Source organism: Equus asinus, chromosome 22, assembly GCF_041296235.1.
Source record: "Equus asinus isolate D_3611 breed Donkey chromosome 22, EquAss-T2T_v2, whole genome shotgun sequence".
NCBI lineage: Eukaryota > Metazoa > Chordata > Mammalia > Perissodactyla > Equidae > Equus > Equus asinus.
The window spans coordinates 19,119,805-19,191,893 of record NC_091811.1 but is presented as its reverse complement, the minus strand read 5'-3'; the positions used below and the strand labels follow the sequence as shown (position 1 = coordinate 19,191,893).

Sequence of the window (72,089 nt, the reverse complement as noted above, 5' to 3'; positions counted from 1 at the left end):
GTGCTAGGTCTGTGCCCAGGATCCAAACGTGAAACCCTGGGCTGCTGAAGTGGAGCACATGAACTTAACCACTCAGCCATGGGGCCAGCCCCTAAAATTCTTTTTGACTTTGTATGCTTTGAATCTTTTATCTTTTGTGTATCTACAGTAGGTTTTTGCTTTGTGGTTACCATGAGGCTTACATAAACATTTTCTAGTTATAGTAGTCTATTTCAAGCTGATAACAACTTAACTTCAGTCACACACAAAAGTCGTATGCCTTTACTGCTCCTGCCTGACATTTGTGCTATTGCTGTCACATTTCACATCATTTTATATTGTGCATCCATTAACAGATTATTGTAGCTGTAGTTATTTTTAATGCTTCTGTTTTTTAACTCGTATGCTAGAGTTAAAAGTGATTTATATATAACCATTAAAGTATTATAGTATTCTGAATTTGTTTATATTTACTTTTACTAGTGAGTTATATGCTTTTATATGTTTTTACGTTATTACTTAGCATCCTTTTATCTCAACTTGAACTCCCTTTAGCATTTCTCGTAAGGCAGGTCTAGTAGTGATGACTTCATCTACTTTTGTTTACCTGGAAATGTTTCTCTCCTTCATTTCTGAAGGACAGCTTTGCCTGGTATATACCTATCTATTCTTGCATGTTATTATTTTCCCATTAGATCTCTTAGTATATTAATCATAGTTTTTAAAATTCCAGTCTGATAATTCTAATATCTCTGCCATATCTGAGGCTGGTTCTATTGTTTACTTTTTTTTTTAAGACTGTGTTTTTTATTGCCGTTTAGTATGTTATGTATTTTGGGGGAAAGTTCAGAAATATGTAGTGGGTAATAGGAAATGAGGTTCCTTTACTGAGCCTTTTAGTAACTGCATTTATTTATATCTGGCCAGGAGTTAGGCTGTTTATTATTTCCTTTGGCTGCAGGTGTCTGAAGTTTCATTTTCCTCTCCTGTCCTTATTTTTATCTCCCTGTTGTCTTTGGCTTCCCTAGAAACTCCTTCTTAAATAGAAAGTGAAGCTTGTGGTTCTTTCCATGGAAATTCTGTTATTACACAGAAGCTCTATTGATGTAGTGGTAAAATGTAGGGGAAGGGGAAGCAGCCTATAATTCTATATTTGGTCTCATCCTTTTAGTGGACCTGTGCCCCTGAGGTGTGACTTTCACAAGTGCTTCTCATCTTCTTTTCCCCTTTTTAGGTGAGGCAGGAAGGCTAGAGGGGATTGGAGTTCAGTATTTCCATTCTGTCTTATTGGTAAAGTAAAGTATTCTTTCTGGTCTTGTAGAGAACAGAATGCTCTGGACATATTTAAAAATGATTATTTTCCCTCTGGGCATATTTCATGATGTTTACTTTTCTCCTCTCCCTGTTGGACGTAAGAAGGGATTTTTCTCTGATTTTCACTGTGAGAACCTGGTAGGATACTTGGCGGCAAAACCCATGAAAGTGTGGCCCTCCAACCAAGACTGAGCTTCCAGGAGTTTTCATGTCTCAAACTAGTGTGTGCTCAGTCTCCACCAGTTCCTCAATTACAATTTATGTTTTTCTGCTAGTTTCTGGCTCCAGCATTTCTACTCCCAGTAAACTGTCATGTTGTGTATTTGCCTATCTCCCCAGTTTTCTGGGAAGCAGTGTGCCCTGTGCCATCAATTTTCTGATGTACCTAGCAAGAGTGTCTGATTTTCAGTTTGTTGAGCTTTCTATTGTGAGGATGAAAGGGCAAGTTCTAAGTTTTTTACATGTTGAAGTGGAAACCGAATATCTGCTATTGATTTTTATGTTTTAGTTTCATAGTCATTTGTTTTCCTTGATTTTATCTTTTTAATAAAAGTTTTTAGTTGTTTCTTTTGTGTATTAGAAGTATATATACTATCCCATGCAAACAATTTTCCTTTTGTTTTAGCACAACAGAAACCTGAACATAATTTTCCCACTGGCACACATGTACAAAAGCTAATGTTTATTTTTTTAAACATCTGCTTCCTCTAAAAGTTATTAAGTTTTTCCAAAATAATTCATATCTATCTACTTAACTATTTTCAGTTTTCATTATTTATTTTCCACAAATGTTAACTTTTAAGTTCAATAGATGTTTTTCTGGATGTTAATTTTAGAGTCTTTCTGGTAAAGTTTTCATTCATATGTTTCCCATGTAAATGTTCTATGGAATTGGATAAGTCATAAGATTAAAATAAAAAAATAAATCAGTTAACAACCAAGTGGGCAATTAACAAGTATTTCTCAGGTACCACTGTAAAACTTTCTAGTTGAATCTCCTTGAAAATTTTAACTTGGTATAGAAAAGCTTATTGGTCTTGAATGTGATGGGAATAACTTTTTTCTTTCAACATATATAGAATTTAAAAACAAAAGCAGTTTTGATGAAAATATCCAAGATATTAGTGACCAATTAATTACATAAAACTGATAAAAAAGAATATAAATTCAGAAGAATATAGCTTCTATTCTAAGTTAAAAAGATTTTATTTTTATTAACATTATTTTATTAATATCATTCTTAAAAGGTTTATTTTATGTCTGTAAAAGAATAACAATAATTTTCTTGAAGAATCATTATGCATAGAGATTAAAACCCTCATCCAAATTTTTAGTTTTCCCCATAAGAATTTAAACCCAGTGCTCAAAGAGTCCTAATTTTATTACTGAATAACTGTGTGACCTTGGAAAATTCAGTGTTCTCATTTGTAAAGCGAAGATAATATCAGTAACTAACTCTTAGATTTTTATGAAAACTATATAGGTTAATATATATAAAGCAAATAAAACCACATCTGGTATATATTAGCCATTATGTAAGTGTTTGATAGATCAACCAATAAAAGAATACTTTTGGATCATATATTTGGAGGACAATTGAAGTATAATGTTTACTTATTTCTATGTCTTGCTAGCTCCAAGTTCTGAAAATTCTTTTTTACTTATAGCTCCATCCATTCTTGCAAAAACACCAACTTGAAAGACGTTTTCTTAAGGAGAAAATTGTGAATGAGAGAATTTCAACAATCAAGACTGATATCTTTAATTATCGGTCTTTGCTGGATGATATTAAAATTCAAGAGAAAGTTGGAGAGTTCATCTTTGAATCTTATGATGATCAGCACTTTTCCTTAAATGATAAACAGATAATGTGGGATGAATACTACAATGAGGAAAACATCCACTTGAGTAGGCACCATATCTGAGATATTCCTCAGAAAGAAGTATACTTAGCAAGTAAAATTTAGATCGAGCTTCTTCTGAATTCTATTAGGCAGACACTGACCATATCTTGTCCTTTGTTGTAATATTGAATATTTGAACTTTCTGGGTTCCAAATCATTATGAAAACTATTTATTTATTTTGAAATAATTGGCTAGATTCCCTGTTATTATAATGATCAAATAGATTTGTTACTTATATGGTAAGAAAATCAACTCACGTGATTTTTTAGAGTAGATAGGTCCTACAAAGATCATGGCATTGATGATTAAAAAAATGACTGACAGGTGAGGGGAATGAAATGTTTTGGGATAAAGATAGTCTTATCAATTGGACACAATAATTTGTTTTATCACTTGAATTTAACTATTATATACACATTTATTTTAATTCCTGCTAAGGCTTTTATCTAGCCTTGAAAATTTGAGTGATATTACTACTGAAAGAGAAGTGAGGAAGAGTAAAGATGAACATCATGGTCATTGACAGAACATTGGAAATTAAACTTTTCCAAAAGATCAGGAGTTCTTGGTTAAGCTGTTATGTTACACAGAAGTTTTTCTAAAACCTCCCACCTATGTAGTGTTACTGGATTTTGCTTATCGATTAGCTTTCCCTTTTCCTGTGTCTCTTACAGAGACTCCATCTGCTGTTTGCAGTCAAAGGCATCCACTTGGATTCAGAAAAACAGCTCAAGGAGGAAAACCTTTTTGTTGTTTTGACTATATTCCCTGCCTAGATGGGGAGGTTGCAAATAAAATGGGTAGGCATTTCTTAAACTTTTTCTGAATATGGGACTGGTACACAATGAGAAATGGCCTGATAATTCTCAAGGATACGTTTACAGAGCTAACTTGCAACAATTTTTTTTTTTACCTTCTTGATTGCAGCTCTGTCTTCAGGATATCTGCATTGAATTCAATTTCTTCTTTTTCCACCTCCTAGTTTTCCTTAACTTTCTTACTGTTGCTATAGTATAATTGAGCACTCCTTATGTACATTATCTCATTTAATGCTCACAAAGACCCTTTGAGAGAGGTAATAATAATCAACATTTACTCATGAGGGAATTTGACTTTGGAGAGGTTATGTAAGTTGCCAACGTCATGAGAATAAGAGAAAGCTGAGGAAAAAATCTGGATCTGTGTCAAACCAGAGTTCCTATGAGAACCAATATAGTACAGTGACAATACTTTCAAATACATCACTCCTCTTCTAGTAGCCTGCAGACACAGTATTTGATACACTTTTTTTAGTTCATAGTAGAAGCTCCATAAATAATTGTTTGATGAATGAATAAGTATTTGTCAGATTATTAGATACTTTTTCATTATAAAGTTATGATGATTTCTCTAGCTTCCTTTCTTCAGTGTGTTACACATTCATTAGTCTATGAACGTCCTCCTCTATTTATTCCTTTGCTTAAGTGGAAGACATCCTCCAAGGCTTCCTGAAAAAGCTTGTACAAAAGGTTTCAACACGTGGTGTATCTTAAAATGTCTTTGCCCTATGTGTATATGTGATCATATTTTGTGCTTTTTTTTAAGGGGTAGAACATGATATTTTGATATACATATACATAGTGAAATGATTACTACAACCAAGCTAATTCAAAACCATTTTGCTTCTAACACCAATCCTAACCCTAACCTTTACCTTCATAATCCCTCTGAATTTGGTAGACATTACTACAGTATATTCCAGAGTTGCTTTTGAGAAGCCCGAAGACATTACTGTTTATCTTTTTAAATAAGAGCCATTTTCTTCTCTATGGAAGCATTAAAATATTTTTCTTTATCTCAGGATCAAAATAATGTGCTTTGGATAGCTATTTTCTTTCCACTCATTTGCTGGGTATTCAGTGAAATTATTCAGTCTGAAAATTCCTGTCATCTGTTCTGAGAATTTTTTTTCTGTCATTGTATTATTTTTTTTAAATAATTTCCTCCTCTCCATTATTTCTACTCTTACATTCTAAACTCCTATTATGCATATGAATTGCCATGCCTAAGGCTTTGATATCTCAATTTTTATGTCATATATTATAATCCCTTTGTTTTTATTCTATTCTCCTCAAATTTACCTTTCAACTCTTCTAGTATGTTTTTTATTCCTACTATTATTGTTTATTTCTAAAGGCTTTTTCTTATTCTCTGAAATTTCTATGTTCTGTTGGTTTTTTTTTCAGAATTGCAGTACATCTCTGTGATCATTCTGAGAATAATTTACTTTTTTAAGGGTTTATTCAACTTTCTTTAACTTTTCCTGAGTTTCCTTGTTTATTTCTTTTCCTGTTTTTATGCTATTTTTAAAAAAATTCAGTAATTTATTCAACACATAAAAAAACCTATTATGAATCAAGCATTGTTCCAGGTGTCAAAAAAATTACGTTGGACAAATTAAACAGGCAAAGGAGACTTCACTGAAGACTATTACAGAAGAGATGAAGACTATGGCAATAGGGGAGAGAGATTGAAATTAACTGCTAAAACAGAAGGTAGGAGACTTCTTAAGTACTTGAATGAGCTAATGGAAAAATAACAAGACTTTAGGAGGAAGACTGGCCAGTGTGATTTGGTCATTTGTATTCACTAATTGGCACTTACTGAAGTTAGGCTCCTATCTTTCTACAGAGACTAGAGAAAGGGGAACCATCTCCTTGATGATTACATTTCAAAGGGATGGCTCCATGCCCTTGAGAAAGACATTTCTGGGTTGTAAAGAGTCTGGTAGAAGATTTACGTCTCAAAGGTGAAGGGAAAGAATTTACAGTTGGTAGTTTTCTAAGGTAAATTCTCTAAGAAAAGGGAAGTCAGGAACCTATAGTCAGGAAGAAGTCTGTCTAAAGTTTAGTCAAGCTGAGAAGAACGTTAAGGTGGTCTTCGTCACAGGCAATAGGGATAAAGTAGTGAGCAAAATTATATTTTAGAGGAAGAAACAGACAATAGACAGAACACAGAAAGCAGTAACTAATAATTACCTTTTATTGGACAATTACTATGTATTAGGCCTTACTGAAAGCATTTACAGTTAATATGTCTTTTTATACACATACATACGTATATAGAAAGGGGGCCGTGTGCAGCAGAACACAAGAGTAGAGTAGCAGGTGATGAGGCTAAGGCAGAAGCAGCCTGGAGAAGGCGGGGCACAGTAGGAATGACTGGTAATTCTCAGTTGTTGGAGAATAACACATAGTGACTTCTGTTTCTGGCAGAGTGAAAGTCTAGTTACTGTAAAAGTACCCTTCCTCTAACACCAAACTAGATGCATTTAACACTTACTTTTAGACATACTATTGTACTTGAAGGAAATAAGGGAAATCTTCGGGAGCTTCACAACACAACAGAACAAAACCAGTGAGCTCAACCTAGAGCTATTAGTGGTAAGTGTGGTTACCTTAAAAATAAATAGTGAATATCAGAGGAATGAATCTTGAACCCTGCAAGACTTTACCCTTATACTGCTGCAGGAACCAGGTAAACCTGGAAGTGGCTAAATTGGTTCAGGTTGGTGCATGCCCTGGTTACCCCCAGAAACAGATGCCAGTTCTCTCTGGAAACTAGACCTTCAGGATTCTCAAGGATTAGCATGATATAATCAAATACAAAATATAAAATATTATGTATAAAAATTTAATAATGAGCAAGGAATAACAGATTATCAATAAAAACTAGGTAGATTTGAAAAAATTCAAAAAAGCTTTTTTAGAAATGAACACTAAAAATTTTTAGATTAAAAAGTCAGTGGATGGGTTAGTGGCAGGTTGGACAGTGTTGAAATGACATTTAGTGCATTGAATATGCACATGAAGAAATTACCTAGAATGCAGCCCTCGTAGGCAAGGAGATGAAAGAGATCTTCATAGGTAAGCAGGATAGAATGAGAAGATCTGGAATCGCAAAAGCAGAGAATACTGAGAATGAAGAAAAGACAATGTTTAAAGAAATAATATCAGAACATTTTAAAGAATTGTTGAAATACTTAAATCTGCCTCTGCCTCTGTCTATGAATCAGAATTTCTAAATAGGAAAAAGTAAAAAAGATGTCTATATCTTTCATAATTAAATTGTATTTAGATTATAATTGAATGCAGCATCCCAAAAAAGAAAAAGGTCTTAAAAGCAGCCAGAAAGAAAAAACAGACCACATATCAAAGAGCAATTATTAGATTGACAGTAAAATTCTCAACAGGATGAAAGCCAAAATTAGTGGAATAATATCTTCAACATGCTGAGAGAAAATAAATGTGCATGTAGGTAGGATAGAAGGTTATTCTATAGTTGCCTTCACCTAGATGCTAACCCCTGATATAGAATGAGGTCTTATAAAGATGTACGTGGGGTTTCTGCTCCATGGTGACACTGAGAGTATTGTATTGAGGATACTTCATATGCAAGAACAGAGCTAGTAGCTAACTTGACTCAGTCATGGTCTTGGCATTGCATCCTTTACCTCTCAACCCCCATCAATAGCAAACTTTGGCTTTACATACATCTTTCCTTCCAATTTCATATGAAGTTCTCTTAGACTTAGTTACCTTGCATTGGTCACTTGTAGTGGTCACTTGGCAATGCCTTGCACTGTTTAAACCGTTCAGCTGGTCGGTGGCTTTCCTCCACTCAGTGCTTTGTATTTCCTTTTGTTTCTGCTCCATTGATATTTGCATATGAGCCTGGATGTACTTTTTCACTTTCTCTTGTAATATTTTGTTTATTTTTGATGGTAATTTTTACTAGCTATTGCTCTATTTTTGGAGCAAAGATGGCATCATATTGACTGAGAGCTTCAGTATAAAATGCTAGCTACTTTTATTTCCAAACTTTTTGTGTCATATCTTAGGTGTGTATAAACTTTGTGCTTTTAAAAATGCAAATGGATTTACAAAATTGGATTACTGACATGTGGAACCTATGTCAATCATCTTGTTTGCTTTGTATTTTTCATCATGACCTGTTGCCAACAACAGAAATTTATTGACTCATAGTTATAGAAGCTAGAAGTCTAAAATCAAGGCGTCAGCAGAGCCGTGCTTCCTCTGAAACTTGTAGGGAAGAATCTTTCCTTGCTTATTCCTGGCTTCTACTGGGGACCATTAATCTTTGGCCTGCAGCTGCACCACTCCTTTCTCTGTTTCTATTATCACATGGCGTTCTCCCTGTGTGTCTTTCCATGGCATGTTCCTCTTCTTATAAGGACAGCAGATACATTGAATTAGTGCCTACACTAGTGACTTCATTTTAAATTGATTACATCTGAAGTGACCCCATTTCCATATAAGGTCACATTCACAGTACAGGGTGTTAGGGTTTCAATGTATCTTTTTGGGGGACACAATTGAGCCAATAACATATGCCTATCTATTTATTTATTTACTAATGTTCATTATGCATTTCCTAGCTGTAGTAACTGTACCAAATGCTGGGGACACAATTGTTGTCAAAAACACATGCCTCTGCCTTCATGCAGGACATAAACTATTGAAGGAAGCAAATATTTAATACATGAACCAAAAAGTAAATATGTAATTGTAAATTGTGATATGCGCTATAAAAGAAAAAATAGAGTCTTATGATAGAGAATTAACCTGGGTACCTAATGGAGATAGGGTAGTCAAGGAAGATGTTTCTGTGTAGTTGATATTTAAGCTGAGGTCTCAGTGATGAAATGGAACCAGCTTTTTTTTTTTTAAGGATGGGCACCTGGGATAACAACTGATGCCAATCTTTTTCTTTTCTTTTTTTTTTTTTTCTGCTTTATCTCCCCAAACCCCTGCTATACACAGCTGTATATCTTAGTTGCAGGGCCTTCCAGTTGTGGGATGTGGGACACCGCCTCAACGTGGCCTGACGAACGGTGCCATGTCCACGCCCAGGATCCGAACCCTGGGCCGCTGCGCCAGAGCGCGCGAACTTAACCACTTGGCCACGGAGCCGGCCCCGTGGAACCCCGTGGAAGTAAAAATGGTTCTAGGCAGAGCACAGGCATATGTAAAATCTCTGAGGCAGAAAATCAAGCTTGATATGAACTGAGAGAATATCAGTGTTACTAGACTATTAAGAGGAGGGTGGATAAATGATTCCTCTCAATATTAGAGAAGTGGACAGGGTCCAGATCATTAAGGCACTGCAGGACATCCTAAGGAGTGTGAAACTTGGAACCATTTTAAGGAAAAAGTCTTGGTAAGATTTACTCTAAAACAACTTTTTCTCTCATGTGGAAACTGGATTGGAGGGAGTCAGACTGCTAGGGGTCTTTCACAGTTTAGGTTCTTTGAAAGTAGATGCTGAGAGAGAGTTTGGCGTACAGGATCCACATGTGTTGAAGACAGGGAAAAGTCAGTGATTCATTTCCAACAAAGCCTCTGACAACCCCATAGGGAATTTTGATACATATGTGGCATCACATGGTGGGGAAAATGGCTGGACCTATATAGCCCCATTGCAATCAGTCATTTGATATGGGCTGCCTCAGTAAGAGTACACTCTCCAGCAAAGTGAGTCTTTGCAACTGAGGCAAACTCTGAAGAACTGACAGCTAGAGACCACTAACAGCACGTCCAGCAGGTGGAGTAACAAGTTTTTCTTGAACGAGTACCCGGGTGGCACATCTTTACGTCCACTATTGAGGCTACTGAGATTTGAGGACACTAATGAATCACATGCCTTTGGATACGAGCCAACTGAGAGACAGAAATGAGGGGGACATAAAATGGAACACTTGTTTTATTACAATAAAGCTGTATTAAATAATTTCTTTGATATTTGGCCAAATTGATTTACCTAGTTGCAGGCAATAGGTTCCATGGAGTGAAAGGAGGGTGTGGAAAACAAAAAAAGAGAAATTCCTTTCTCGTAATTTCTGAAAGAGGTAAAATATTGACAGAATTTCTTGTATCATAGAAAGACCAAGAAAAGAGTTCCCCAGTACAGAAGTTATTTCAATATCACCTGCATTATTATATGGAATACTCGAACACACTTTCAGATTGGGTCTGTAGTAGTGGCATGGATGATGGTGGTATAAGACATATTGGTTGCTGAACTACCATTATTTCTATAGAAGAAAAACTAGAAGTGTTTGAATGGGATAATTCACTCTTAGGAAAGTGAACACAAGACTGCAAGTCCAGTTCTGTAATTTTCCGTTAGCAAGATTTGTAGAAAGTTGCTAATGGATTGGTTACATGTATAAAAATTTAGATTCTCTTCAGCAAAAATAAGGAAACTCAAAGTTATTTCCCACACCTGAAATCAATATTCAGATCCAGCAAGTCATAATTTCCACATAAGGATCCCTATGGTTCTCACTGTTTTAATTAAACCTACTTCCAGTTCCAAGATCTTCTGTAGCATCAGTAAAATTTAGCAATTATTTTCTTATAATTTAATTGGATCAAGAAATATTTCTAGCATTTTTGAGGGATTCAGACATGAATAAGTGTTAGTGACAACTCAAAGAGCTCACAATATTTAAACATTAAGCCATTGGCTTCTGATCCTCCAGTTTTCTTAATGCTCAATTTTGGAGAGAAGCAAATAGTAGAAGCTGAATAGTAACATTAAATCATGTATTCCATTAATGTCAATGGTTTCAAGAATTCTGTTCTTAGTTCTCTTGTCCTTTTAATTTAGTCTAGCCTGCAGTAGCTTATTGATTTCCAGGATTTCAACCATCTTCTACTGGCTGATGATTTCTAAATTTTCAGCTTAGCTCTCTTTTCCAAGATCCATTTAACTGTAAACATCTCAATGTGGATGATACAAAAAATAGAAAAAACACAGTGCCTCATTTTCTTCCAACACAATGCACATCTCTTTCATTACTAACCTGCTCTTCCTCATCATTGATTCATCAGTGAATTGTTGCAACATGTATTCAATTCACCAAGATTCTCAGATTGGCCAGCTATAAATAATGTGTGGTTGTTTTTTCCTCACTCTCCATTCTGTATAACTCTGTTGTGTGTGTGTGTGTGTGTGTGTGTGTGTGTGTGTTTTTGCAATGGCTAAAATAGCTTTTCCACCTCTAAAGATCATCCTTAAATATTTTCCCCACTTTCAGCTCTCTCAGTCTTAAATCAGTGTAATGCAGTCAAAATGATCTTACAAAATGTAAATCTGATACTATTTCTCTAATTTAAATTCAACAAGAGCTCTCCACACATCTTTTAAAATAAAGTTCAGACTTGTTAATGGCCCATAGTGTTTTCATTTGCTGCTTACCATTCCCAATATGCCTATTAAAACATTTCCACATACAATTGAATAGTCTGTTTAATCATCCTGCTTCTTCTTCCCAAGATTCAAGGAAATCTTGAAGTCGGATTTCCTGCGTTCCTTTTCTTGGGATCTCCAGTGCCTAGATGTTCATGTTAACGAAATACATAAGAAAGCAGAAAGGAGAGTGAGTGGAGGTGATATCAGCTGTTAAGTTCTCATAATGGTCATAAAGAAGTCATTGTTCCTGAAAACAACTTATTTATATCACTCTTTTGGAAGAGAGAAGAACCGTATACCAATTAGCAATATTTTTATTTTTATTTTTTAAATTATTTTATTGAGATCATAATGATTTTTTTCAATACTTTTGTGGAGCGTAAACCCACACTTGAATATGTAATTGTTTTTCTAATTTAAAATGTGCCATATGTAGTTGTCCTTCAGAATGAGTCAAATGAGGTCAAACTTTACTGGATAAACCTTAACACATTAATGTGTTTGTTTTGAAATTTCTCCAAAATATTTGCCTCTAAAATTTCTTCCTTTCATTGTTATTCTCTACTGTAAGCACTAAATAATGATAAATCCCCTGTAAAATTACTATCGAAATCAAATTATAACTTTAAAGAAAGTACTTACCATAACATAGATACTCAATAAACAATAGGACTATTCTATTTCTAGGCTTTCCGTAACTGAAGCCCAGAAGTCTCAGAATGTGTTCTCTTCTTTTCATACATTTCCAAATACATTTTTTTATATAACCAATATTTTTCCCTCAACATCACTTTCTAGAAAGTTGGCACTCATTGTTCAATTCAACTCACTCTTTCTGTGTCTTTTTGGATTCAAATGTATAATCAGTGATTTCTCTTCCATAAAGGAAGGTCTTTATTTATTTTTGAATGTTGTGGTCTAATGAATGTTATTGGGTACACTTACCTGAGAATCAAATATGGTTCTGTTCAAGATATGTTTGTTTTATACGTATATTTGGGGAGTCACTGATGGACTATAATAAATCAAGTTTTATCCCTTTCAAATATGGACCAATATATCAAGTGTCTTAAAGACCAATATTCGAATAAACAGAAAAATCAGTGCCTTCCCAAAATTATGACTTTTTTGTCCCAGATCCTCTAGGAGCTGTTCTGGTCTCTATGGCCATTACTTTCTCTGTCCTCAGGTCCTGATTTTAGGACTATTTATCCAATACAAAGACACATCCATTGTCAGAGAAAATAATCTAAGTCTCAGATATATCCTCCTCATTTCCTTAATGCTTTGTTTCTTCTGCTCTTTGACTTTTATTAGTTGGCCTAACCCAGTCACCTGCATTCTCAGACAAACATTCTTTGGAGTTATATTTTCCATACTTATTTCTGCTGTTTTAGCAAAGACTTTGACTGTAGTTGTGACCTTCAAAGCCATAAAACTAGGAAACACACTGCTAATGTGGATGATAACCCAATTCTCAAATGCTATAGTCTATAGAGGCTCCCTCATTCAAGTATGTATCTGCACAGTCTGGCTGGGAACTTCTCCTCCTTTTCCTGATGTTGACACACAATCAGAATTTGGCCAAATAATCCTTCAGTGTAACGAGGGACCACCACTGCCTTACTTGGGCTTTCTAGCACTTCTGAGCTTGACTATTGCTTTTCTGGCCAGGAAGTTACAGGATAGTTTCAATGAGGCAAAAACAATCACTGGTTTTCTGTGGTGTGTGGATTTCTTTTATACCCACCCATCTGAGCACAAAAGGCAAAGCCATGGTGGCTTTGGAAATCCTTTCAATCTTAGCTTCCAGTGCTGGTTTCTTGGGTTGTCTATTTCTTCCAAATTGCTATGTCATCTTACTACAATCAGACAGAAGTTCAAGGAAAAAATTACTTGAATAAATTCCTCCCAAAAGGTAAAGGAATTAGTGTTCAAGTGGCATCATTGATATGAAATGAACAATAATATGGAAATAAAGATTCCAAAGTGTGGCATGAAATATAAGGATTTCATTAAAACAATGATAATTGCTCTTTGACCAAGGGGTACTATCATCATTGTGGCACCAAGTCGTGGTGAAAAAAGCTCTGGGGTCAGATCGACCAATGTTCAAATTTGACACCTCTACTAACTGACTCTGACTTTTAGTGTATCCAATTAACATTTCTTTGAATCACAGTTTCCTCACTTTAAACAACGTGTAGCAGGTCAACAACTTGTAAAGGGTTAGAGTAAGAATTAAATAAAATCATTTATATGAAAATACAGTGGGTGATCAAGAATATGCTTTCTTTCTGTTAGCCTTACTCCAGCTGTCTTTTTCTTCTTATTTTAGTAAAAATTAAATTTTAAGGAATTATAAATTCTGGTAGTAGAAAGCTAGTGATATCTAATTGTTCCTCATTAAACTACTCATAAACACAAAATAATATGAAATTTGAGCTTTGGACAATCTGAATAGTGTTCTGTATGCTTCCATATGCCAAGACGAAACATGGGAAAATCAATGTGAGAAAAACTTTAGCACACTCCTGGAAGTAGACATGAACAAATTGAAAGATATCCCTTGTTTGTGGATGTCACTTCTCCTTAAGTTAGTGTAGAAATTTAGCACAATCCCCACACAAATAGCATATGTTTTATTAGCCTACTGCATTGCCCAAACTGAAAACAAATTATAATGTTTTACAGCTGGCAAGATTATAAACAAGCTCAAGTCAAAAACCTGGGTGTCTAGGTATATATATATACCCAAAAGATTGAAAGCAGGGACTCAAACAGATACTTCTACACTAATGTTCATAGCAGCATATTCACAATAGCCCAAAGGTGGAAACAATACCAGTGTCCATCAGCAGATGAATGGATAAACAAAATATGCTTATACATACAATGGAACGTTATTCCACCATAAAAAGGAAAGAAATTCTAACACATGCTACAGCATGGATGAACCTTGAAAACATTGCATTAAGTGAAATAAGCCAGACATGAATGGACAAATATTGTTTGCTTCTACTTATGTGGTGCCTAGAATAGGCAAATTCATGGAGACAAACTAGAATAGAGGTTACCAGGGGTTGAGGGGAGACGAGAATGGGGAGTTATTGTTTAACAGGTGCAGTTTCTGTTCAGGATGATGAAAAAGTTCTGGAAATAGATAGTAAAGAAAATTACACAACAATGTGAATGTACTTAATGCCAGTGAATTGTACAGTTAAAATGGTAAATTTTATGTTAACTAACAAACAAACATCCAAAACTGGACCAAGAAGAAGTAGAAAATATGAACAGACCAATCACCAGTAAGGAGATTGAAACAGCAATCAAAAACCTCCCAAAAAATGAAAGTCCAGGACCAGATGGCTTCCCTGGTGAATTCCACCAAACATTCAAAGAAGATTTAACACCTATCCTTCTCAAACTCTTCCAAACAATTGAAGAGGAGGGGAGGCTTCCTAACTCATTCTCCCAAGCAAACATTATTCTGATACCAAAACCAGACAAGGACAACACACAAAAAAAGCAAACTACAGGCCAATGCCACTGATGAACATTGATGCAAAAATCCTCAACAAAATAATAGCAAATCAAATACAACAGTACATTGAAAAGATCATACATCATGATCAAGTGGGTTTCATTCCGGGGATGCAGGGATGGTCCAACATCCGCAAATCTATCAACGTGATACATCACATTAACAAAATGGAGAATAAAAATCACATGATCATCTCAATAGATGCAGAGAAAGCATTTGACAAGATACAGCATCCATTTATGATAAAAACTCTAAATAAATTGGGTATAGAAGGAAAATACTTTAACATAATAAAGGCCACATATGATAAACCCACAGCAAACATCATTCTCAATGGAGAAAAACTGAAAGCTATCCCTCTAAGAACAGGAGCCCGACAAGGATGCCCACTGTCACCACTTTTATTTAACACAGTATTAGAAGTCCTAGCCACAACAATCAGGCAAGAAAAAGAAATAAAAGGGATCCACACTGGAAAAGAAGAAGTGAAACTGCTACTCTCTGCAGATGACATGATTTTATACCTAGAAAACCCTAAAGAATCCACTAAAAAGCTTTTAGAAACAATAAAGGAATACAGTCAAGTTGCGGGATACAAAATCAATGTACAAAAATCGGTTGTGTTTCTATACACTAACAATGAAGTAGCAGAAAGAGAAATTAAGAATGCAATCACAACAAAAAGAATAAAATACCTAGGAATAAATTTAATCAAAGAGGTGAAAGATCTGTACACCAAAAACTATAAAATGTTGAAACAAATCGAAGAGGACACAAAGAAGTGGAAAGATATTCCATGCTCTTGGATTGGAAGAATTAACATTGTTAAAATGTCCATACTTCCTAAAGCAATCTATAGATTCAATGCAATCCCTATCAAAGTTCCAACAACATTTTTCACAGAAATAGAACAAAGAATCCTAAAATTTATATGGAACAACAAAAGACCCCGAATAGCCAAAGGACTCCTGATAAAAAAGAACAAAGCCGGAGACATCACACTCCCTGATTTCAAAATATTCTACAAAGCCATAGTAACCAAAACAGCATGGTACTGGCACAAAAACAGACACACAGATCAATGGAACAGAATCAAGAATGCAGAAATAAACCCACACATTTATGGACAGCTAATATTTGACAGGGGAGCCAAGAGCATACAATGGAGAAAGGAGAGTCTCTTCAATAAATGGTATTGGGAAAACTGGACAGCCACATGCAAAAGGATGAAAGAAGGCCATTCCCTTACATCATGCACAAAAATCAACTCAAAATAGATTAAAGATTTGAATGTAAGACCTAAAACTATGAAACTTCTAGAAGAAAACATAGACAGTACCCTCTTTGACATCAGTCTTAGCAGCATACTTTCAAGTACCATGTTTGACCAGGCAAGGGAAACAAAAGAAAAAATGAACAAATGGGACTACATCAAACTAAAAAGCTTCTGCACAGCAAAGGAAACCATCAACAAAACGAAAAGACAACCTAACAATTGGGAGAAGATATTTGCAAACCACATATCAGATAAGGGGTTAATATCCAAAATATACAAAGAACTAATACAGCTCAACAACAAAAAACCCAACAATCCAATTAAAAAATGGGCAAAAGATCTGGACAGTGATTTCTCCAAAGAAAATATATGGATGGCCAATAGGCATATGAAAAGATGCTCAACATCATTAGCTATCAGGGAAATGCAAATCAAAACTACAGTGAGGTATCACCTCACTCCCATTAGAATGGCTATAATTAACAAGACAGGAAACAACAAATGTTGGAGAGGGTGTGGAGAGAAGGGAACCCTCGTACACTGCTGGTGGGAGTGCAAACTGGTGCAGCCACTATGGAAAGCAGTATGGAGTATCCTCAGAAAATTAGGAATAGATCTACCATATGATCCAGCTATCCCACTGCTGGGTGTTTATCCGAAGAACTTGAAAATGCAATGGCATAAAGATACTTGCACCCTATGTTCATTGCAGCATTATACACAATAGCCAAGACTTAGAAGCAACCTAAGTGCCCATCAAGGGACGAATGGATAAAGAAGATGCGGTATATAAACACAATGGAATACTACTCAGCCATAAGAAATGATGAAATCCAGCCATTTGTGACAACATGGATGGACCTTGAGGGTATTATGCTGAGTGAAATAAGTCAGAGGGAGAAAGTCAAATACCGTATGATCTCACTCATAAGTAGGAGATAAAAACAACAACAAACAAACACATAGCAAAGGAGATTGGATTGGTGTTTACCACAGGGCAAGGGGGGGGAGGGCAAAAGGGATGATTAGGCTCACATGTGAGGGGATGGACTATAATTAGTTTTTGGGTGGTGAACATGATGTAACCTACACAGAATTTGAAATGTATTACCATGTACATCTGAAAGCTATATAATATTATAATTCAATGTTACTGCAATTTAAAAAAATTAAAGAAAAACTAACAACAAACAATTACATATTGTTGGGTTGTACATTGCAATTTTTAAAAGTTGTACAATGTAGTGATTTACTATACATATACATTGAAAAATTATTATATGCTTTCTTAAAATTGTTTGTTTTGGGGAGCAGGCACCAGGTCTGTTTGACTATAATACTATGGATGACAACAAAAATGGAGTAATACTGGGATGATTCTTTGACACAATTCTACAATAAGGATTCTTATAAACATTGCATTATATGCTGGCACTTTATTTTTGTGGGATAAACTTTCAAAATATAAATCAGTTAAAATGATGGATGTCCCATATTTAATTTTCAAACAGAAGGTATCAACTTATGGTCCTACCAATACTATACAAATGTGCCCAATCTCCTTTAGCTTCACTAGCCTTGGAAGTTATTTATTTTATATATTTGAAATTTGATAGAAAAAATGTTGTTTTATTGCTATCTTAATTTCCATTTCCTTCCTTACTGGTGAAAAGAGTATATTTCATGTATTTATTGGAAACTTGCATTTCTATTTTTCTATTGAAAATTTTATTTTATTAATTCTAAGCACATTTCATACAATAGCTTTCATTATCTGTATATCACATTAATTTTTAAAAAAAGACAATTTTGTGGGTTTTTTTACAGCACCTCTCTGTTTTCTTTCCTGACTATTTCCTTCAATTTTAGCTGAAGAGATCAAGACTTCGTATTCCCTCTTGCCATATTCTTACTTTGTGAATTTCTTATGCATCAATGTTTGAATGAAAATGTTAACACTTCTCCTAAGACAAAGCAACAAGTTCTAGTCACAGACTAGTCTCAAACCACATGTAGAGAGGCAATCATAGACTTTAGAATGTTAAAAAGGATTTTTTATTTACTGATGAGAATGGGAGATGGCACATTTTACAGGGAGGAAGACACAGCAGACCACTCACAAGTCCACTGGGGATATGCAAAGGGATTGTGAAATGGGTTCTTATCCACATCAGTACACACACACACACACACACACTTGTTGAGAGTTATCATTTATCTGTTCAACAAAACATTTATCGATCCAGGTGTTATTCTAGGTTCTAAAAATACTGAAGCAGACCAAAATTTCTGCCTTCATGGTGGATATTTTCTAGTGGGTGGAGATATAATTAACAGTGCCACAAAAATTTTAAATAAACTATGTAGTAAATTAGAAAATGATAAATAACATGTAGAAAAAAATAAAGCAGGAAAGGAGACAGGAAAAGAGGTAAATTTTTTAATTCTTTTTCTTTTTTTTTTTTTTTGAGAAAGATTAGCCCTGAGCTAACTGCTGCCAATCCTCCTCTTTTGCTGAGGAAGACTGGCCCTGAGCTAACATCCATGCCCATCTTCCTCCACTTTATATGTGGGATGCCTGCCACAGCATGGCTTGCCAAGTGGTGCCATATCCACACCCGGGTTCCGAACGGTCAAACCCTGCGCCACCAAAGCAGAACATGCGCACTTAACCGCTGCACCACCCGGCCGGCCCCAAGAGGTGAAATTTTAAATAGAGTGGTCAAGGAGAGCCTCACTGAGAAAGAGATAACCAACAACTTGAGAGTGTTGAGAGAGCAAGCCAGGAAGGTATCTGAGGGAAGAGGCAGAGGAAGTAACAAATAGAAGCCCCAAATCAGAAACAAATCTGGCAGGTTTGAGCAACAGCAAGACTAAGAGGCAGGACGTGAATGAGTGAGGGGCAGAGCAGTGGCAAACGAGGTCAGAGGTCAAAGGTAACAGAAGGCAATACCTCTGAGAGCTTTGTAACTATTTTAAAGATTCTCTCTGGCTTTTACTCTGACTCAGGTGGGAAGCCTTTGGAGGTTTTGCAGAAAGCAGTGTTATAATGTGAGTTACCTTTTAACAAGACTCCTCTGGCTGCTTCATTGAGATAAGAAACACAAATCAATAAAATCATTTACACTGTTATTATAATAATCCATGAGACATGATGTCATCTTAGGTCAAGGTGGTAGAGTAAAGACGAAAAGAAGGTTTAAAATCCCAGATACGTTTTGAAGGATAAACCAGTAGGAGTGCTGATGGATTGGTATGAATTCTCGGGACAGGAAAAGGTTAAGGATAACTCCAACAGCCCAGGCCTTTGGCCGGAGCATTTATAAGGACAGAGTTGTCCAACTGGCTATCTGGTACCCATCCCTCATACATAAGAAGAGGTATAAATAGAAGAGGACATGTAAATATTCCATTCACTTTTTAAGCCATTTGATCTTTTAGGAGATAGCTATATACGCAGTTAGCTAAAAGCTTACTTCTCAACTAAATTTTGCATTAGTTTTAGATTGCTCCCTAACTCTCACAGTCTGTTTCCTTGATCTTAATTTTTTGAGTTGTTGTAGCGTGGTTGGATTTCATGTATTTATTGTATTAGTTTCCTTTCTACCAATGTACCCTCATCTCTTCTGTAATAGTTTTCAAATAGATGAATGTGTTCTTAGGACATATTCTTTGGTCTCTATACCTTTGTGTGTGTGTGTGTGTGTGTGAGAAGGAGGGTCGTTATCACAGTTGTAATTAAATATTTAACGTTGTAAGTATTGCTTATTTTCCTTACTAGAATGTACAGTTTATGACTGCAGGACAATGTCTATTTGTCTCTTGCCCACATTTATCACACTGCCTTATGTATAATTGTTTGTTAATAAATGTTGAAATTCTGAATGTATGCATGAATTATACAGGTATTTTAGTGGAATGGTATTGTTCAATGCTTGGGAAAACTAGCCAAGCAAATTTCATGTCAACCAAATTTGTCACATTTGTTCTCTAAGAAATAACCTCACTTAGGTGCTCATTGTTAATGGGTACTGATCATTTCTTTCAGTTTGAGATTTGATTGTTCTGGTGTGCTACTTTTCTGTTCCCAACTTGTTAACTAATCTCTGTCATGAAGTGGTTTCACTTTTCTCTTCTCAGTTCCTTGCTCTAATTAAGGCAGCATCTTACAGAGAGATGTGATAGTGGGGTTACCAGACAGAATTCAGGATACCTAGCTACATTCAAATTTCAGATAAACAATGGGTGTCATGCATTTTTATCTGTCAAATCTAGCAACCCTCTATGATGGGAGCATGTATGCTTCTGTTCACAATGGTTTTAGTCTCACACTAAGAGTTAACAGAAAATAAACAATTTCCTGACAACATCTTTCTTGTGGGCCCCTACAAAAGCTAGCATGACAACATTTAGAAAATTGACTTCCCTTGCTTTAAAATGTGCCCCAACCCACTTCTTGTTAAATGGACATGAAAATCTAAATTTGCCTGCTGAATGCAGAAGGGTAGCATCTTCACTTTCTAGGTTTCCTTGCTTACGTGAGCCTTCCTGCCAGAGTGAATTTTGCTGTGTTTTTTTCTGGATAGGAGCCTGTCTGATAGGATCAATTAAGCCAAGTGTTACAGGCTGTGATGCCCTATAGTGGAAGTCTCCTTTCTCACAAGATCTCCAAGGCCTCAGGTTGTCATGAAATAGCTCCACTTTCCCTTCCACTGTTGTCTTCTTGTGCTGCATTTCCTATCAGCTTAAGGAGACAGGAACTAGGAAACCTAAATTTCATAGACCAAAGTAATTCTGACTTTGGTTCAATATTTTCAACTCCATGTAACTTTGAATCCAATGAATTATTCACTGAGTCAATAAATAGTTATTGAATGGCTACCGTGTGCCGAACGATGTTTTAAAAGCTATAAATGCTATGTAATCAAATAAAATAGATAAAATAAATCACAAGAAGAGGAAAAATAACAAATATAGGTAAAATAAATTATTTGATGCATCTAGTTTCACTCCTGGAGTAATGGTGCCCTCTTGTGGCTCTAGATTGCTCCCAGATCACATCTCAATTTCTTCTGGAATTTGGGGTGCTTATTATGAAATGCCGTGACATATTTTTGTATGTTAACATTAAACTATAACACAGAAATTCACGTTAAGTAAACTTTCATCTCACTCTACATTCTAGAACATATATTTGCAAGAAAAAAATTTACTTTTTTTATGCTAAGGAAGATTAGCCTTTAACTAACATCCACTGCCAATCTTCCTCTTTTTGTACATGAACCACCATCACAGCATGACCACTGAAAGACAAGTGGTGTAGGTCTGTGCCTGGGAACTGAACCCAGGACACTGAAGTGGAGCACACCAAACTTAACCACTAGGCCACCGAGGCTGGCTGGGAAAAATTTTACTTTTAATCTAATTTTTTTCTGTTGGGAAAAAAATCGTTAATTTGGTGATAGAACATCTGTGCGTGTGTGGGTGCATGCATGCATGTGTATACCATTGATTCTCATTGTTTATGGTACTTACACTGTATAGTCTTTGAAAAGACTGAATTAGTGAATACTAAACTGTTGCTCCTAGGGAAAACATAGGTGTAGTTTTCTGTAAGCCTCTGGTTACATTTTTATCTACTGATCAATATATAATCTGTCTTATGTTTAAAGTCGCCTTATTTAATATATACTGTCCATTTACTAACATGAACTCAGGGGCAACAGCACCATAGCTCATGCCTGAACAAAGTTTACCTAAGACACATGTTTTCTCCATAAGGCACATCCCAGCTTTCTTGCACTGAGGAACACTACACAGCACTTCAGCACTACACTTGGAGAAAATTTTAAACAGTCACCTCACCAACAAAAAAACACAAGAACATGAAAAACATTTGGCAAATAGACTACACAAAGGACACTTGTTTAGTGCTTGAGAGCTGAAACAAGAAGACAGAGCATCACCTTGCTTACCCTCAGCTGGGAACATGTGCGTTGAGCGACACAAATTTTTTGTCACTCTCTACATGTCCATGAATGACCAAAAAAACATCATGAGCATTAATTTTAAGGTTACAAATAAATTTTAGTGAATAAGCAAATTTGCAAATACAGAATTCCTGAATAATGTGGGTCAATTTTATAAGCAATGCTTTCTAAAAGATTTAGAGATCTGAGGCTAGGGGAAAGCTCAAGAATAGCTAAGTTTTTTTTCCATCAAGCTAAACGATATAAAACAAAATTAAAAAGTTATAATATTATTCCTAGAAATAAACAATCAAGAGAACAATAAAAGTAATAATTGTCTTGATCTTTACTTTGAGGGAAAGGGCATACCTTGAATATTGTATTTAACTCATCTCTGTACACTTTCAGAAGAATGTTGACCAAGACGGATGTCCATATTATATTGTTGTCAAAAAATACAATTTGAAGGGAAAGATAATTCAATTGTAATAAATTTGAGGGAAAAAATGCATCAGTGTATGGTGGTGTCAGCACATTGAAAGAATCACTCACAACAATGTACTAACATTTGTTATTTCAGGTGGGTTAAGATAGGAAAGAGGATAATAATTAATATCTTGAGTCAACCTCTAGACTGGAATCCCAGCCCAGCCATTAACTAGATGTGTGACATTTTAAATAACCTAACCTGTCTGTACCTTAATATCTCCATCTATAAAATGAGTATAATACTACCTATTCTATAGCCAGTTTTTCTCTTAAAACGTTTGTCGACTTCTGAACCTTGCCACAGCAAGAGACTATAAACTAAGCCAAAGACTTCTGAGAAGTAGAACAGAGTTTTTGTAGTCTAGTGATGTTAAAGAGACAAAGATTTGATTTCAGAGCCCATTAAAGAGAAGGTCTCTAGAGAACACACCAAACTGTCAGCTGAAGCCCCTGGAGGACTATCTTAGGAACAGAAGGTAATAGAGGTAGATTGATCCTTAGCAAGAATGAAATGTACACTCAACTTGACTCAGCACCTTGTTAGGATTAAAGTGATGCAACCCAACTCTATTTGCCTACCAGAGAGAAGCATATCATATGGAGCCTCTCCAGTTTTTATACAAAATGTTCAGCATTGAGTTAGAATAATAAACTAAGAGACAATGCCGTATGACTGAAAACCAAGATAAAAAGTTCAACAGACACAGGTGATCCACAGGTGGTGGAGATATTGGAGTTAACAGATAAGGATCTAGATAGTTAAGTAAATAGAAGAAATGAGTAGAAAATATAAAACGTTTTCCTACAGACATAGAAATTCTAGTTGTAGAAGAACACAATATCTCAAATGAGGAACTCAATGGCTGATTTTAAGAACAAATTAGACACAGTAAAAGACAGGAGAGTCAACTGGAAGTCATGCCAACAGAAAATCTCCCAAATGAAGGACAGAGAGATTTAAAAAGACGACAATGCAGAAAAGAGTCTAAGAGACATCTTGGACATAGTGAAAAGGTCTAACATTCATCACCTTGGAGTTACAGAATCAGAAAAGAGAGAAAATCAGGTAGAAGCAATTTTTGTAAAGAAAATGTCTAAGAACTTATCCCAAATTATGAAATAAACTAACTTACAGATAGATTCAAGAAGTTCTGCAATACTTAAGCAGGAAAAACAAAAATAAAACCACTCCTAGGTACACCTTAATAAACCTGATGAAAATCAAAGTAAAAAGAAAAACTTCAAAACATACAGAAGAAACCAATACATATTTTCTTTAAAGGAACAAAAGTAAGACTGAAATTGACTTTTTAACAGAAGACAAAGGAATAATAACTTTAAAATATTGAAAAAATAACTGTCACAAAAATGATTCCTCATAAAAAGAAAGATATCTTCAGACAAACAAAACTAGGGGAAGTGTAACATTCTTTAAGTATATCTTAATATAGTACATAAATAAGTGCTCTAATTTCTACATAATCATTGCACTGAATTATCTTTTTTGTTTTTTAAGGTGTTTAAATAAGCTCAGCTAATTCAAGTCACTGTAGCCACTTGTGCATCAGAGCACTTGAATTTAGTAGCTTACAGTGTTATTTATGAAGGAAAAAATATAAATATGAAGTACCTTGTGTTGAATGCTATTGTACTGTATTCTTAAAGTAACAGTGCAGATCTTGTTAGACACATGAATGTGTACAATGATGTTAAATGCAAATAAAAATAAAACTGGTTCATAAAAAAACCACAGCAGACCTATAGTAAACAACAGGAAAATTAAAAAACAAGTAAAACAAAAAGTAAATTAAACAACAAGTTAAACCCACCCAGACAGAAATACAAAGGTGGAAAATAATTAAAAGCAACAGTATAAATATGTAGATAAATATAAATAAATATTTATTTTAAAAAACGAGTATTAAATATTGTAGTATTCAAAGTATATGTACAATTAAAAATACATGAATTTAATAATGAAAAAGGTAGAAGGGAGTAAAAGTTTTAAAGTCTATGAAGACTCTAGCACTATCAATGAACAGGTCGAAGTAATAGTTTGTATTTATTGTAATTAAGTCATGAATGTATACTGTAATCTCTACAGTAACCATGAAGAATAGTAAAAGAATGTATAACTTATAAATTCAAAGGGAGTAAAAAAGAGGAATATTAAAATATCTGATTAATCAAAAATATGGCAAGAAAAAAGAGTAAGGAATGCATATAAGGTGGGTCAAAACAACAAAAAGTGGGATGGTGGATATAAACACATACCATATACTTAACGTAGCTACATTAAATATAAACGGATTAAATACTCCAATTAAAAGATAAAGTTTTTGAAAGTGGATGGAAAATGAAATGAAATTCTGGTATATGCTGGTTAGAAAAGACATGGCTGAAATATGAGGTACAAAAGGGTAGAAAATTATATACTATGTAATCACAAACTAAAAGAAAGACCTGACCATATAGCTATGCAGACAAAATAGATTTTAGGGAGAGACATATTTTAAAAGCACTGTGGTAACAGACTGAATGTTTGTGTTCCCCCTAAATTCACATGTTGGAGCCCTAATCCCTAATGTGACTGTGTTTGAAGACAGAGCCTGTGAGGAGAGGATAAAGGCTGAATGAGACAAGAATGGGGCCCTCATCCAACGGAGCTGGTACCCTTATAAGAAGAGGAAGACAGCAGAGCTCTCTCTATCCCTGCACAGGCCATGAAGAAAGGCCATGTAGGCACACAGTGAGATGCCGGCTGTCTACAAGCCAAGAGAAGAGGACTCAGAATGAAACCTTCCTGGCTGGCACCTTGATCTAGGACTTCCCAGACTCCAGAACTGAGAGAAATAAATTTTTACTGTGAAAAATAAATGTTTATTGTTTAAACCACCCAGCCTATGGTATTTTGCTATGGCAGCCTGAACTAAAAACAGAAAATAACATATTATAATGATAAAGAGGTCATCAGGAAGGCATAACAATTCTAAATCCTTATTCATTCTATAAGATAACTTCAAAAAAACAAAAAAAGAGGAACAGACAACTTTAAAACCATGAGAACACATAAAAAAGAATCAGTAAGTATAGTACATATACATATATAGGATCTGTTTGATAATATATATATATATCCTATATTATAGAAGATCTGAATAACATAATTAACAATGACCTAACTGATATATGTATACATATCAATTAGGTCAAGTTTGTTAATTCGATTTATGTTCTTGGACACATTATTTTAAATATATATATCATGTGTGTAATAGATATATATCATATATATCAACTATGTGTGTATGTATAAAACATTGTATCCAACAACCACAGAAAATTTTTATGTTGCACTTTAAACATTCACTAAAATTGACCATATATTTAATCATAAAACAAGCCTGACTGAAATAATTCAGGTATAGTCTCTTACCGAAGTGGAGTTAAGCTAAAATTAATAACAAAAAGAAAATAGAAAATCCTTAAGTGCTTGAAAATTAAGCAAATACACCTCTAAATTACTCAATGGAAAAATCACAATGAAATCAGAAGATGTGACCTGAATGATAATGAAGATAGAACATATAAAACTTGTGGGATGACCAAATAAAGTAGTGCTTAGAGGGAAATGTACAGACATAACTACACATGAGATTCCAGCTCAGATCAGAGCAAAGTGAATCCAAAAAAAGAATAAAATATAAAGACAAGATTAGAAAATAATAATATAGAAAACAAATCTATGATAGAATATATCGTTAAAGTAAAAGACTGATTCTTTGAAAAAATTAGTGAAATTGAAAAACCTCTTCCAAGACTGGAAAAGGAAATAAGAGAGAAAACACAAACTGCCAATATCAGAAATGAACAAGGACGTACCAATGAAAATTCTACAGATATTAAAATAATAATAGGAGGATATTATAAATATTACACCAATACAGACAAAATGGGCATTTTCTCAAAAAACACAAAATCAAAACTGGCATAGAAAGAAATAGAAAATCTGAATCACCTTATATATATCTCTAAAAAAATAAATCCACTATTGAAAAATTTTCCCACAAAGTAAAGTTCAGGCCCAAATGAATTTACCAATAAAGTATTCCAAGCATTTAAAATAGAAATAAGGCTATTTTTAGCCAAACATTTCTAAAGTGTAGAACATGTTTTATGAGGCCAAAACTTGGAAAGAATCTATGGGAAAGGAAAACTACTAATCCCTCTTATAAGCAAAGATGCAAAATACTAAGCAAAATATTAGCAAAATGAAGTGAGTGGTGTATTTGTAAAAGATAATATATCATGACCAAGCAAAACTGTTCCAGGAATGCATGGTTGATTTAGAAAATCAATCAATGTAATTTATCTTATTAATACAGGAAAAGAACAAAAATTATATAATCATTTTGATAGATATGTAACAAGCATTTAATAAAATTCAAAACCTAATAATGATAAGAAGACTCTTACTGAAATAAAAATAGGAGGAAACTTCCTCAATCTGATAAAGAGCATCTACACAAAACCTGCAGCAAACACCATGTGCATTGGTGAAATATTAAAAGTTTTCTCCATCAGATTACAAATGACACAAGTTTTCTCACTATTAACACAACACTGAAACATTGTACTGGAGGTCCTAGCCAGCAACATAGGATAGGAATAAAGATATACAAGAATTGGACAAAAGAAATGTCATTATTCAACAGAACACTAGTTTTTGTATGCAGAAAATCCAAAAGTATTCATAGACAAACTATTATAAGTGAAAAGTAAATTTAGCAAGATTACTGGATGCAAGGAAAATATGCAAAAATCAAATGTATAATGATGAAGCATGGATCTCAGTGGATCCTCTCTTCAGCAAAACGACAACTTAATGAATCAAAATTATTTTAAAAAACCAGTCATTCGAAGTCTCTGGAAATTGTGCTAAGAGCACAAAGCAAAAATAGAAAAACTCACTCAAGAAAATCTACTAAATATCAGTAAAAACAGTGAGAGTCTGTGGCATTTGAGCTATGACCCACTCCATTACTTCCTACACCCAATTCCGTGTTACGGAAGCTCTACCACTGGAGTGTGCACCCTGAAGAAAATGGAGCTCCCTCTCCCTCTGACTCCCATTTTCAGGTTATAGTTTCACCCTGTAAGGGGTAAGTTGCTGGCACTTTTCATCCTTTCCAGACCCATGTTGCAGAAGATCTATTCCAGGTAGGTGCAACTGAGAGAACCAGGTCTCTCTTCCTCCACGTGACCTCCAGTCATAAAGTGGAAGCCCTACCCCAGGTGCAATGGGCAGAGAAAATCAGAATCCTTGTTGCTTCTGCCACAGCTTGCTCATCTGTGGAGATTTCTTGCCAGGAAGGGCAAACCAAGAGTATGCCATATTCACCCACTCCCACCACTGCCCACTCATGGAGCTGGAGTGTGCCTCGGGAAAGGTGATTCTTCACTCCCAGCTCCAGTGCAATGGTACAAGGATCCTACCCAGGGGGAAAGGCAGATCATAAGAATGAAGAGCTCCACAGGTCTGCTTGAGGGATTGACTTTATTTGGATGACAGTGGAAAACTCCATGTCAAAGGATGTTGCTGAAAACGATTAGTATCTTACTATCTACAGGAGATACACATTAGATTCAAAGATACAAATAGATTAAAAATAAAAGGATGGAAAAAGATATATCATGCAAACAGCAACCATATGAGAGCCGAAGTGGTTAGACTGATATCAGACAAAATAGATTTAAATTTTTTTTTAAAGTTACTAAAGGTAAAGGTGGTTTTTCAGGGCTAGCCCTATGGCCAAGTGGTTAAGTTCATGCACTCTGCTTTGGTGGCACGGGGTTCACTGGCTCAGATCCTGGGCATGGACCTACACATCGCTCATCAAGCCATGCTGTGGTGGCACCTCACATAGAAGACCTAGAAGGACTTACAACTAGGATATACAACTGTGTGATGGGGCTTTGGGAAGGAAAAAAAAAGGGGGATGATTGGCAGCAGATGTTAGCTCGGGGCCAATCTTCCTCACCAAAAAAAAGAAAAGCATAAAAAAGGAAAAAAAGTGAAGAGAGGTTTTTCTTAAAGATAAAAGGGTAAATCCACCAGGAAGATAATAACAACTGTAAACACATATGCAACTAAAAACAGAGCCCTAATGTCCATGAAACAAAACTGACAGAATTGAAGGGAGAAATAGACAATTCAAAAATGATAGTTGGAGACTTCAGTACTCTGCTTTCAATAATGGACAGAACTAGACAGAAGATCAACAAAGAAATAGGAAATCTGAAAAAGCTGTAAAACAACTAGACTGAATGGACATCTATAGAAATTCTACTCAATAGCAGCAGAATGCACATTCTTCTTCTTATTTCCTAACTATAGACATACTCAGGGACCTTGATTCCTAATGTTTGCCACGATATTTAAAGTAAAATTAACCTGATGATCTAAAAAAAAGTTAAAAGATTGAATTAGTAATTTTAAAACTTCACACGCGTGACTATTTCAATAGATGTATAAAAGGCATTTGACAAAGTCCAACACCCTTCACAATAAAAAGGCTAAACAAACCAGGCATAAATGATAACTTCCTCAGTGTGATAAAGGACCTCTGTGAAAACCCCATAACATCCTCTTTAATGATGAAAGACTGAATGTTTTCCCCCTAAGATCAGGAACCAGACAAGGATATCTGTTCTTGCCATTTCTATTCAACATTATACTGGAGATTCTAGCCAGGGCAATTAGGCAAGAAAATGAAATAAAAGGCATCTATGGAAAGGAAAAAGTTAAGTTACCTCTATTTGCAGAGGATATGGTTTTGTGTATAGAAAATCCTAAGGAACCTACTGAAAAACTGTTAGGACTAATAAACAAGTTCAGCACGGTTGCAGGTTAAAAGACTGATGTGCAAAAATCAGTTGTGTTTCTATAAACTAGCACTGCATAATCTAAAAATAAAATTAAGAAAATACTTATAATACGTTAAAAAGAACGAAATACTTAACAAATTTAGCAAAAGATGTGCAAGATGTATAGACTGAAAACTACAAACCATATTCAAAGAAATTAAAGAATATATAAATAAATGGATATTTCATGTTCATGGATTGGAAAACTTACTATTGTTAAGGCAATAATCCACAACTGACCTATAGATTCAGCACAATTTCTGTTAAAATCCCAGATACTTTTCCTTTTTTTGCAGAAATTGACAAACTGATCCTAAAATTCATATGGAAATTCAAGGTACCCAAAATAGCCAAAGTAACATTGTAAAAGAAGAATGAAGTTCAAAGACTCACACTTCAAGATTCCAAAACTTACTACAAAGCTACAGTAATTAACATGGTGTGGCACAGACATATAGACATATAGATCAACACACAGGAAATCAGAATCCAGACATAAACCCTTACATTTATGCTCAATTGATTTTTGACAAATGTACCAAGAATAGTCACTGGGGAAAGAATAGTCGTTCCAACAAATAGTGGTGAGACAATAGGATATCTACATATAAAAAATGAAGTTCAACTCCTACTACATACCTTATGCAGAAATGAACTAAAAATGGATCATAGACCTAAATGTAAGAGTTAAATTATAAAACTCTTAGAAGAAAGTATAGAAGTGCTCATGACCTTGGCTAATGCAATAGTTTCTTAAATACTAAACCAAAAACACAAGTAACAACAACAAGAAAAATGGATAAACTGGACTGTATTAAAATTGCAATGGCTTATGCTGCAAATGATGCAATCAAGAAAGTGAAAAAACAAACCAGAGAATGGGAGAAAATATTTGCAAAATACATATGATAAGGGACTTGCATCCAGAATACATAAGAACTATTTCAATTCAGTAATAAAAGACAACTTAATTAAAAATTGGATTTTAATAGACATTTCTACAAAGAGGACATACAAATAGACAATAAGCTGAAAAGATGTTCAATGTCATTAGTCATGGGAAAAAGCAAATCAAAACCACAATTAGATATTACATCATACCTACTAAGTGGCTATAATAAAAAAAAGACAGATCCTAACAAGTATTGGTGAGGATGTGAAGAAACTGGAACCCTAAGACATTGTTGGTGGGAATGTAAAATGGGGCAGTCACTTTGGAAAACAGTTTGGCAATTCTTTAAAAGCTCCAAATAGAATTAACATGTCGCCCAACAATTCCACTCCTACATGTATACCCAAGAGAAATGAAAACACATGCCCACACAAAAACTTACACATGAATGTTCGTAGCATTATTTACAATAACAGCTCAAAATGAAACAACCCAAATGTACAACTTTGAAATAAGTGAACTGAGCTATATTTATACAATGGAATACTATTTGCCAATTAAAAGAAATGAAGTACTGTACATGGTGTAACAAGGATAAGCCTTGAAAACAGTGTGATAACTGAAAGAAGCCGGAAAAGGTCACACATGGTATGATTTCATTTATATGAAATGTCCAAAATAAGCAAATTTGTAGAGACAAAAAGTAGATTAGTCATTTTCGAAGGTTTGGGTAGGGGGTAGGGGTGGCAGATAGAGGAAAACTGTAAATTGACTGGTAATGGCTATAGAGTTTCTTTGCTGGGGTAGGGGGCAGTGTGTGAAATGTTCCAAAGTCGGATTGCTGCTATGGTTGCACAATCCTTTTACTATACTAAAAAACATTGAACGCTATACTTTAAATTGGTGAATTGTATGGCATGTGAATTATATCTCAATAGAGCTATTAAAAACGAACTGTGTTTCTATACACTGACAACAAATAAGTAGAAAATAACAATTTAATTAATGGCACCATTGACACGCATCAAAAAGATCAAATACTTAAGAAAAACATAAGAAATATGTACAAGACTTCCACATGGGAAAACAAAAATTTATTATAAAAACAGATTAAAGAAGACTGAAATGCAGGGATTATTCAATATAGCAAATATCAATATTCAAAATATATTAAAGATTTAAATTTCCCACACATTCATTTATAAATTCAAAATATTCTCAGGGAAAGTTACAGGAAAGTTGTGTGTGTGTAATTGACAAAGTTATTTAGAAATATATACGCAAATGTAAATGACCAAAAATAGACAAGGTGTTCTCAGTGGATAAGGGCAAAGCGGTGCACTTACATTATTAGCCACCAAGACCTATCATAAAATGACAGTAATTTAGCCAGTGTAACACTTGCATAAGTACAAATAAGTAAACTAATAAACAGATTATACAATCCAGAAAAAGACTCACACATTTACCTGATTTATAAGAAAAGTGACACTGCCATGCAGTGAAGGTGAACTTTTCAGAATATGGTCATTTAGCAGTCCCTATGGGAAAAAAAAAGAATCTGTCCACTGATGGATAAATAGATAAAGAAAATGTGGTATATACACACACGCAATGAGATATTAGTCAACCATAAAAAAGAAGGAAATCTTGCCATGTGTGACAACATGGATGGACCTTTAGGGCATTATGCTAAGTGAAATAAATCAGATAGAGAAAGACAAATACCATACGATCTCATATATTTGTTGAATCAAATAAATAAATAAATAAACAACCATAAAATCAGCTCATGGACACAGAGAACAGATTGGAGGTTGCCAGAGGTGGTGGGGGGAACGTGGAGGGTGGTGAGATGGGTGAAGGAAGTTTAAGAGCACAAACTTCCACATATAGAATAAGTCATGGAATGGAATGTATAGCATGGTGACTATAGTTAATAATACTGTATTTTATATTTGAAAGTTTCTAAGAGCGTAGATCTTAAAATTTTTCATAGCAAGAAAAAACATTTGTAACTATGTATAGTGATGGATGTTAATGAAACTTATTGTGGTGATCTTTTTGCAATATATATAAATACCAAATCTTTATGTTGTACACCTGAAACTAATATAGTGTTGTATGTCAATTGTATCTAGATTTAAAAAGTATATACTATGGAAAAAAAAGAATTCTCATGCCTAAATTCAGATGTATTATAGGCCTTAATGGTAAAAGTAAAAGAAGAATGGTTTTAGACAAAAAAATTAGATAGTACCTTCATAAATTGGATAAAAAAGATTTTTTAATGACGCAAAAATCATTTATCATAAAGAAGAATTTTAATTAATTGAACTAAATTAAAATTTAAAACTTCTATTAATCAAAAGATACCATTAAGAGAGTAAAAAAAAGCAAGCCACAGAGTGGGAAAAGATAGTGCAAAACATATATTCAACAAGGAACTCATATCCAGAATACATAAATAACTTCACAAATCAATAAGGCAACCCAGTAGAAAAACAAACAGAAGACTCAAACAGGCATTTTGCAGAAGAGAAGATTCAACTAGCCAATGAGTAAATGAAATGTGCTCAAATCTATTAGCCATCAAGACCACATAAATTAAAACTATAATATTGCTACCCACTCACAAGGATAGCAATAAACAAACAAACAAAAACAGGCAGCACCAAGTGCTGGAGAGAATGTGGAGCAGCTTGATCTCTTATTTGCTGCTGGTGGTACAGACGCTTTGGAAAACTCTTTGGCTGTGTCTGCTACAGCAGAACATGGAAAGGTCTCTTGACATAGGCATTCCATTCCCAGGTATGAACACAACAGGAAAGCATGTAAATGCCCACCTAGAGTAAAGTACAAGAATGCTCATAGCAACATTGTTTGTAAGAGGTCCAACTGGAAACAATCTAAATGTCAAGCAAAAGTAATAGATTCACAAAAGGAATACTGAGCAGAAATTAAAATGAATGAACTTCAACTACAGAGAACACCATGAAGTGAACATCACAATCATGTTGAGCAAAAGAGTACACATACAAAATGTTACATATTGCAAGCATGATTACGTGTACATAACGTTCAGAAACAGTCAAAATTAATCTATGATGTAGAAAGTCAGGATAGTGGTTACCCTTGGGAGAGAGGAGTATCTGAAGGCACAAGAGTGGCTTCTGTGGTGATAGCATTTTTGTGTTCTTACCTGCATATTGGTTATACAGGCATGTTAATTTCATGAAAATTCATCAGTCTGTATACTTGTGACATATACTTTTTGTGCTTGTATTGATAATTGAAAATTTTACTTACAAGGTAGTGTTTGTCACTCATCAGTTTATTGGGACTATCACTTAATACAAATTATCAGAACACTGTTTACCTTAAGTTTACTGCTATGGGTTATTTATTAACATCATCATCATTAATGCTTCTTTTATTTATATGCTTTCATATTGTTTTACTTGTAACAATGGGCATATATTACTTTTGTAACCCTAAAAAAGTCCAATAAGTTAAAAATATTATTTTCAAGCATATAGATTGATTTCTTTAACAAAAGTCTTATCTTTATCACAATGTAACTTTATTAGATATATATGTTTCAATGTCATCTTAATTTCTTAATTACATAATAATGTTATATATTTAATATTGTCTTACAAACCAGAGACTCTAAACCTCAGTTCCCTTATCTTTAAGACAGGGCTAATAACAACACATTTCTTATTGGGATGTTATGGGATTAAATGAAGTAATTTGTGTAAGAGCTCAATATATTTCATTATTATTATTAATGTTGAGATTAATGTCATAGTCTATGTTTTTACAGAATTGTTAACTTTTCAAGTACATTCACAACTCTTTTCCCATTCAATGCTTGTGCCATTCGTATGAGGTGGTGATCATATATACTTTTTACAAATATGGAAATTGAATTGTATTTATTTAAGAATCCTCAACTTGTGGCCAGCCTGGTGGCGTAGCAGTTAAGTTTGCGTGCTTGTCTTTGTTGGCCCAGGGTTCACTGGTTCAGATCCCGGCACAGACAATGCTGTAGCAGGCATCCCACAAATCAAACAGAGGAAGATGGTCACAGATGTTAGCTCAGGGCTAATCTTCCTCAGCAAAAAGAGGATTGGCAGTGGATGTTCGGTCAGGGCTAATCTTCCTCAAAAAGAAAAAAGAAAAAAAAAAGAATGCTCAACTGGATAGTGGGAGAATTTTACCAAGAAGTTAAGTGTCTGGACTCCTTGGTGAGCATGCTTCTATTACTTAACTTGACATACAAAGAGTTGGCTTTATAACAATTCTTCGTTTTTCTATTTTCCTTTTGTTATAACAATCAATACTACTAACTTCTGATGCAAAGATTCCTTTATAGCAGAAGGTATTTTTCCAGAATTTTTTCTGGATTCTAAAATTTGAGAATATGGTTTAACTTCACTGGATGTGGGAGCAATATTCCCAAATCCCCACAACAGAATGATCCATTATTCCTTTGTTCACAAATTGTTGTAAAGATTCCGGACAATTTGTAAAGTGGGTGAACTTTTTCCTTTTTTCTCTCCTTTCAGTCTCTCTTATCTGTTTTTTAAGATGCCCAGATATTTTGTGATGCCTTACTTCTCCTTTTATAGTGGAAATGGGTAATCATCACCTTTCCAAAGATATTTACTTGCTTCATAAGAGTTAGTTTTCCAATAGTGAAATTTTAGTTATTTGACTCCTGTGGATGTATAATGTCTACTTGAAGTTCCTAATTTACACCACTGAGGTAAGCACTTATATAGTAATAGGACTTCAACTTTGCTTTTCCAATTGCATATTGCTGTTGCTGTGAAATTTTAGTTAGTTCACGCTAAGTAATAATGCCTAAACAGGTTTCTCTTTGGGCCTGGTTTTGCCTGGAGAGTTTTTACTAATTTTAGGTAGCAAATCAACAATCTCAACCAACAGGCTTTTCATCAAACATATTTTGAGAGATTGGGAGAAAATGGGTTATCTCAGGTAATAGTTTTGTTACTGTCCAAAGAGAAAGAGAATTGGTGTTTTATATCGACTTGCGCTTCCAGAATGTTTCAACAGAAACAGTATCAGGAATATTATTCTGTTTGAAATAAATTTAACAATCAATAAAGCTGAATTGTTTAGTCTAAAAAGTGTTTGCCTACATGTTTTTCATCCCATTGGATTGACCATTGTTTCATGAGTTCCTGGCTTTGGCTTGGTGATTCAAACAAAGTCTTTAGCCTTTAACTTGTTTAACTTCATGGCCTTTCGACTTCATTCAACTTCAACCTCCAGGCAGCAATTTAAAACTTTAGGCTTGTTGAAGCTTGAAGGAAAAGGTTGGAATTCAGGCTCACAACTCTCCCCTGACTTCCTACTCGCCAAAGGCAATTACCTCCCCCTGGAGGGCTGGAATATTCCAAACGTATTTTTCATCCACTGTCTCTATTCTAACCGAAGGCAGGTGCAGAGCCACAGAAACTTCTTAAGGACTATAATTTTTGTCTGAAGACGAAAAGAGAAAAAAAGAGTAAAGTTAATGAAATGATTAAAAATTTTCATCGATAACAATGTAAGTCGCAGGCCCTGTGGGAAGTATCAGGTCTTGCATCAGTTTTGAGCAAAGTGATCAAGTGTATTCTCAGAGGAAGCCTATCCCTTGGCATAATCAGGAATTTGCTAAAGTTTGTTTCAGCAGGACACGTCACTCTGTCGCTGCTCCCGTTCTGTTTGTTACTACGATTTCCTAGCCCTGGACAGAAACTTTATTTCTGTTCTATGCCTTTGTAATGTCTCATGGATGTACAGGTCCTGCCCTTTGGGGCAACACTTCACGCTCCAGTCCAACAAGTCACCTTAAATCAGAACCAGTTAAACCAACCCTTTAAATTAAATTAAATGAAGCCTTTAAATCAGAATCAATTGATTGCATGCCCTGTTCCTTCCAGTCTTGTGTCCACTGACTAAGTTGAGATGTCCTTCACTATTTCAGACACACAGTTATACATATCCAGTTTAGTATAGGATCTCAAAAAACTAATCTAGGAAATTGTAGGAATGTCAGTCATATTGGTAGGCCGGTAGGAAATAAAAGTTTCTCCAGTGAGACTTGCTTTGGCACATATTAACTCACATTCATTTTGTTGAAGTCTGTTTCTCTTCGGCATGGTGTTTTCCCTCTCTCCATGTGCTCTGCACTGGATGTGATTTGACTCTTAGTAACTGATTTTTTACAAACTTGTAGACATTTCTGCTTCTAAAGAGATTTTCCTGTGAATAAACGACACAAACTTGGATAAGTATGTATTATGTATAATACACATCATTGTTTACTGTTTCTTTTCTGTGAAACACATTGTTATTGCGACTTCTAATTATATGTCCTCCACAAACCACTGTAATTCTAGGTGTTAAGAAATGATGTCTTAAGCTGGGGACAACCTGAGGAGAGAGAACAGCACTGGGATATATTTCTTTATGTGAAAAAACTCACAAAATGTCTATATAAAAGACACAACATGTAGATTTTTCTTGTACTTTTCAACTCTCCACTCATGAGAGCACATAATCTAAATATAAAAAGGAAGTATCTTTTTACAATCTTGAGTCTGTGTGGCAAAATGTGAACTTAATGGAGAAAGATGCCCAGAGAAAGGAAGGAAAGTAAATTTAAAAATATGTGGTAGGGGGACTGGCCCTGTGGCCGAGTGGTTAAGTTCACGCGCTCCGCTGCAGGTGGCCCAGTGTTTCGTTGGTTCGAATCCTGGGCGTAGACGTGGCAATGCTCATCAAGCCATGCTGAGGCAGCGTCCCACATGCCACAACTGGAAGGACCCACAACGAAGAATATACAACTTTGTACCAGGGGGCTTTGGGGAGAAAAAAGAAAAAATAAAATCTTTAAAAAAAAAATATGTGGTAGGACACAAATAAAAGTAAAACAACAAAACCACCCATCTTTTCCATAAATTGAGTTGAAAGAAATAATATATAAATAAAGAAAAGCAATGAGAAGTAACTTCTTTTCTAAGCCTTGTCACTAGGCAGACATGCAGGTGAAAGTGACCTAATATTTGAGTAGCTATTTTGTTTTAGGAAAGTATTATTAGTCTTATTTTACAGATTAAGAAATTGAAGCCTAGAGAACTAAAATTATTTGGCTTATATGATAGAGTTAGTTGTAAATGCCCAGATTCAGCTCAGGTAATCTTATTTTTAACTCTGTTCTAGACTGTCTTTAGGGAAACATTGGGTGAGTGGCTTAATCTTTCTGGGGGTAAAAGTTTTTACGTAGAGAACAATCTTGAGATATGTTATTCTAGATTTCTTCCAGTTATAACAGTCTATCATTCTATTAATTAACCCTTTCTAGATAAAGAACTCTGCTTACCACTAATAGAAATAATTCTGTTTCCAATTTGGATGGCCTTCTATGCAAATTGCAGCTGAGAGGTTGAGACAGAAACCTAGAAGCCAGAGCAATTTTATTGAGGCAGAATTCAGATCATCCAGCTGGCAATGATAGAAGAGGAATTTTTTTTTTTATGTGCAGCAGAAATTCAGATTTTCAGAAGTAAACCAATGGAGTAAGAGTGTGTGTATGATATACAATCATGTTTTTGTTTCATCTTGATTATTAATAGTGATAGCCATGATAAAAATCAGGTTTATTTGATTGTATAAACAATATTTGCTAACACTGGAAATTTGGAAAATATAGCAGCCTACCACATTGAGTTGGTATATTCTGTTATGTTTTGCCTTTTTTATATTATTTTAGATTTTGAGGGTAGTTTAGATTTATACATATATATGCATTTATATAGAGAGACTATTATAGTTTGATATTTTTCCTCCCATTTACAATATCATGAGCATTTCCTCATATCTTTTTATTGTAATTATTAATGGAAACATAGTATTCCATTATATGTATGCACCATAATTCAAACATTTCCCTATTGTCAAACATTTAGGTTTTCCATAAGTTTTACTATTATTACTTTACTGTAGTTTGTCATAACCCTTAGTGGTTACAGTTGCTTGATTCTTTGATAGGAATATTTTTGTCTTATTTGCCTATTATGATACAGTTTATACGTGAGGTATATATATGACTTTTACCATTATTTAATTGAAACTTTGATATGATATATATATACACACACATACACACATATATATATATATACACACATGTGTTTTTAATTTTTTTGGAAACTTTGAAAAAGAGGAAGTTAAATCTAAATTTCCTGTTTTCCCCCAAATATATCTTCCCAATTATTTAACACCACAAGGCAGCTTATAGGTCCCAAAAAGGTAGAACAGAAATTATTGCTATCAATACAAAAAAAGATTATCACAATAAGTTAGGGTTTCATGGAAGAAGTAGGACTTGAAATGGATGCAGAATAAACGGTTGGCTTTTGATAGAGGAAGAGGATATTCCAGGTGGGATAACCTAAGACTCTCTGTGACTTTGAGCAAAATAGACCCAATGAGGAAACAGATATATGAAAGCAGCATCTGTACGAAAACAGCATCTGGATCTTAAAATATCTCCATTGTTACACACATGTGAAACTCAGAAGATGTCATGAGCTCTGATTTCTTTCCTAAATAGAGATAGAAAATAAGGCTTTAGGCAAACAGATGACAGATTATCACTCTCCTTTAGGTTTTTGCAGACCTTGAATTGTTGGTACCATATCAGGCACTGCTGATGCTATTGGAGGCATCACATTATTCAATCCTGTACAATATACAGTTAATCTCTGGGATCCATCAGCTTTTCTTACAGGCCATATTGGAGCACTAAACGAGAAATAGGCGGGTTGTAATACATCTGCATCTAACTGATCCTTAATTTAAGCTGCAATTCCTTCCCCTTCCTATGCTGTACTGTTTTAAATTAACCATTTGAATGGATTTGGGTAATCCTGAAGGTTCTCATCTAGTGGTACCAATTAAAATAGGATGAAGAATGGAGAGTAAATTCATACATCTCTTTCCCAATGGTTTGGGTAAGGGAAGAGTCCTCCATTCAGACATCACGTCTATTTTTATGACACTCTTTGGTAGGGATGAGGCAGAGTATACATTACTTTCTTTCATAAATTCCTACATTGGCCATACTTTTACCTGCAAACTTCCTACAATTTTAAATACCACTATATCCTCTTAATTTTATTATATTGACTTTTCAATTTTCGTTGGCAGGTTTAGGTATGACAATGCATTGAGCACCAGTGTCCAGCAATCCCAGTAAAATTTCTTCACCAACCTCAAACCATTTTGCTCATACCAATGCATAAGACCTGGTGTCTTCTGGTGGGGATTGTGTCAACAGACCCTCGCCCACTTGTTGCCCAGAGTCATAATCTTCTCCTTTATCTCCAACTGTTCTAATCAACTCTGGCTCTGAAGGGAGTATATGCTTCTTTTTTAATGTAATCATCAGATTTTAAAAATCAAGGTTAGAATAAACTGAACAAATCTGTTGTGATCCTTTTAACAGTTTGAGGAGTTAGTGGGACAGCTGAACCACCTAATCTCTTATAGTGATCCATTAAAATTTTAGTAACTACTCCATCTCTCATGCCACTTAAAAAATATTCAAAATAACTTTCAAAATATCCTTTTTGTTTTGGAATAGTTTCAGATGTACAGAAAAATTGTGAAGATAATACGGAGAGTTCCCATATGCCCCACATTGAGTTCCTTGATTACTAACATCTTACATTACTATGGTACATTTGTTATAATAATGGATCAATATTGATCCATTATTATTAACAAAATTCCATACTTTATTAAAATTTCCTTCATTTTTGCCTAATGCCCTTTTTCTGTTCCAGGATCCTTGGCTATAACACTTTCTCCAACTTTCCTTGATTTTGATGACCTTAACAGTTTTGAGGAGTACTAGTCAGGTCAGGTATTTTGTAGAATGTCCCTCTGTTGGGGTTAGTTTGATGTTTTTCTCATGATTTAACTAGGTTTATGAATTTTGGGAAGGAAGACCACAAAAGCAAAGTGCCATTCTCATCCCATAATATCAAGGGTACCTACTATCAACATGACATCATTATTGATGTCATCACTATTGATGACATCACTATTGACTACTGGCTGAAGTAGTGTTTGTCAGATTTCTTCACCGTAAATTTACTTTTTTTCCTTCCTTTTTATACTGTGCTCTTTGGAGGGAAGTCACTATATATGACCGACATGACTACAACTTAATGAGTTATGCTCCATCTCCTTGAAGGTGAAGTGTCTACATAAATTACTTAGAATTCTTCTGCATAGGAGATTTGTCTGTTCTCCCACATATAATCATTTATTCAATCATTTATTGTATCAGTATAGATTCATGGATATTTGTTTTATACTTTGGGATATAGTTCAACGCTACACTATTTTTTTGGTCAATTTGTTCCAGCTCTGAACATTGGAGGCTCTTTCAGTTGACACCTATGTCCCTTTGACATAAGTTCATCATTTTATTTGAGCATTTTCTTACTTTTTGGCTCTATAAGATGCTCTAGACACATCTTGTATATGTCCTGCTCCAGTCCTAAAGTCATCCATTTCTCCAAGGAGCCCTGGTATTTTTTGTTAGAGAATAATATTAGATACAAAGATCTGGGTGATGTTTCATGCCATTTTTAATCAAACATCTGAATGCTTTCATCCCATTTAATTGTCTCAACTTTTTTTTCACCCTCTTTATTCTTATTATTCTCTTTCTTCTGAATAATTCTAATCTTTACCCTATCATTAAGCTCATTTTCAAGAGCTAAGAAAGAAGATCCATGACAACTTCCCTCACATCATGGGGTCTCTCCAATAATGAAGCCACTTAAGGCACCCAAGCAGTAAGAGCACTTTTTATCACAGCATCAATCATCACCTGGTGGTGGGAGCATAAAGTTAAGAAAACCTTAGTATCATCCTACAAGCAATCTCAAATTTCTTACATTCTCGATATTTCACCAGCCTCAAAGAAGCATTTCAGTTAATATTTGTTCTTTAAATGACATTATTAAGAAAGTGGAAAAGAAATGCCACAGATTGGGAGAAAATATTTGCAAGTTACATATCTGGTAAAGAATTCATATACATATGTATATAAAGAACTCTCAGAACTTAATAATAAGAAGACAAAATGCAATTTAAAAAATGAGCTGAAGACTTGGACTAGACTCTTCACCAAAGAAGATATACAAATGGCAAGTAACCAGATGAAAAGAAGCTCTACACCATTAGTTGTCAGAGAAATGCAAATCAAAACCTTAATGAGATATCATTCTGTATCTATTAGAATCTATAATTAAAAAGTTTGCCTATACCATGTATTGACAAGGAGTAACTGGAACTGGAACTCTCATATATTATTGCTGTCTGAGAATATAAAATAATACGACCACTTTGCAAAACCATTTGATAGTTTCTTAAAAAGTTAAACATACATTTAAAATTATACATACATATGACTCAGCCATTCCACTCCTAGATATTTACCCAAAAAAGATAATTAAATTGCTGGTGAGACCCTTCAGTACTTTCCCGGCTGCAGCCAAATCTGAAGCCTGCTGTTGAGATGTTGACACCAATTGATAACAGAACATCCATCAGCCCAAGTCCCTGAACGACTATATGGAGTAGAGCTTCACACTACTCTCACCCCAGATCCTTGTTGGATATGTAGTGTGATCAGGAAATACATTTTTTATGATTTTAAGTCACTGACACTTTGAGGTTACTTGTTGCCACAGCGTAGATCCACCTGTTGAATACAGTTACTAAACTGAAAGATTTTCCAGCTTCTCACAGTTTTTTGCTGTGTCTCCTGAGATTTAGTCTGCTTTGCCTCCATGTTTCTCTTTTCTTTTTTTCCTGTCTCTTTTCTCTCTGTTCTGATAATCACTTCTTCCTCACACCTCCCATCTTACCCTATGATGTTCTCTGTGGTTTCTCTCCATCTTTTTCCTCCTTCTACATGAATGTAATTATTTCCTGTGATATCATAACTAGTTATTACATCAAAGTCTATCACTAGGGGCAAATATAGAAGTGATGGAAAAGAAGGAATTGGATAAAAGAAAAATTTACTCTCTCTGTCTTGACATGGTTTATTAGGGGACAGGTTAGATTCAGAGTCCATACTCAGCCATCATTCAAAATCCATCAGTTATTGATTGAGGGTAAAAATACCTAGTATCCAAACCACTTATGAGCTAATTTTGAATCAGTCTACCCTAGACCAATATATCACAGTGCAGTGAGGTATATTATTCTTAAAAGAAGTAAAAAGGGATCTTTAGTATTGAGAATAAATGCTATACCAAAACCACAGAAATGCACAAAAATACGGGGGACTAATTAAGATAAAAGTTTTATTTCTCTTTAAGAGTACCAATATGACATGTCTAAACCAGCGTGATGGCTTTGCTCCAATGAGGTAATTTGAGGACTCAGGTTCCCTCTACCTTAGAGCTCTACCATCTCTTCTCAACCTGTTCTCAGAGAGAATTAAGCCCTGGGAGAGAATTAACGCCCAATACATTCCTATTGTATGATTAATTAACTTATCTCCTATGCACATAAAGTAGTCCTGGCTATGTCCCATCCTTGGGAGAATTGAGAAAGTGGTCATTCAAATAATTTCCTGTAGGGAATTCTCTGGGAATCACGTTAAGAAAGTCTTCCCTAGTGCATTGTTCCTCTCTGCATGGTCAAAGTTAGGTCATCGCCATGCCAGTGGTCCAGTCACAGGAAGGAGAAATAAAGAAGTACAGGACAAGTAATTTCCTTTTAGGAAAACAAGGTCAAAATTTTATTTGTACTTTCACTCAGGTGTTGTTAAGTACTCAATCATATGGCCACACCTAAGGGTCAAGAAAGCCAGAAAATGGGGCCTCTATCAAGCACGAAGAAGAAGGGCAGAATGGATTTTGGGACACGATCAACAGTCTACCACAGGAGGATTGGGGTGAGAGGGTTGGATTATACGTTGTCAGAAGTCTCCCATTTGGAAGAAAGCTTCCACTGTGATGATCTCAAACTGACTCTACTCACAACTTTCTTGGATTTTTCTCTAATCTCCCCTTTTTAACTCAACCTAGTAGTCAGGTCCTGAGAATAACATTTTTGTTCTATAGCAAACCTTATTATGTTTCTCTTTTTTTCAGCTTAATTGAGATATAATTGACATACAACACTGTATAAGTTTAAGGAGTACAGCAAAATGATTTGACTTACATATATCATGAAACGATTAGTTAACATTCGTGAACTCATATAGATACAAAGAAAAGAAAAAGAAATATTTTTTTCCTTGTGCTGAGAACTCTAACAACTTTCATATATATACCATAGAGCAGTGTTAACTAGAGTCATCATGTTGCAGGTTACATCCCTAGTACTTATTTATCTCATGACTGGAACTTTGCACCTTTTGATCACCTTCATCCCATTCCCTCTCCTCTCACTCCCAACCTCTGGTAACCACAAGCCTGATCTTTTTTTCTGTAAGATTGTCTTTTTGTTTCCTTTTTTGTTTTGTAGATTCCATATATAAATGAGATCATACAGTATTTTTCTTACTCTCTCTTATTTATTTCACTTAGCATAATGCCTTCAAAGGCCATCCATGCTGTTACAAATTACAAGATTTCCTTTTTTATGGCTGAATAATATTCCATTACACATATGCACACACACACACACACACACACACCATGTTTTCCTTTTTTTTTGCTGAAGAAGATTAGCCTTGAGCTAACATCTGCTTCCAATCTTCCTCTTTTTGTATGTGAGGTGCTGCTCACAGTATGGAAACTGACAGATGAGTGGTGTAGGTATCCATCCAGGAACTGAACCAGGGCTGCTGAAGTGGAGTGCACCAAACTTAACCACTAGGCCACCAGGGCTGGCTCTATACCACGTTTTCTTTATCCGTTTATTTGGTGATACTTAGGTTGTTTCTGTATCCATTTATTTATTGATACTTAGGTTGACACTTAGGTTCTTTCCATGTATTGGCTGTTGTAAATAATGCTGCTATGAACATGGGAGTGCAGATATCTTTTCAAGTTAGTTTTCATTTCCTTCAGATAAATACCTGGAAGTGAAATTGCTGGATCACATGGGAGTTCTATTTTTAATTTTTTAAAATTACTTTATTGAAGTCATATTGGCTTATAACATTGTGTAAATTTCAGGTGTACATTATTATTTATTAGTTTCTGTACAGACTGCATCATTTTCACCACCAATAATCTAGTTTTTATCTGTCACATACATATGTGCCCCTGTATCCCTTTGACCCTCCTCCCTGTTCTCTTCCCCTGTGGTCACTACTAATCTGTTCTCCTTATCCATGTGTTTGGTTATCTTCCACATATGAGTGAAATCATATGGTATTTGTTTTTCCCTGTCTGGCTTATTTCGTTCAGTATAATACCCTCAAGGTCCATCTGTGTTGTTGCAAATGGCATGATTTTGTCTTTTTTTATGGCTGAGGAGTATTCCATTGCATATATATACCACATCTTTATCCATTCATCCGTCAATGGGCACTTGGATTGCTTCCACGTCTTGACTATTGTGAATAATGCTGCAACGAACATAGAGGTGCATAAATCTCTTTGAATTGTTGATTTCAAGTTCTTTTGATAAATAGTCAGTAGTGGGATAGCTGCATGGTATGGTATTTCTACTTTTAATTTTTTGAGAAATCTCCATACTGTTTTCCATAGTGGCTGCACTAATTTACAATCCCACCAACAGTACACAAGGATTCCCTTTTCTCCACATCCTCAGCAGCACTTGTTATCTCTTGTGATTTTGGTAGTAGCCATTCTAACAGATGTGAGGTGATATTTCATTGTGCTTTTAATTTGCACTTCCCCGATTATTAGTGATGTGGAGCACCTTTTCATGTATCTGTTGGCCATATATTTTCTTTGGAAAAAATGTATATTCAGGTCCTTTGCCCATTTTTAAATCAGATTATTTGGGTTTTTTTGCAATTGACTTAGGTGAGTTCTTTATGTATTTTGGATATTAATCCCTTATCAGATATGTTGTTTGCAAATATTTTTTTCTCATCCCTTAGGTTGTCTTTTCATTTTGTTGAGTTATTCTTTTACTGTGCAGAAGCTTTTTAGTTTGATGTAGTTCCACTTGTTTATTTTTTATTTTATTACTTGTGCTTTAGGTGTCATATCTGAAAAGTCCTTGCCAAGACCCATGTTAAGGAGCTTTTTTCCCATGTTTTCTTCTAGGAATTTTAGGGTTTCCAGTTACGTGTTTAAGTCTTTAATCCATTTCGAGTTAATAATTCTTTATTCAGACAAGTTTAAAGATTACTGATACATTCGAGAAGATAGGCTATAAGGCAGTTTGCAGGAACTCAGTTGCTGTTGTACTCCTTTATACTTATCATCAGCTAATATAATATATACTTGACTGATTGATTTTGATTATTGATTATCTCTCACAAGTAGAATACAAACTCCATGAGGGCAGAGACTATTGTTTTATTGTTGTTGCTTACTGCTGTATCTCCAAGGCTTAGAACAAAGTTTATGATAATAACTAAAGGTTACATAGTATCTACTATGTGCTTTGTAACTAGAATGACTATTTGATTTATATTTTGAACTGGTACTGTTTTTAGAGTGAAAAGAAGATCCATTAATAATTACTCTAGGACAATAGGGACAATCAAGAGTATCCTAGGGAAACAAGGATTAATAGTTTCTCTGTGTATAACTGATCTACACAAACTGTACTGTGTTTTACAAATTTTTCCTCGTTTAATCTTCGTTACGACACTTGAGGTGGTTACTGTTGTTACTCTCATCTTACAGATGAGAGTGATGCCACTGATATCTTCATTTTACAAATGAGGAAACTGTGGCATAGAAAGATTTAATAACTTAGTTAAGGCCACACTACTAATATATTGAGAAGCCAGGATTTGAACCCCAGTAGTCTGACTTTGTGATCATTCTAGCATATTCACTTCAAAAATATTTGTGGCTTAAAGAATGAACTCTCCACACTCTTTCTGATATCCTCTGTTGTTTCAAGTTCTCTTCATCAAGATGGTCCAAAGACAGGTTATTCAGTCTTTTTTCCCATAAAGAATAGCATAACTCGATGACTCGTGAATAGTTCTGTCCAAACGAGAGAAAAACCTGGGAGCAATTTGGAGCTTTAAACTCCAAGTCTCTCCCAGTGTGAGCTGGTGTACTCATACTAGAGTCATATTAATTTATTCCAAGGCAAGAAATATATTCTGGCTATGGGCAAATGGAAAAAGGAATACAAACTAATTGAAAACAACTTTATATTTACTATATAAAATGTTTAGTTAATTTTTTGGATAGCACTTCAAGGCCACTGAATAGAATTCTTTCCAATGGACTATGAAGCCTATTACATGTGATGCATTTCTAAGGATGTATATGGTGATGATCTCAGGCATAGAGATGATGGGGAAGAAGTGGTAGTGAAATAGAGGAAGGAAAATCTATTCTCATTTTTCCAGTTTTTGAGCCTAACATAATCATTGTCTCAAGCTTATTATTACTGACTTTCTGGAGAAAATTTTCTTCAAAACTCTTTAATTTTGTTTCTCAGCCTGTCTATGTCCAGAGGTCTCTGTGAAGATACTGATAACCACATTCACAGCATTGGGTTATTTTCTGCCCAATATACAAAATTATGTTTGTCCAGGATCTTCAGAAAACATAAATCTGGCTCAGGAGAAAGGGCAGGACACTGATGTTTAATAGCCTTTCTCATCAGGAGACCACAAATTTTAACTTCCTAACATTTTTATTTAAATTATATTCACATTTTTTTTCTAGAGCTCTGAAAGAACATAGAAACACATAATGAGCAACAATTTTAATTCATTCTCCTCACCTAGGGATCTTAGCAGAGGAGCACAAAAAACAAAAAACAGAGGTTTCACTATAGTTGCAAGTGAAGAGAGACAATGTCGTGAATTCTGGAAAGTCTATGAGCTTTGGAGACAGATCCTGCATTTAGGCTGTGTAATCTAACTTGCTTTTCTCATCAAGCCTCTCTTTCTTCACTTATACAAATTATGATAAAAAGCCTATCATAATCGTAGCAGAGTGATCAAGGTTAATATCACCAGTAATACATGTCAGCATCAAGTACCCCTCAATACAGGGCACTGATGCCACAAAGCACATCACCTTTGTGGCATCCTTCTCAACAGTGCACAACCTCAATCTCATAATGAGAAATCATCAGAGAAGCCCACACTGAGGTGCATCCTACAAAATAACTGACGAGCATCCTTCAAAAATGTCAGGGTCATAAAGACAAGGAGGAAATGAGGAATTGTTACAGGTTGGAAGGAACTAAGGAGACAGGACAAAACTAAATCCAACATGCAATCCTGGATTGGATCCTGAAGCAGAGAAATGGTGGAAAAACTGGTGAAATTTGGATAAGTCCTGTATTTGGTTAATTGTATCATACCAATACTATTAATTACCATATTATATACCATAAATTTCTTATTTTTGGCCCACATTTTATGGTTATGTAAGGTATTAACATAAGGAGAAGCTGGGTAAAGGGTATATGGGCACTCTGCTATTTTCACAACTCTTTTAAAAGTCTAAAGTTACCTTTTTAAAAAGCCTATTATGAAGATTTTAGAATAAAATATTCTAGAAATATGTGGTTTGATTTTTATTTCTACTGCTCTTAATTGAGCTCAGTTTATTACATCAGTGAGCCTGCAAGGCTATCTTGTTTGCAGTAACTTGTCAGAGTTACTTTTTACTTCTTTTTAACTTTCCTAATTTATTTAGCCTCTCGGGCCGGGTAATAATCTGAACTGCTGGGCCTTAGTTTTGTTGAGAATCCAATGGAGAATCCAATTTCACAGCTCAGAACTCTTCTGAACTCTCAGGCTTAATGAGGACATCAACCTGCCTCTGGAGGTTTGCATCATTCCAACCATATTTTTCACCACTTGTCTCTGTACTAATTGGAGGCAGGTGCAGAAGCAGAGGCCATTAACTTCTCAATGGCTGTAATTTCTGGTTGAGAGTGAAAGGATTGAAAGTTGAGAACAATGCTAATGAACGGACTCAAACTTTTCACCATAACAATGAAAATAAAAACCCCTTTAGGAGATGCCAACTTTGGCATCTGATCTCAATATGGTATCAGGAGACTTGTTGCTCAGCACAATCATAAAGTTGCCAAAGTTCGCTATGCAACACCTGCTCCCTGCCATTCTTCTGCTTGGCAACATCTGATGCTTTGCCCAATACCTCAGCCATACCATGCCTAGTTTTTTTGCCAGACACCCCCTAGCACCTCTGGTTGGTCGCCACAGTTAGCTCACCTTAACAGTTGTAACTATATAACTATATAACATCTATATAACATCTGTAACTAACATTTGTCCTCCCTCCCTAACTCTACCTCCATAACTTCATATGATGCCTGGCTTTGTTAGAAATTAAGCATGACTTCCTTTTATATTTTCTGTCATTAAATTTTTGAGAGGTCTTTAAGGCCAAAAGAAGTGATGTTTATGGTAGGATATAATCCTCTTAGATTTGGTTGAGGTAGAAATTTTTGATCATGTGAGTATCTAAAGGTGATCTTTCCCAGGACTGCAAAAACTGGGATGTCCTAGAATTATAATACTTATCTATGATCACCTGAAGATTAGCCTGATTTTCAGACTCAGAGATCTAAGGATTTAATTTTCATTGTTAATATAGCTCAGACATTCCTAATTTATATTCTTTCACTGCTTAAAAAATGTAAGTTCAGATACTTTAAGATAAATTATTTGGTAAGTAATTAGGACACACAGTTCTGCTGAGAGTTTCTGGTGTTTTCAGACTCTTACAAAGGTGAGTGCAGTCTACTCAAAAATTAGAATTTTAGATAAATAATAACCATGTTTTGCTACCTAGTTCAATCCCATAATTTTACAAATAAAGAAACAGAGAGGGTAATTTACTTAATCATGTGTTTAATTTGTGGTCTAGATATAGCTAGAATCCAGAATTCTAGATGGCCAGATGTTCTTTTTAGCATAGCTCATTATTTTTTATTTTTATTTAAACATTTTAATAGCTTTATTGAGGTATAATTGATATACAAAGAACTGCACATATTTAATACATACAGTTTGATAAATTTGGACATAATGCAAATACTCATGATACTATTACCACAATCAAGGTAATAGACCTATGAAACACCACCCAAAGTTTCCTTGTGTTCCTTTTTTTGTGTGTATGTGGTAAGAACATTTAATGTGAGATCTACCCTCTCAACAAATTCTGAACTGTACCATACTGTATTGCTAACTAATCTGTATTTGTTGTACAGTAGATCTCTAGAATTTATTCACTTAGCATAACTGAAACTTTGTACGCATTGAACAACTCCCCATTTCTCCCAGTCTCTAGCCCCTTGCAACCACTCTTGTATTCTTTACTTCTATGAGTTTTACTATTTTAGATACTTCGTATAAGTGAAGTCATGCAGTATTTCACCTTCTGTGACTGGCTTATGCAACATAGTATAATTCTTCCAGCCTCATCCATGTTGTTGCAAGTAGCAAGATTTCCTTCTTTTTTAAGGCTGAATAATATTTCATTGTATGTATACCACACTTTATTTAGACATCCATCCACCAATAGACGCTTTGGATTGTTTCTATGTCTTAGCTATTGTGAATAATGCTGCAGTGAAAATGGGGGTGCAGGTATCTCTTCAATACCCTGATTTCAATTCTTTTGCATATATATGTCCAGAAGTAGAATTGTGGGATCATACGGTAGTTCTATTTGTAATGTTTTGAGTAACTTCCAAACTTCTTTCTGTAATGGCTATATCAATTTACATTCCCACCAACAGTGTGCAAAACGTGTTCTCTTTTGTTTTTCTGATAATAGCCGTCCTAACAGGTGTGAGGAGCAAGAATGATAAAGTTTAGAACACATCTCCACAGACTAGGAGTGAGCCCTTGCCATAGACTGAGAGCAAGCCCTTGACCAGAAACACTTTTATGTGTAGCATCATCGCCCACATTAAAGTCGTACTCACTTGAGTCTGTGGAGTCTGGGAGGTGGGGTGGGAGTGTGGCTGGCCACGCTTAACGCACATCAATGTTGTTGGATTTGAGGGTCTATTTATTAAATGACCATGTATTTCAGAGTAGTGTGCCATTTGATGAAAGCAGAATTTTATTAAAAATAATGGAAATTATTTATGAGAACTCACTCTATGCTAAGGACCCTTCAAAACACTCTATATGTAGTGGCAGACACTGTTGGTCTCCTACGCAAGAGCCTTTTAATTCCCATTTCTTTTTTGTTAGCACAGCTGGCCTTCTAAGATAGAGGCTATAAAGGTCAGATACTTTCATTCACAGCCTCCCTTGTAGGTATGAATGGCTGTGTGACACAGTATATCATAAGAATTAGCATTTACGTATACCTTCTACATGTCTGACACTGCTCTAAGGCCTTTATATGTAACAAGTAATTTAATCCTTATGCTAGCTCTCAATGTAGGCACTATTATTTCAGTTTTACAGGTGAAAACTAAGACATGGAGAGGTTAAATAACTTGCCCTGGTTGCATCGTTACTGTCAGAGTCAGGATTTGATCTCACACAGTGTAAGAGTCTCTGCTCTTAGCTAGCACAATACCGTCTCTCAGGAAGGAGGCAAAGAGGGAAGATCTGTTGGTGGAAATCCTGAAAAAGTGTTTTCTCCCTCCCCAAACAGAGAGATGTAAGAAGGCTGCTGTCCTCCTTACTTCCCAGTTCTGAAGACAGGAATGTGGACATCATGGCGCTTGGAGTGGCCACAACATCTTGCAACTGTGAGTAGTAGCACTGAGGACACAGGAGGAAGTTAGAGTGGAAAGATGTAAAGCGCTTTGACATGAATGAGCCCCTCGAGACACCCTTAGACCATCTAAGACTAAAGTCGTTATGTGGGATAAATGTTAACTCCTATTTTTAAAGTCAATTTGACTTAGGTATTCTGTTTCTTACAGCTAAAATAAGCTAACAGATACTCAGATATTATTTCATTTAATCCTCAACCCAACTTTGTAAAAAATACATTTTTAATATCTTTTTTTACAGATAAGTGTACTGAGGCTGAGTTTGTTTAACTTGCTTAATTTACAGAGCTGTTGATTGGCAAAGTGCAGATTCACATGACAGCAGTCTCTTAACCAGCATACCATCCTGCCTTCTATCAAGATCCTCCATCCAAAGACCACGAGGAGCGCACCTGCAGTTGAACAAGTTGCCTTACTTCTCTTTGCAGTGAGGAAAATACACACCACGGGACCCTTGTAGTGCCTCATGTGAGGATGTTAGAAATTACTTATGAGTGTTTGAGCTTGTGTTGGGTAATTGTGGGGAGAGTTTAAGGAAGCAGGGCTTTGCTCTGGATTGGATGCTGTCAGAAAATGGGGATAATTCTATCACTGGCTGTCTTAATCTTTTCTAGAAGGAAGGAAAACTAGAGAGAAGCTAAAGCTTTATTTGGTAAAGAAGGAGCAGTCACTCCTATTAGCTGGTATAGGGGGATGTGTGGTCGTTTTTGTGGTTTGAACAATGTTCATGCTTTCATGCTTTTGTTGTGTGTTCATGATTGTGGAGTGGTCTTCTTTTCATTTTAATCCATCATGGTCACATAGTGGCCTTTTTAATGTTGCCGTTCTGTGAAATTTTTTGTTAGACAGGAGAAAACCAAGGCCTAGCTGTGTCAGGCCAGCTCCCAAATGTCAGAAGCTGCTTTTCTCTTTCTCATCTCCTTATCTATTTTCAAAGACGATGGTTTTTTCTCAAGGTGAATTTTTCAAGTAATTTAGTTACTTTTGTAAGGAGTTTCTTAAAATTTTGTTTTATTTTACTGATTTTAATACATTTGGTGGACATCTTTCTAAAAATTATATTTATTCTTGTTCTTTCTTAATCAGAATGTACTGAAGATGATTTGACATTTTTTAACTACTCAGAATCATCATTATAAATGACCTTTTCTGTACACAGTTGAATAGATAGTGAAATGGGATATTGACAGGCAAACAATTGTTTGCTCTTTCACTATTTAATTTCAGACTGAAACAGTTGTCTCTTTTGATTAATCACTACTGTCGGCTTTCTTTTCATTGATATTATTTCTTGGAGTTTTTTTCTCCCTTCAACATCTTCAGATTGGCTATATCTAATCCGTTGTGGCCTTGAAAACTATATGAGCAATTACATCTAAAATTAACATTATACTTGATTAGAGACCAAAGGCAAATAGAGTTCCCAGAGTTTGTGAAACTGAAAATATTTATGTGGTTGGAGCATGGCATGCTAAATATTGGAGCCACATTGGACTACATTTTTGAAGTAAAATTCTGATGAAAATATTGTTTGTAGTGGTGAGACCAACGGTCAAACCAAACCAAAGCGGGGTGGGGGGGGGGAACTTACTCAAGGAAGACAGAGACAATGTAGGTGAACCGGAGAACCAGAACCGGGGGATCCAAGAATCCAGAGAAAGCAGGATATTGTTGAGCAAATGGAGCTGCATCTGAAGTCCAAGTCATGAAGCAATGGTGGAAATGAGATGATGAACAGAGAAGTAGGGAGAGTTAGAAACTGGATCAAAATATAAGAATCAGGTATAGGAAACTGTTTCCTAACTATAGCTGTGAATGGCCAGTCATGCTTGTCTACAATTTCACATGGAATTTGTAACATACTTTGGGTCAAATATAAAAGCTTAAATAAATTTTGTTGGTTATGAGAAGCAGGAATAATTCTAAAACACAGAAGAGGAGATAAGCAAGCCAGAGTTTTTTCTTGACTTTGTAGTCCAAATTTGGTTGCGAAGAAGATTGGTAAAGTAAGTTGAAACAAGTGAGAGTAGAAGTTTACTGTCTCTGGAGTTGTATCATTCTATTGAATTTCTCCAAAATGTTTATTCTTTTCTGTCAAACAGCAGTAGGAAGAGAGACAATATATTGCAGTGGATAATAGTTATAGATATATTCATCAGGAATACTGGCCTGTAGTTTCACTTCTTGTAGTATCGTTTTCTGGCTTTGGCATCGCTTTAACACTGGCTTCATGAAATGATTTTGGGAGTGTTCCCTACTCTTCAATTTTTTGGAGGAGTTTGAAGATTGGCATGAATTCTTTTTTTAAACTTTTGGTAGAATTTACTTATGAAACCATCTGGTTCCAGGATTTTCTTTCTTGGGAGATTTTGCATTACTGATTCAACCTCCTTACCTTTTTGTTAAGATTTGGGGCTAAGATTTTCTGTTTCTTCATGATTCAATCTTGGCAGGTTATGTGATTCTAGGAATTGATTCATTTCTTCTAGGTTGTCCAGTTTGTTAGTGCGTAATTGTTCAAGTAGTCTCTTGTAATCATCTGCATTTCTGTGGTATCAGTTGTAATGCCTCCTCTTTCATTTATAACTTTATTTACTTGAGTCCTCTGTTTTTCTCTTGGTAAGTCTAGCTAAGGTTGGTCAGGGTTTTTTTTTTTTAACTTTTTATTGAGATTATAATAGTTTACAACCTTGTGAAATTTCACTTGTACAGTATTGTTTGTCAGTAGTATTGTAGGTGCACCACTTCACTCTCTGTGCCCACCCCTCACCCCACCTTTCCCCTGGTAGCCACTAATCTGTTCTCTTTGTCTACAAGTTTAGCTTCCACATATGAGTGGAATCATACAGAGATTGTCTTTCTCTATGTGGCTTATTTCACTTAACATAATACCCTCAAGGTCCATTCATGTTGTTGTGAATAGGATGATTCTAACCTTTTTTATGGCTGAGTAGTATTCCACTGTATATATATACACACACACCGTATCTTCTTTATCCAATCATCAGTTGATGGGCATTTAGGTTGCTTCCATGTCTTGGCTATTGTAAATAATGCTGCAATGAACACAGGGGTGCATGGAACTTTTGGAATTGCTGATTTCAAGTTCTTTGGATAGATATCAAGTAGTGGGATGGCTGGGTCATATGGTATTTCTATTTTTAATTTTTTGAGAAATCTCCATACTGTTTTCCATAGTGGCTGCACCAGTTTGCATTCCCACCAGCAGTGTATGAGGATTCTTTTTTCTCCACAACCTCTCCAACATTTGTTACTTCTTGTTTTGGTTATTTTTGTCATTCTAACAGGTGTAAGGTGATAGCTTAGTGTAGTTTAGATTTGCATTTCCCTAATGATCAGTGATGATGAGCATCTTTTCATGTGCCTATTGGCCATCCATATATCTTCTTTGGAGAAATGTCTGTTCATGTCCCCTGCCCGTGTTTTGATCAAGTTGTTTGATGTTTTCTTGTTGAGTTGAGTGACTTCTTCATGTAGTATGGAGATTAACCCTTTGTTGGATATATGACTTGCAAATATTTTTTCCCAATTTGTGGGTTGTTTTTTTTGTTTCAATGCTGTTTCAATGCTCCTTGAAGGAGCTCTTTAGTCTGATGAAGTCCCATTTGTTTATTCTTTCTATTGTTTCCCTTGTCTGAGAAGACATGATGTCTGAAAAGATCCTTTTAATACTTATGTTAAAGAGTGTACTGCTTATATTTTCTTCTAGAAGCCTTATGGTTTCAGGTCTTACGTTTAGGTCTTTGATCCATTTTGAGTTTATTTTTGTGAATGGTGAAAAAAAATGGTCAATTTTCATTCTTTTACATGTGACTTTTCAGTTTTCCCAGCACCATTTGTTGAAGAGACTTTCTTTTCTCCATTGTATGCCCTCAGCTCCTTTGTCAAAGATTAGCTGTCTGTAGATGTGTGGTTTTATTTCTGGGCTTTCAATTCTGTTCCATTGATCTGTGCACCTGTTTTGTACCAGTATCATGCTGTTTTGATTACTGTAGCTTTGTAGTATGTTTTGAAGTCAGGGATTGTGATACCTCCAGTTTTGTTCTTTTTTCTCAGGATTGCAAGCGAATCAGGGTCTTTTGTTGCCCCATATGAATTTTAGGATTCTTTGTCCTGTTTCTGTAAAGAATGTCATTGGGATTCTGACTGGGATTGCGTTGAATCTGTAGATTGCTTTAGGTAGTATGGACATTTTAACTATGTTTATTCTTCCAATCCATGTGCATGGAATGTCTTTCCATCTCTTTATGTCATCATCCATTTCTTTCAGGAAAGTCTTATATTTTTCATTGTATAGGTGTTTCACTTCCTTAGTTAAATTCACCCCAAGGTACTTTATTCTTTTTGTTGTGATTGTGAATGGTATTGTGTTCTTGAGTTCTTTTTCTGTTAGTTCGTTATTAGAGTATAGAAATGCTGCTGATTTTATACCCTGCAACTTTGCTGTAGTGGTTGATTATTTCTAACAGTTTTCCAATGGATTCTTTGGGGTTTTCTATATGTAAGATTGTGTCGTCTGCAAACAGTAAGAGTTTCACTTCTTCATTGCCTATTTGGATTCCTTTTATTTCTTTTTCCTGCCTAATTCCTCTGGCCAAAACCTCCAGTACTATGTTGAATAAGAGTGGTGATAGAGTGCATCCTTGTCTCGTTCCTATTCTCAGGGGCATGGCTTTCAGTTTTTGCCCATTGAGTTTGATGTTGGCTGTGGGTTTGTCATATATGGCCTTTATTATGTTGAGGTACTTTCCTTCTATCCCCATATTGTTCAAAGTTTTTATCATAAATGGCTGTTGGATCTTGTCAAATGCATTCTCTGCATCTATTGAGATGATCATGTGGTTTTTTATTCCTCAATTTGTTGATGTGGTGTATCATATTGATTGATTTGCGGATGTTGAACCACCCCTGTGTCGCTGGTATGAATCCCACTTTATCGTGATGTGTGGTCCTTTTGATGTATTGGTGAATTCAGGTTGCCAAAATTTTGTTGAGAATTTTTGCATCTATGTTCATCAGTGATATTGGCCTATTTCTCCTTTTTTGTACTGTCCTTGTCAGGCTTTGGTATCAGAGTGATGTTGGCCTTGTAAAATGTGTTAGGAAGTGTTCCATCCTCCATAATTTTTTGGAATAGCTTGAAAAGTATAGGTATTAAATCCTCTCTGAAAGTTTGGTAGAATTCCCCAGGAAAGCCGTCTTGTCCTGGGATTTTATTCTTTGGGATGTTTTGATTGCTGTTTAAATCTCTTTCCTTGTGATTGGTCTGTTCAGATTGTCTGTTTCTTCTTGACTTACCTTTGAGAGGCTGTAAGAGTCTAAGAATTTATCCATTTCATCTAGGTTATCCATTTTGTTGGTGTATAGTTTTTCATAGTATTCTCTTATAATCTGTTGTATTTCTGAAGAGTCTGTTTTTATTTCTCCTCTTTCATTTCTGATTTTGTTTATTTGACCTTTCCCTCTCTTTTGCTTTGTAAGTCTGGCTAGGGGTTTGTCAATTTTATTTATCTTCTCAAAGAACCAGCTCTTTGTTTCATTGACCATTTATACTGCCTTTTTTTGTTTCAATAGCATTTATTTCTGCTCTGATTTTTATTATTTCTCTCCTTCTTCTGACTTTGGCCTTTGTTTATTCTTCTTTTTCTAATTCAGTTGGGTGTGATTTGAGATTGCTTATTTGGAATTTTTCTTGTTTGTTAAGGTGTGCCTGTATTGCGATGAATTTCCCTCTTAATACAGCTTTTGCTGAATTCCATATGAGTTGGTATGGCATGATATCATTTTCATTTGTCTCCAGTTATTTCTTTTTAAAGATTTTATTTTTTTCCTTTTTCTCCCCAAAGTCCCCTGGTACATAGTTGTATATTCTTAGTTGTGGGTCCTTCTAGTTGTGGCATGTGGGACACTGCCTCAGCGTGGCTCGATGAGTGGTGCCACGACCACGCCCAGGATTTGAACCGACGAAACACTGGGCCGCCTGCAGCAGAGCACGTGAACTTAACCACTCAGCCATGGGGCCGGCCCATTGTCTCCAGCTGTTTTTGATTTCTCCTTTAATTTCTTCAATGATCCATTGCTTGTTCAACAGCATATTGCTTAGTCTCCACATCTTTGTCCCTTTCTCAGCTTTTTTCTTGCCACTAATTTCTAGCTTTATAGCATTATGATCGGAGAAGATGCTTATTATTATTTCAATTTTTTTAAATTTATAGAGGCTTGTCTTGTTTCCCAACATATGGTCTATCCTTGAGAATGTTCCGTGTGCACTTGGGAAGAATGTGTATTCTGCTGTTTTTGGATGGAGTGTTCTATATATGCCTAGTAAGTCCTACTGGTTTAGCTTTTCATTTAATTCCACTGTTTCTTTGTTGATTTTCTGTCTGGATCATCTGTCCAATGATGTGAGTGGGGTGTTGAGATCCCCTACTATTATTGTGTTATTTTTGATATCTTCTTTTAGGTGTGTTAATAGTTGCTTTATGAACTTTGGTGCTCCTGTGTCAGGTGCATAGATATTTATAAGCATTATTTCTTCTTGATGTAGTGTCCCTTTGATCATTATATTTTGCCCCTCTTTGTCTCTCTTTACCTGCCTTATCTTTAATCTTCTTTGTCTAATATAAGTATTGCAACACCTGCTTTCTTTTGTTCTCCATTAGCTTGGAGTATCGTCTTCCACCCCTTCACTCTGAGCCTGTATTTGTCATTGGAGCTGAAATGTGTTTCCTGGAGGTAACAAATTGTTGGATATTGTTCTTTAATCCATCTTGCCACTCTGTGTCTTTTTATTGGAGAGTTCAATCCATTTAAATTGAGGGTGATTATTGATGTATGAGAGCTTAATGCTGTCATTCCGTCATTCGTTTTCTGGTTTTCCTGCATTTCCTTTGTTTCTCGTCCAGTGTGTTTTCGTCTACCCCTTGATTTCTGCAGTTTCTTATGCTGTGTTTCTTAGTTTTTTCCTTATTTATTTTTTTGTGTCTCTGTTCTGCTTATAAGTTTAGTGGCTACCCTGAAGTTTGTATTCAGAATCTCGTGCATAACATAGTCCATTTTCTGATGGCCTCTTATTTCCTTAGTCTAAACTGATTCGGTCCCTTTCCTCCTCCCCTCCTAAGTTATTATTCTCATATCTTATTCCAACTTGTGTTGTGAGTTTGTGGGTAAAGTGACAAGATTGTCTTTGTTTTTGGTGTTTTCCTTGCCTTTATCCTAATGCTATAGTTGAATATTTTCTATCTTATTGTAATTTATCTATTTTTCTCCTTACTCTGTGTTTTGTGACCTCTTTCTCTCGTTTTTTCTTTTTTCAGGTATGAGGGCCTTCTTGAGGATTTCTTGTAGGGTGGGGGGTCTCGTTGCTACAAGGTCCCTTAGCTTTTGTTTGTCTGGGAAAGATTTAATTTCTCCCTCATATCTGAAGGATATTTTTGCTGGATAGAGTATTCTTGTCTGAAGATTTTTATCTTTTAAAGTTTTGAATATGTCATTCCATTCTCTCCTAGCTTGTAAGGTTTCTGCAGAGAAATTTGCTGAAAGTCTGATAAGGGTTCCTTTGTAGGTTATTTTCTTCTGCCTTGCTGCCCTGAGTATTCTTTCTTTGTCATTCATTTTTGCTACTTTTACTACTATATGCCTTGCTTTAGGTCTTTTTACACTGGCAAATCTAGGAGATCTGAAAGCTTCCTCCACACACATCTCTCTCTCATTCCCTAGATTTGGGAAGTTCTCAGCTGTTATTTCTCTGAACATGCTTTCTGCTCTATTCTCCTTCTCTTCACCTTCTTGAATACCTATAATTCTTTTGTTGCATTTCCTCATTGAGTGGCATATTTCTCTGAGATTATCTTCATTTCTTTTTAGTCTTAGATCTTTCTCTTCCTCTGTCTGGAGCAATTCAACATGTCTTTCTTTGATTATGTTGATTTGCTCCTCTATGATATCCACATGAGCATTCAGGGAATCTGTATTTTGTTTTATCTCTTCCATTGTGTCTTTCATCTCTAGTATTTCTGATTGATTCTTCTTTATAGTTTCAATCTCTTTTGTGAAGTAGCTCCTGAACTCGCTGATTTTTTCCTCTATATTCTCTTTTACCTCATTGAGTTTTTTGATGATAGCTATTCTGAATTAATTGTCATTTAGTTTACTTATTTCTGCATCCCCAGAACTGAATTCTGGGTGCTTGTCATTTTCTCTCTTGTCTGGAGATTTGATGAATTGCCTGATGCTGGAACTATGGGTTTTTCCCGTTGTGACATTATTCAGTTGGAGTTACAGCCTATCGCCACTGGATGGGGGTCTAGAGCCATGTATTCCTAGCCCTCCACCTTCAGCTGAGATGGTGCGGCACAGCACAAGCAGGGAAGGAGCTGTTTTCTCTTGCTCACAGTCCCAGGTTTCCCAATCAGCTCTTGCTATCTGGTCTCCTGGGGGTCTTAGCTTGATGAGGTCATCCCACATGAGAGCTTTCACCCCATTATAGGGCTTCCTTCTAGGCTGAAAGGACACTAGGGAGTTCTGGGTGATCCTGCGGATGCATGACCCCTCCCCAACTCCTTCCCTCATGGAGCATCCCGTGGCAGGGATCCCAGTCTTTAGGGGAGGGAGTGAAGTTCTCTCTTATCCTGTTCCAGTTCCTCCAAGGGGGGCTCCAGCTTCTCTGCCCTCTGTCGTTTGGCTGCCATGACTCTCCGAGGATTCCTGTGCTATTAGGATATTTTCTGTTGGAATATGGTTGCTCCTTTTTGTTGTATGTTGGAGGGGAGAGAGTCCCAGGCAAGCTCACTCTGCCGTGATGCTGAATTCACTCCTAAGGTTTGTCAGTTTTGTTTATCTTTTTAAAAAATGAACTGTTTTTATTGTTTGTTTGAGAACTTTCTTTTTCTTAATGCAGGCTTTTATTACTATAAACTTCCCTCTTAGTGTTTCTTTTGCTGCATCCCACAAGTTTTGCTGTTTTGTTTCTATTTTCATTTGTTTGAAGATTTTTTTTGTGTGTTTCCCTTTTGATTTTCTTTGACTCATTGGTTTTTCAGAAGTATGTTATTTAATTTCCACTTATTTGTGAATTGTCCAGTTTTACTTCTGTTTCTGATTTCTAGTTTTGGACAATTGTGATTGGAAAAGATACTTGGTATAATTTCAATCTTCTTAAATTTCCTAAGACTTTTGTAACCTAACATATGGAGAATGCAGAACATATCTTGGAAAATGTTCTGTGTGCACTTGAGAAGAATGTATATTCTGCTGCTGTTGGATGGAATGTTCTGTATATGTCTGTTAGATTCATTTGGTCTAAAGTATAGCTCAGGGTCAATGTTTTCTTCTTGATTGTTTGGATTATCTAACCATTGTTGAAAGTGGGATATTGGAGTCCTCTATTATTGTTATATTATTGTCTATTTTTCTCCTCATATCTGTAAGCTTTTGCTCAATATATTTAGGTGCTCCAATGTTGGGTGCATATTTATTTGCAATTATTATATCCTTTTGATGAGTTGACTCCTTTATCATTATGTAATGACTTTTTTGTCTCTTGTCTCTTGAAGTTTTTGACTTAAAATCTGTTTTTGTCTGATATACTTATGCTACCTCTGCTCTCTTTTGGTTTTTATTTGCACAGAATGTCTTTTTCCATCCCTTCACTTTGATCCTACCTACATTCTTGAATCTTAAGTGAATCTCTCTAGGCCACATATAGTTAGGTCTTGTATTTTAATCCATTCAGCCACCCTATACTTTTTGATTGGAGAGTTTAGTCCACTTATATGTGAAGTAACTATTGATAGGCAACGACTTATTAATGTCATCTTATTGTTTTCTGGCTGTTTTGTGGTTTCCTTCTTTCTTTCTTCCTCTCTTGCTGTCTTCCTTTGTGAATTAGTGGTTGTTCATAGTGGTGTGCCTTGATTCTCTTCTCTTTATTTTTTGTGTATCTACTGTAGATTTTTGCCTTGTGGTTACCATGAGTTTTATGTAAACATCTTATAACAGTCTGTTTTAAGCTGATAACAGCTTAACTTCAATTGCCTACAAAACCTACCCTTTTACTCCCCCCAACACACACAGTTTATGTTCTTGATGTCACAATTTACTTGTTCTTATATTGTGTATTCATTAACAGATACTATGGCTATAGTTGTTTTTAATACTTTTGTCCTTTAAACTTTATACTAGAGTTAAGTGATTAACACACCACCATATTACAGCATTAGAGTATTTTGAATTTGACTACATACCTATAACTGCTAGTTTTTAAAGTATTTTTTTATGTTTTCATGTTACTTATTAGCATCCTTTCATTTCAGCTTGAATAACTCCTTTCTGCATTTCTTATAAGGCACATGTAATGGTGATGAACTCCCACAGCTTTTTTTTTGTGGGGAAAGTTTTCATCTTGGCTTCATTTCTGAAGGACAACTTTGTTGGGTAAAGAAATCTTGGTTGGCAGTTTTTTTTCTTTTAGCACTTTGAATATATCATCTCAGGCTTCTATCCTGCAATGTTTCTGCTGAATAATCCTCTGGTAGTCTTTTAGGGGTTCCCTTTTATGTGAGGAAGGTTTTTTTCTTGCTGCTTTTAAAATTCTCTCTGTCTTTGATTTTAGACAGTTTTATTATATGTTTTGTGGAAGACCATTTTGGGTTGAAATTTTGAGGTGATCTATGAGCTTCTTGACCTTAGATGTCCAGTCTCTCCCCAGATTTGAGAAGTTCTCAACTATTATTTCCTTAAATAAATGTCTATCCCTTTCTCGCTTTCTTCTCCTTCTGAGACTCTAATAATTCACAGATAGTTTCCCTTAATGGTATCCCATAATTCATGTAGGCTTTCTTCACTCTTTTCATTTTTTTCCCTTGTTCCTCTCTGTCTGGATTATTTCAAATGATCTGTGTTCTAGGTCATTGATTCTTTCTTCTGCTTGGTAAAATCTGCAGCTGAAGCTCTCTATTGAATTCTTCCATTCAATCATTATATGCTTTAGCTCTAGGACTTCTGTTTATTTTTCTTTAGAGGTTCCTGTTTCTTTGCTGAGCTTCTCATTTTGTTCATGCTCTATTTTCCTAATTTTGTTTAGTTGTCTTTCTGTGTTTCTTTGTAGTTCACTGAATTTATTTAAGAGGATTGTTATGAATTCTTTGTCAGATAATCATAGGTCTCCATTTCTTTAGGGCCAGTTATTGGAAATGTATTAGTTTCCTTTGGTGTTTTCATGCTTGCCTTATTCTGCATAATCATTGTACTATTGCATTGGTATCTGCACATTTTATGAACTAGTCTCCTCTTCCAATTTTTATCAGCAGTTAGGTGGGGCTGCTGACTTGCTTTCCTACTCTGATAGGCTGTAGTATGTGTTCTGAAGCTACCTGGCATCTCTGGCCAGCCTTCCTGGTTTAGCAGGGCTGAAGTCTGTGCTCAGTAATTGAGTGGGAGTGGTGGCTTACTTTCCTGCCTAAACAGGTCATAGGATGTGCTTCATAGCTGCTAGACATCTCTGGCCAGCCTTCTGGGTGGGGAGCACTGGAGGCTAGTCTCAGCAGTTGTGCAGGGCCAGTGACTTGTTTCCTTCTCCAGGCAGCACTCTAGAATGGGTTATGTGTCTGGGATGGCCTGCTGTCTGGTAATCAAAATTGAACATAATTGCCAACTGATCTCACTGACCAGATGGGGCCACTGGCTTGGCTCTGAAGATGGACAGAGCTGTTGGTAGGGATCTCTGTTTGGGCACTGCTGCCAGTAAGAACACAGTTTGCCAAGATCCATGCACTCATTGCTGTGAGCCCTGTTCTTCTTCTCTGTCTGTGGTTGAATTCTCCCATGATCTCTGTGAGGCAATATTTAAGTGGGTCTCCCAGGAAGCATCTTGGAATTCTAGAGAAGCTCAGTGTCCACCTTGGGATTCCTTTTTCTCACTGGAGAAACTATAGGCCTATAGGGTGAAATTTGGAGCAGAGCTCACTGAACTGGAGGGAGGGGCAATGTGTGCAAAGTGAAACCACTCCTCTTACACTTCTAATGGAGTTTTTCTCTCTTTTTTTGGCCCTAGGAGATGCTTCAGCCTCACCTTTGGGTTCTAGGACCTTCACAAAGACATTTTTGTATGGATATTTGCTAGTTGTTATTTCTGTTTGGGGGACTGACCTTGAGAACCCCCTATGTTGCCATCTTGCCAACCCAGTTACTTTTTGGATATTGACAAACTGATTCTAATGTTTATCTGGAAAAGCAAAAGATACAGAATAACCAGCATAATACTGAATAAGAATGACAAAATCAGAAAACTGACACTAGCAACTTAAAAACTTAGTATCAAGCTACTATAATCAAGACAGCATGATCTGAGAAGAGTATAGACAAATTGATTGTAAAACAGAATAGAGATTGCAGAAATAGGCCTACACAAATACAGTCAACTGATCTTTGACAAAGAAGCAAAGACAATTCCAAAGAGACAGGATAGTCATTTCAACAAATGCTTCTAGTTTTTCCATACTTAAAAGACAAAAACAATAACCTAGCCATAAATTTTACACCTTCCACAAAAAATAGCTCAACACGCATCTTATACTGACATCTAAAGTACAAAACTCTAAAACTTATTTTTTATTAAATTGTGATAACATTGGTTTCTAACATTATAAAATTTCAGGTGTACATCGTTATATATTTTGACTTCTGTGTAGATTAAATTATGTTCACCACCTAAAGACTAATTACAATCCATCACCACACAGGTGTGCCTAATCACCCCTTTTACCCTCCCCCGCTTCCCCTCTGGTAACCACCAATCCAAGCTCTGTTGCTATGTGTTTGTTTGTCATCGTTTTTATCTTCTACTTATGAATGAGATCATACTGTATTTGACTTTCTCCTTCTGACTTATTTCACTTAGCATAATACCCTCAAGGTCCATCCATGTTGTTACAATGGCTAGATTTCATCATTTCTTCTGGTGGAGTAGTATTCCATTGTGTACATATACCACATCTTCTTTATCCATTCATCCCTTGATGGGCACCTAGGTTGCTTCCAAGTCTTGGTTATTTTGAATAATGCTGCAATGAACATAGGGATGCATGTATCTTTATGCATTCATATTTTCATGTTCTTTAGAAAAACATCCAGCAGTGGAATAGCTAGATTATATGGTAGATATATTCTTAATTTTTTGAGGAATCTCTGTAGTGTTTTCAATAGTGGCTGCACAAGTTTGCACTCCCACCAGCAGCGTATGAGTGTTCCTTTCTTTCTGCATCCTCTCCAACATTTACTGTTTCCTGTCCTGTTAATTAGAGCCATTCTGATGGGAGTGAAGTGATATCTCATTGTAAAAATTCTAAAATTTCTAAAAGAAAACATAGGAGAAAAGCTAAATAATCTTGAGTTTGGCAGTGAGTTTTAGATACAACACTAAAAACACAATCCATGAAAGAACGCATTTGACAAGTTGAACTTTATCAAAAATAAAAATGTCTGCTCTGTGAAAGACACTGTTAAGAGAATAAAGAGGCAGTATTTATCAGTGATTCAAATTCGACTTCTCTTCTTGAATTCCAAATTTCTTCAGAAACACTTTTCTGCCTTATCTTCTATAAAACCATTGTCTATCCAGAACTACTATATATGGCTGTGAAGACTGTTTATTGCACAATCACCAAATCCATATACCCTGTTGCTGGGCTGCAGCCACCAGGATGCACACACAGACATCGTGTAGGCAAGCAGCTTCTTGCCTCTATCTCAAGGATAATTGCTGGACAGTGACCATTGTCTATGCTTCCTGTTTTATGGTTACTTATGAAATAAGATTTCAGAAATCTGAAGTTCCTGAATTTACTTCCAAATAGGGTGACCATATGCTCCAGTTTTCCTAGGACAGTCTTCATTTGCACCTATTGCTGTTAAGTAATTATTCACAGTGCTCATTTTTACTGTCTGTGGTTGGCTGAATAATTCCCTCCAAAAGATATCCATATCCTAATCCCTGGGATCTCTAAATGTTACCTTATATGGCAAAAATAGTTCTTTGCAGGTGGGATTAAGTTAAGGATTTTGAGATTGAGAGACTATCCTGATTATCTGGGTAAGGCCTAAATGCAACCACATGTGTCCTTATGAGAGGGAAGCAGAGGAAAAATTGACAAAGATGAGGAGAATGTGATATGACCACGGAGGCAGAGATTGAAGTTATGCATCTAGATGAGGAATGTTGGCAACCTCCAGAATCTGGAAGAGGCAAGGAACAGATTCTCCCTTAAAGACTCTGGAGGGAGCATGGCCTTGCTGACACTTTGATTTAAGCACAGTGAAACCAGTAGGACCTCTGGCCTCCAGAACTGTGACAGAATAAATTTATTTTGTTTTAAGCAAATGAGAGAGAGAGAGAGAGAGGAAAAAAAGAGAGAAAGAGCATATGAAGACATAAGTCAAATACTGAGAAAGAATATTTATGGAACACATATCTGATAAAGAACTTGTGTCAATATATGTAAAGAACAGTTAAAACTCAACAATAAAAAAATAACTCACTTGAAAAAATAGGCAAAGTTCTAAACAGACATCTCACCAAGGAATCAAATAAACATATGGAAAAAAGCTCAACACCATATGTCATTAAGGAATTGCAAATTAAAATGAGATACTACTACATAGCTATTATAATGGCTAAAATCCAAAACACTGACAAAAGCAAATTCTGGGGAGGATGCAGAGCAACAGGAATGCCCATTATTCACTGTAGTGAATGTAAAGTAGCATAGCCATTTTGGAAGACAGTTCAGCAGTTTCTTACAAAGCTAAATATAGTCTTACCATACAATCTGGCAATTGCACTCCTTGGTATTTACCCTAATGAGTTGAAAATTTATTTGCACACAAAAACCTGTGTATGAATGTTTATTTCAACTTTATTCATAATTACCAAAAACTAGAAGCAATTAAGATGTCCTTCAACAGGTGAATGAATAAATATGCTGTACATTCATACAATATTGTTCAGAGATAAAAAGAAATGAGCTATCAAGCCAAAAAAAGGCATGTATGAATCTTAAATACATATTACTAAGTGAAAGAAGACCAATCTGAGAAGGGTACATACTGTATGGTTCCAACTGTATGACATTCTGAAAATGGCAAAACTATGGAGACAATAAAATAATCAGTGGTAACCAGTGGGTCAGGGTGAAGGAGGGATGATAGGTGGAGAACAGGGGATTTTTAGGGTGGTGAAACTATTCTGTGTAATATTGTAGTGTAATGTATGCTACTATGCATTTATCAAAGCCTTTAGAACTGTACAACAGAAATAATGAAACTTAATGTAAACTAAGGAGTTTATTTAATCATAATGTATCAATATTGGTTCATTAGTTGAAACAAATGTACACTAATGAAAAATATTAACAGGGGAAGCTATGTTTTGGGGGTTGTTGTGTATACGGATCTCTATGCTATCTGCTCAACTTTTCTATAAATCTAAAACTACTAAAATTAAGTCTACTAATTATAAAAATACAACATATGAAAATTTGTGGGAGGCATCTAAAGCAGTGTTTTGTGTAAAATTTATAGAACTAAATTACTAAATTAGAAAAGAAGGAATAAATAAGAAATATATAATCTTAGTTTTCACCTTGAGGGACTAGAAAAAGACTAAGTTAAACCTAAAGTAAGCAGAAGGAATAAAAAGGCAAAGAGCAGAAATCAATGAAATTAAAACAGAAGTGATATAGAGAAAAATTAGTAAAACCAAAAAATTATTCTTTTAAAAATTAGTCATATTGACAAAACTTTCAACAGAATTTCCATAAAAAAGAGTGAAGAGGGGCAGCCCTGGGGCTGAGTGGTTAAAGTTATGTAAGCAGACTCTAAACTCACCTCCTCCCTCGGACACAACAAATTTACAAGAATTGGAAAAATTACCCCTGTGAGAGAACTGAAAACTAGATAAAAAGAATGCTCACAACAAGGGGCAGTGCTGACTGAGGTGAAAGAGGCAGAAATTCCTTTCTGGAGAGGAAAGAGCCACCTTCATGAGCCATGGTACTTCACAGCCAGCCAGGAGCAATGCTAAGGTATACAACCTTCCCTGAAGGAGTGGGAGATCTGAGTAGGGGAGTGTTACCACCATAAGCAGCTTTTGGACTCAGCATAACTGAGATGAGCATCATAACTTCTGGCTTTTCTGGCTACTAATAAAAACAGGAAATACCCCCAGAAAAGCTATTGGACATAAGGGGTAAAAAGCCTGCTCTAAAAGGGCCCATGCACAAATTCACCTATTTCAGAAGGCAACTGAGTCACCAGATAGAAAGGTGCACAGTCCTTTAACAGAAAAGAGACTCACCTGATGGACTCTGGGTGCATCTCAGTGAGAGTTGAGACCTCTCCAGGGACTGAAATATTGATGGCAGCCATTATCATAACATAGTATAGACATGCTAACACAGATACAGGGAGATGCCACTGGAGTTCTTCCCTGACCTGCGAGCCCAGGGTCCGCCACACCCACTAGAGCACTGATTTAATTCAGCTCAGTCAGGCACAGCAGCCTGGCCTAGTGACTGGCTCCATCAAACAGCAATCCCTCAGACAACTTGTGGGCCTGCACAGGCAGAGTGCCTAGAACCTCTGCAGCCTGGTGAGGGGGTCTGCCCCTGCAGGGTAGAGTGTGTATGAGGAGCAGGTGGAGCATATGGAGCCTGTACAGTGGGGTGACTGTATCTGCTTCAGTGGGTCAGTGTGTATCTGAGGGGCAGGACAGTGTTGGTGGGGTGTCTGGCCTTGTGGGCAGTGGGGCTTATAAGCTACAGCAGACTTGTGCTTCTCAGACAGCCACATAAGGGATTAGCCCCACTTTCCAAAGCCTGAAACAATTGGGTACACTTATGCCTGGGGCCAGACCCACTCAGCTGCAATCCTTAGTCAGCTGACAACCACCTTGCAGGCTGGAGGCCTATAGCAATTGTAAGCCACTCAGCTTAGCAAACAGCCATGCTGGGGGCCTACTCACATAACAGAAAAACTGCAACAGGAATGTGCTATTAGATCTTGCAGCCAACTGTACTGGGTCTGCCCACCCAGATAGGGTGACTGAAGGGTCCATAGAGGCCACATGCAGCTGAGCATTACAACTAGCTGGCCTAGAGGATAGCCTAGCCTCTCTGGACACCTGCAGCAAGAGCAACCCTGCCACAACTAGAGGACACATGTAGTCCACACAGGGGACACTGCTGGAACATTCAGAACTGATAACAAGAGGGAAGCACACTGCTGGGCCTCATAAGGCATCTCTTAAATAAGGCCACCTCTCCAAGGTTGGGCAATATAGCTAACCTACCTAATACATAGATATAAGCACAAAGAAAGAAGCAAAATGAGGAGAGAAAGGAACATATCCCAAGTAAGGGAACAGGACAAAACCCCAGAAAAAGAACTAAGTGAAATAGAAATAATCTACCTGACAAAGAGTCAAATAAAAAGCCATAAGGATGCTCACTGATCTTGGGAGAAAAATGGAAGAATTCAGTGAGAACTTCAATGAAGAATTGGAAGAGGAAAAAAGAACCAATCAGAAATGAAGAATACAATATGAAAGTGAAAAATTCACTAGAGGGACTCAATTGCAGAGTAGATGATACAGAAGAATGGGTCAGTGATCTGAATGAGAGACTAGAGGAAATCACCCAAGCTTAACAGGTAAGAGAAAAAAGAATTTAAAATAGCAAGAACAGTCTAAGGACCTCTCAAACAGTATCAAGTGCAATAACATCTGGATTATATGTGTCCCAGAAGGAGAAGAGAGAAATAAAGGGACAGAGAATCTATTTGAAGAAATAATAGCTGAAAACTTCCCTAACCTAAGGGAGGAAACAAATATCCAGGTACAGGAAGCACAGAGGGCACCAAACAAGATAAACCAAAAGAGGCCCACACTAAGACTCATTATAATTAAAATGTCAAGAATTAAAGTTTGAGGGAATCCTAAAAGCCACATGAGAAAGGCAAAAAGTTACATATAAAGAAAGTCCAATAAGGCTATCAGCTGACTTTCCAGAAGAAACCTTACAGGCTAGAAGGGAGTGGCATGATATATTTAAAGTGCTGAAAGGAAAAAACCTTTCAAAGGATACTCTACCTGGCAAGGTATCATTCAGAATGGAAGGAGAGATAAAGAGTTTCCCAGACAAGCAAAAACTAAAGGAGTTTATCACCAAGAAACGAGCTTTACAAGAAATGCAAAAGGAACTTTCTTTTTTAAGTAGGAAAGAGAAGACCACAAATAGGAAAAGAAACTATCAAAAAAAGGCAATAAAATCACTGGTTAAGGCAAACATACAGTAAAGGTAGCAGATCAACTACCTATGAAGATAATATGAAGGTCAAAAGATAAAAATACTAAAATTATCCACTTCCATGATAAGATGGTAATGGGTACACATGCACAAAAAAAGAGGTTAGATATGATATCAAAAACATAAAATGTGGGAAGAGAAAAGACTAGAGCTTTTAGCAAGAGGTCAAACTAAAGAGACCATCAACATAACATAGATTGCTATATGCGTAGGTTATTATATGTGAACCTCATGGTAATCACAAAACAGAAACTGATAATAAATACACAAAAAATTAAGAGAAAGGAACCCAAACATAATACTAAAGAAAGCCATCAAATCAGAAGGAGAGAGAGCAAGAGAAGAAAGGAACAGAGAACTACTAAAACACCCAGGGAAAAGTAACAAAATGCCAATAAGTACATACTTATCAATAACTGTTTTAAATGTCAATGAAATAAATGCTCTAATCAAAAGGCAAAGGATGTCTGATTGAAAAAAAAAATAACAAAACCCATATATATGCTGCATACAAGAGACACACTTCAGAACTAAAGACACTCACAAACTGAAAGTGAAGGGATGGAAAAAAGATATTCCATGCAAATGGCAATGAAAAGAAAGCTGGTATAGAAGTACTTACGTCAGACAAAATAGACTTTAAAACAAAAACTGTAACAAGAGACAAAGAAGGGCATTACATAATGATAAAGGGAACAATCCAACAAGAGGAAACAACGCTTGTAAATATGCACCCAACATACTAGCACCTAAATATGTAAAGCAAGTATTAACAGACATAAAAGGAGAAATATACAGTAACACAATAATAGTAGGGGACTTTAACACTGCACTTACATCAATGGATAGATCATCTAAACAGATGATCAATAAGGAAACATTGGCCTTAAATGACACACTAGACCAGATGGACTTAGTAGATATATATAAACATTCCACCCAAGAAGAGAGAATACACATTCTTTTCAAATGCACATGGAACATTCCCCAGGATTGATCATCTATTAGGCCAGAAAACAAGTCTCAGTAAAAGGCTGAAATAATACCAAGCATCTTTTCTGACCCCAAAGGTATGGAACTTGAAATCAACTACAGGAAGAAAGTCAGGAAAATCACGAATATAAGAAGATTAACCAAAATGTTACTGAACAGCTATTGGGTCAATGAAGACATCAAAGGAGAAATCAAAAAATACTTGGAGACAAATGAAAATGAAAATACTAAATGCCAAAATCTATGGGACACAGCAAAAGCAGTTCTAAGAGGGAAGTTTATAGCAATTCAGGCCTATCTTAACAAACAAGAAAAAAGCCAAATAAACAATCTAACAGTGCACCTAAAGAAACTTCAAAGAAGAACAAACAAAGCCCAAAATCAGCTGAAGGAAGGAAATAATAAAAATCAGAGCAGAAATAAATGAAATAGAGACTAAAAAACATAGATAAAAATCAATGAAACCAAGATCTGGTTCTCTGAAAAGATAAGCAAAATTGATAAACCTTTAGGTAGACTCACCAAGAAGAAAAGAGAGAAGGCTCAAATAAATAAAATCAGAAATGAAAGAGGAGAAATCACAACGGACATCTCATAAATATAAAAGATTATAAGAGAATTCTACAAAAAGCTGTATTCCAACAAATTGAATAATCTAGAAGAAATGGATAAATTCTTAGAATCATACAACCTTCTGAAACTGAATCAAGAAGAAATAGAGAATTTGAACAGACCAATCACCAGTAAGGGGATCAAAACAGTTATCAAAAACCTCCCCAAAAATAACAGTCCAAGCTGCCAGTCGCGGCGGGCGGGGCGGAGGATGGAGGTGGGAGCTTGCGCTGCGACGGTTGGGGCTGCGCGCGTGAAGGTGGCGGTGTAGGCGCCAGGGCTAGGCGGGGGCCAGCGGCGGCCGGACCGTGGCTGGAGACGGTCTCCGCTGGGCTCCTTGAGGTGCGGTCCCTGAAGTCCCAGGGAGCCGTGGCCCATGGGCTTGCTGAGCAGCCGAGTCCTGCGCCAGCCGGGGCGAGCCCGAGCTCAGCAGGACCCGGGGTCTGGGGCTGGGGGCTCGGCCCGGAGGCAGGAGACTGGCGGCGACGCGGCCGGCCACGGCTTCTGTTACTGCCCGGGCAGCCGCAAGCGCAAGCGGAGCAGCGGGGCCTTCTGCTACTGTCACCCCGACTCCAAGACAGACGAGGATGAGGAGGAA

General features: G+C 35.9%; 1 pseudogene; it reads left to right on the top strand.

Moving 5' to 3' along the window:
• The first annotated feature begins 71,819 nt into the window (after nt 1-71,819).
• LOC106847296 (germ cell-less protein-like 1 pseudogene) overlaps nt 71,820-72,089 on the top strand; it is a 1,617-nt pseudogene continuing 1,347 nt past the window's right edge.